General features: G+C 32.6%; 1 protein-coding gene and 2 non-coding genes across 6 annotated transcripts; 1 reads left to right on the top strand and 2 right to left on the bottom strand.

Annotated features, from left to right (window-relative positions):
* The first annotated feature begins 23,737 nt into the window (after positions 1-23,737).
* LOC108464290 (MLO-like protein 1) lies at positions 23,738-29,731 on the top strand. Of its 4 annotated transcripts, none has more exons than XM_053023923.1 (15): positions 23,738-24,162; positions 24,421-24,467; positions 24,546-24,883; positions 25,312-25,556; positions 25,794-25,910; positions 26,031-26,091; positions 26,305-26,399; positions 27,151-27,225; positions 27,318-27,406; positions 27,529-27,578; positions 28,069-28,109; positions 28,673-28,882; positions 28,971-29,038; positions 29,137-29,197; positions 29,284-29,731. In XM_053023923.1, the coding sequence occupies exons 3-15, from the start codon at positions 24,700-24,702 to the stop codon at positions 29,503-29,505; spliced, it is 1,518 nt and encodes a 505-aa protein (XP_052879883.1). In that variant the 5' UTR covers positions 23,738-24,162; positions 24,421-24,467; positions 24,546-24,699; the 3' UTR covers positions 29,506-29,731. The 4 variants fall into 4 exon arrangements, with proteins under 4 accessions (XP_052879883.1, XP_017619996.1, XP_017619994.1 ...); XM_017764505.2 differs by having other exon boundaries at positions 23,739-24,076; XM_017764507.2 differs by lacking the exon at positions 24,421-24,467 and having other exon boundaries at positions 23,738-24,076.
* Positions 29,732-57,921: 28,190 nt separating this feature from the next.
* On the bottom strand, positions 57,922-58,028 carry LOC128287467 (small nucleolar RNA R71). Its single transcript, XR_008278167.1, has one exon. It is a non-coding gene; the product is annotated as a small nucleolar RNA R71 (small nucleolar RNA).
* A 5,876-nt stretch (positions 58,029-63,904) lies between these two features.
* On the bottom strand, positions 63,905-64,011 carry LOC128287196 (small nucleolar RNA R71). Its single transcript, XR_008277892.1, has one exon. It is a non-coding gene; the product is annotated as a small nucleolar RNA R71 (small nucleolar RNA).
* Between the last annotated feature and the right edge of the window lie 8,078 nt (positions 64,012-72,089).

Below are 72,089 nucleotides of genomic sequence, written 5' to 3'. Positions count from 1 at the left end.
TACATTTGGAAAATGTTTTCCAAGACACAGATAAAAGCTCCGTTTGTTTCACTGAAAATGACTTCTGGAAAATGATTTCTGGAATATGATTTATTTTTCTGGAACAGTTAATATTTTCTGGTGTTTGGATGAATCTGTGTAAAATATTTTTTGTTGTTTGGTAGATTTCTTAAAAAAGTTTCATAAAAGTAGTTTTCAATTAAACAAACATACATTTGAGATTTTCTTATTTTTCATTATTTAATTGAATTTATTTTGATCTATAATTTTATATTTTACATTGTTTTTGCATATATTAAAACTTTTATGTTAAATTCAGATTTATTACAACGTCATTTTTAATTACATGACTATTGAGTATTTTTATTTAAAATGTGACATCAACAAAATTGACAAAAAAATTAATGATGTCAACAATGACTTGATTTTCAAATTTGAAAAGTAAAGGGACTAAATTCTTGAAAATAAAAGTACAAAGACTAAATTACAAATATGTGAAGTGTACATAGACTTATGACATATTTTAACCTTTATACTACAAAACATTTATTATTAATATATTTATAATTGTAATAAATATTTGTTATTAAAATATTAATATTGAATATTTTCAATAATATGTCAATAATATTATTTAAAATTATTATTTTTAAAATTTATTATTAAAATAGAATTGAAATATTAAATAATTTATTAAAATAATAAATTATATTTGTTATATTAATAATTTATTATATGACTAAATATAAATAATTAAATATGTATGTTTAATAATATTGAAAAATATAATATTTTAAATGTTTTTAAAAATAAAATAAAATTTATTATCAATATAATAATATTAAGCTTGATATAAGTTAATTTTTATATACAAATAAAATTATCTATAGATGAGCTCTTTTCCAGAAAATGACTTACGCTTTTCAAAATGGTAAGTCATTTTACAAGAAAAAGGGTTTATTTTACCTTGACCTGTAAGTCATTTTCCGTTGACCAAACTATTTTCTGTGAAACAAACACAGAAAAATGCAGAAAATATTTTCTGTAAAACCTTTTACATGTAAACAAATAGACCCAAAATCTCATTCGTTTTAGGGAAAATGTCTTAAAGGATTTTTTTTTCTGTAAGACATTTTCCATCTCCTTCTTCATTCAGGTAAAAGTCCTCTCCTTCTTCCATTCTTTGTAATGACCTAAAATTCACGGGCATCGGAAAAGTACATTAACAGGCCTCCATCTTAGTAAATCGAGTTCGAAATAATTACTAGAAATATTTATGAGTTTAGCGATGTGTTTGATTAGGTTTAAACTAGGTGAATTTAGCTTAATTTAGAGTAATTAGTAAAAATGACTAAATTAAATAAGGAGTAAAAGTTTAATAATAAATTAGTAGGAAATAATAAGGACCAAATAGGGAATTAAGCCTATTTGGGAAGATGAGGCGACAAGGAGTAAAAAAATCTAAGATTTTACTTAGTTATATAGTATAATTTTGACAAGTGGATGGTAAAAAATAAATAATAAATAAATTATTATAATATATTATTAGCAACTAACACAAATAAAAGAAAGAAAATAAAGTAAAGAACAAAGAAAAGAAACAGAATAGGCAAACGAAAAGCAGGGGAAGGAAAGAAAGAAAGAAGAAAGAAAAGAAAAGGAGAATTAGGGTTTGAAGGTTTTAAAGTTTAATAGGTAAGTTAATTTAGCCCTTTTACTTAATTTTAATGTTTTAAAAGCTTTAGAACAAAGTTTTGATGAAATTAAATTAATATTTTGAAAGTTATTAGAATTCTAAATATTGTTCATGTTGAATAAAAAAAATGAAAATGAAATAGGGTTTAATTGAATGAAATTCAAGTTAAAATAGATATAAGGATTGAATTGCAAAGTAAGCTATAAGTTTTGTGTTTTAGGGACTAAATTGAGGAAAATTTCGGAATTAAGAAAATATGTTGAAAATTTAATAGTTAAATTTGAGTTTAAATGAAATTTGAATAGACATAAGGTGTGAATTGGTGTTATAAATTTGGTTATTAACATTTTACATCAAAACAGTTTTGGGAAGTAGCAATGGTCTGAATTTGAAAATTCACTAAAAATTGTATAAATTGAACTAGAGGATGAAAAAAATATGTAATTAAAAATTATTGAGTCTAGTTTCTTATAGTATAAATAGTGTAAGCAATGAATTGATGAATCAAGAGATATTTGAAATTTTGTAAGACTGGTTCGGGGTGATTGCGAGATGCCCTGTTTTAACTTTGGAAAATCATTATAAATTGTACAAAAATTATTATGGAGTGTAATTTATATTTGTGAACTCCTTAATGAATCTAGTTTCAGAATAAGTAAACAAAAACCTTATTCGAGTTCTGTACAATGAGATAATTTATTTTTAGTAGAGAGAGGTCAGAACTGTCAAATGAAATAACAGGGGAGTATTTAATGAATACACTGTACTAATTGGCTAGACCAAAAATTCTGAAAATCTTATGGTGAGAAGATATATGAGTCTAGTTTCAGGGAAAATTAGTGGATCTTAATTTGGAGTTTCCTAGCTCAAGAATAAATAATTTAAACAATGACTCAAGCAGACAGCTTAATGGTGAAATTATATATATACATTAAAAATGGTTAAATTTGCATGTTTAGGCTCATGGATTAAATTGAATTGTGTTATATTGATGATTATAAATTATTATTATTTTCGTAGTTAACAAAGAACCCAAGACATTGGCGCACAAAGGAAAGGAGAAAGCTATCGAGGATTAAAACGAGAAATTCACGGTTTGTATTACTATAATTCAAATTACTTTTTATTAAATGTTTTATATCAATTCTATATTTAATAAGTGAATTATAAGGTAAGTACTGATATTTGAGTTGAATGAGAATTGAATTGAATGGTGAATGTGTATGTATAATTGAATTGTAAATTGATTTGAATATGAAAGTTTTAATTGAAAAGTAATCTTGGAATGGAAATGAAAGTGAATTGAGAATAGAAATACCCTATTAACTAGTCGGGCTGAGTCGGATATAATTGGCATGCCATAGGATATGGAAGTGTACGGGATTTGCCGGCTTTACTGATCAGGCACTTTATGTGTCGTATTTCAGGCACCTCGTGTGTCGTATCAGGCACCTCGTGTGTTGTTTTAGGCACTTTATGTGTCGTATACTGATCAGGTACTATGTACCGTTTTAGGCACAATGTGCCGTAGTGTTTGGGTTGGAATCCGTGTATCCGTTAAAGTCCGAAATGTTAATAGGGTGAATAATTGAAATGAGAAGTTCAAATGAATTTGATCGACTGTACTAGTGAATATGAAAGAAATTAAAATTGTGGACTGAAAATTTAGATTGGAAATGAAATGCATGGATTTAAAATGATTGTGGTGATTAAAACCTGGTAAATGTGATTTGTAACTAAAATTGAATAATAGCTAAAGATTGTTTATTTATTGTTATTTAATGATAACTTAAAAAAAAAAAGAATTGTTATTTGATGCTGAGTTCTTATTTTATTTTTTTAATTGCTATTGCAATTTGAATTATGGTAATACCACTGAGTATGAAATACTCAACAGTCTGATTGTTTCCGTGCAGGTTAATAGAAGTCTAGTGTCCTGGTCCAAAGATCCGAGTGATCCCGACTTCAAATGAAAAGATTTTGGGTGATGTTTTCTTTCTTAATTGAAAGTGGCATGTACTAGGTGTTGTATAAGTTATATAGATATACTTGTAAAGTTAGTTATAAGAATGGTATACCATATTTTGTTATTAGTTTGATAAAATGGTAAATATTATATTATATAATTTGGTATAAGTTGGAATGAAAAAAAATGAATGAAGTTATTAGTTAATTTGGATTAATATTATGAATGTTTAGTTATTAAATGACTATGTTAATGAATTGGTTATGATTTAGATATATTTAGGTTTAAATTGTTTTTGATTGTGCCATTGGTTTTGGATTAGGTGGTTTTTGGTTTGAATTTGCAGGGGGTTTTATGTAAAAAATTAAGAAGAAATGCTGTCGAAATTTTTGTAAAAAATATATATTATATATATTTCCCTGAATACTCGAACAAGTCCCGTTTCATTCCACTTTAATACTTGTGTTGGGCTTCGAAAGTCCATTATAGGGACATAATTCTTCAATTATACTATGAATGTTATAATAATTGTAAAATATCCATAAGTTGTCTGATATATCCGGTAATGCCTCGTAGCCCTGTTCTGGCGACGGTTTGGGGTTAGGGGGTGTTACATTCTTCATCTTCTTATTATCTCTTCTCTTTTTCCTTAGTTCGTCCCATATCTTCTCCTCTCAGGCAAATTACACGCTGCTGTTTTGTTTCCTCTCTTTCTCTCTTTCTTAGGAAAAGTTTTTGTTTTTCTTCTTGTTCTTTACTTAGTCCACATTTTAACCGATTTTATGCCTTTCTTTGTTTCTTTGTCTTTCACCTTTTTCTTCCTCCCAATACTCTGTAAGATGCTTTTAATTGTAAAGATCATACCCTTTAATTGGTTAAGTTTTGTTTCAATTCATTGTTGGTTTGTTTTCGAATTGTTGACCTTTTTTTTTCGTTTCAATTTTTGTTTCTTTCTGGGATTTATGTTAGTGTTTTCTTTTCTAGGTACTTTCATTTTCTTCCTTATATCAACTAGTGATTCAACTTATAGGTAATTTTTGCTCTTTTATATATAAATTGTCAATAGCAGTTTTAGAATGAATTTTTTTGATTTAATCCTCACATAATTTTCCACTTCTGTTTTCTCGTCAATCCTCCTTCAGCCAAACACATTCTTCCTTTCTGCCTCTCCACTGCAGCAATTCCTCTCATTTTAGTTTCTTTCCTCCATTTCCTTTCCTTTCCCTTTTTTTCTCTCCTACTCTCACATTCTTCTTTTCCTATTTTACTGTTAGTATCAATAATAATAATTTTTTATTTATATTTCCTCTTTCTCAACTTCTTCCTCTCAACTCCTGCAAACCCACACTTCTTGGTCAAATAGGTAAATTCTTTTTTTATTTCTTCGATTTTTAAGTTACTTTTGGATGACCCAGATTTTATTTCTCTCAATTTTTTTCACAAGATGTTTTGTCATTCTTAAGGATAGGGTATTTATTTATAACATTGATACAAAATGAAATTGTATGATAACTTATTTTAGCTTGCCTTGGCTTGGAATATGTTGAAATTGAAATCAAATCGTCTGTCAAGGGAAATTTTCATAAACCCAGTGTCAATAGCTTGGAAGTTGAAAAGAGGTAAGTTTGCAGCAATCAGAGGGGTAAGACATTCTTTTTATGTGAAGTAATCTTTTTCCATGTTACTCTGTGTGAGTGTTTTGATATAAGCATATCTCCGACATGGTTATAGTGTGTAATATACATGAGCAAATCTTATTACTCTTCTCCCTTTTTATGCCAATCTTGCCTGTTCTGGCAAAGGTTTTTGATCAAGCACTTGAGGGTGGGGGTGTAAAAAACATCAACTTTCAAGTCCTGGCATCAGATTTGGCGCAGATAACATTTGATTATCCATTTAGGATACCCCATTATTTTGCTCTTATAATTGGGGTGTTGGAAGGAATAGCTTTAGTGGGGAATCCTGATATTGCTATCGTGGATAAGGCCTATCCTTATATTGCACAGGTATGAATATTTTGTTTTTGCTAATTCTATTTTGAAAATAAACTGATTTATAAGTGTAAGGATAATGTGAAATATGCACTGACTATTATTATTTTGAATTTCTGATGACTAAATAGTTAATTGCTTGGTTCATTAGTTTTATTTTATTAAATTATGATAGCCGAAGAGTGCTTCTAGGATACCATGTTTCTTTTGATGTAACAAATCAATGTTATTGTCTTAAGTACAATTCTTAAGGTTATCTAAGGATCCATGTGGCTAACCAATTTCCAAAGTATAGGATCAAGATGAAAGAGTGCACAAACATTTGTATCATTGCTGTAGACCCAATTTTCGCCCAGGCCCAACAAACCCAAAACATACAAAATAAAACCAACCTAACAAGCCCAATACCCAAATAAACCAAAAACCAAATACCCAATTACAGCCCAAATTACCCTAGCCCAAAATCTAGCCCACAACAAATTAGAAAAAACAAGCAAAAAAAGGAAAATCCCTACCCTGCAGTGTTTCAGCTGCCGCCCATGTCGTGCGCCACTCCAGCACGAGCGTCGCACGCCCCACGTTCGTGCACTCCTCCTCCACGTCCTCACAACACCTACGATTTGGGCAAGAAAATAGCGAAAGACTAGTGGTATTCGACTATTAGGGAGACTCAACTCCAGCCCAAAATCTCTACGATTTGGGCTCAACTCCGCTCTTCGCAGTCGGATTTTGGGCGGTTAGGGGGCAAGATAAAAGCCTTTCGGCTGGAGAGAAAAGGGAAAGAGATTTGGGGGCATAGGGTTTTTTTTTTTCTAAAAGCAAAAATCAAAGGATTCTAAAATTTTTTTTTTTTTAATCTAAGTAGTAAAGGTGAAACGACGCCGTATGGGGGGGCAGACCAGCGCGTTGACTCGACCCGCAGGGAGGGTCTGTGCATTTTGACTCTGAATGGGAGATTTGCGCATTTAGTCCCCCCTTTTCGCGCCAGCTTTCAATTGGCCCTATTTGCATATTATTATTTTTTAAAAATTTTCTCTGAAATTTCTGTGTTATTGCAATTTAGCCTGCGCCTAGGTGCTACGTTTTGGAGATTTGGATCATTTGCGTTCTCAGTCCTTGTGAATTCGTGCGCATTGAATTGTGGTCCTTAGTTTTAATTTGATGTTCTATTTATTTATTAATTATCCCTTTAAGTTTGGTTTTCTTTTTCAATTGAGTTTTCCTACCACTTCAATATGTGTTGCTTTTATTTCAAAATGCTTAATTTAAATATCCTCATCCATTTTTTTATATTTGCACATAATTTAGTTTTTTATGTATTATTGGCGTTATATTGTTTTATATACTTTTTTATATAAACTTTATTCATCATTTTTATTATTTCAAGTACTTTTTATATATTTATATTCTCATATGCTAATTATTTATATTAGGTTTTATATGTAAATTGATATATGTATTATTTGTATATTATTCACTTTATATTATTTATTTTAAAATTCATTTGTATACTATTATAATTTTTTTCCTTTTTTCTTCTATTTATTTTTAAAATTCTTATATTTTTAACTGCTTTTAAATTTTTGTATATTTTGTATAGTTTCCAAATTATCTTTCTTACCCATTATTCATTTTATTTTATATTAAAACTTGTTATATTTCATTTGTGATTTGTTTGGAACTTCTTTTAAATTGGCTTCTAATTCGTTAGCTTATGGCTATTAACATTTGTGTCTATATAATATATGTTGCCATTACATATTCCCTAATTTGTTCCTTCGTGTCCTTTTGCCATTCTTGATTATTCATGTAATATTATTGTCACGTTTTTATTTCATGCTCAATACTATGTTTGTATGATTGTTTTTTTAAATTCCAACTTTTCGCCCAACATCAATTTTTTTTACCCTAAAGTAAATCAAACGAATATATTTTGAGCCGATTTCATAATTGCATATCTTGAAACTCCTCAAAACAAGGCAATGTTTCGTGTTTGGAAATTCAAGAAATCGTACCCTAACGTGCTGGGTTTTGATTTTCCGTTTGGCCAAATAACGGAATACCCTTTTAAGATTTCGTTGCGCGATTTGGAAATCATGAGGTGATCTCAGTTTTTGGAGGCTTTAAATATCGTGTCCTAACGTGCTGGATGTGGTAATTTATTTCTTTGGAACGAGTGAATCTTAAGATCCAATTCGAGTTGTTCACACATTTTTAAAGGAATCGCATTTTAACATTTTTTCTTCAAATTTTCAACGATAGGACATTAAATAATCAATTGGTACCAATTTTGGGCGTTACGAGGGTGCTAACCCTTCCTCGTGCGTAACCAACTCCCAAATCCTTTTTTTCAATTTTTGTAGACCTAAAATTATTGTTTTAATAAATCAAATATTTTATTAAAATGATCAATCTCAAGGTGATCCGATTACACCTCAAAAAAAGATCGGTGGCGACTCCATAATTCGTTCTTAAAGTCGATCCCCGTTTTTTCAAACTTTTAAAAATGGTTTCGACAATTGCTGTTGTGCTTTGTCTTCCTAAGTGGTCAATGTTTTTCTGATCATAACATTTACCATTTCCTTGTATTATATTCTATTGTCAGAGACTGCTCACTGATGAATTCCCGCGACTAAAGAATGCTTTGCGTAATACAATATACGGGAAATCAGGTGTTTTTGATGTGAAAGATTCATTGATGTGATGCAAGCCTTTGAGAATTTCATAATTGCAACAAAAAGTGGAGGTGGGGAGAATTTGAATGGGGATATGGCTGAACTAGGTCTTCTACAAAGGCAAGTAGATATTTCCTTCCCTAGATTTCTACCAAGTGAATCTTAATCAAAGCAACCTGTTCAAACAAGAGCAGCCTTAGGATTTCTACTGTCTGAGAAGGGAAATTTTTTCCGAGAATTTCTTCTTGATGAGGTAATTTCTGATCTAATATTCAGAAGGGAAAAAATTGTTTGATTATAATCATTTTATTTGAGAAAGTTGCACGTTTGTGTTGCTTTACCTAGTTCCTTCTTGTTTCTCTTTTAGTCTTTCGTTATATAATTGCTTTACCTTTTGAGCATCAATTCTTTATGACATTTTGGTGTGAGGTTGCTTAAATATCGAACAAATGTTTTTGGAGTTTGCTAAGCAGATTGTGAAGGCCATTGATGCACTTAGCAGGGAATAGTTGGTTCAAATAATGTCAATGTTGGGAGTAAGAAATGCTACCCCAGTGTTTAGCCTGGTTCCAACAGTTGGACCCTTCAAACTAGCAGGACTTTTGCCTTCAATAAATGAGGAAGACAGAGTTATACTGAATAATGTCAAAAAAATTCTCGAATTCTTAACAGCGGGAAGTTTAATATCAACGTCGTCAAGTCAAGTGCTTCAAAGTTTGCAGTTTTAACAAATCGAAACCATTTACAAACAAAACTATCTCTTTTTAGCGATTATTATACATTCTTCATGTCTCATTAATTGCTTTTCATTTTGTTAAACATCAATAGGGTGTAAATGTTGCTCAAGTTATCCAGGAATTGCTTCCAGTGTTGCCAAGTATATCTGCCAGGGTTCTTCTTAAGTTGATTTTTGTAGGTATTTTTGTAGGCATACAAGAATTGCTTTTCATTTTTGTAGGCATTTTTAACGTAACTACCCTCTTCAATTGTGTATATGCTTGTATAGCAGATATTGATATTATATAAAATGCAATATATAACAATTTATATGTCTTTGACATTTAGATATGGAATACAACAACATATATACCCAAAATTTTGTTGTATGGAATTGTACGAGACCCTGGTTCACCTTAATGTCAAATACGAATCCTATTTCAAGTTTCATATTTTTGGTTTCATCTTTTCTTAATGAGACATGGTTCATCAACAGTATAATTCCTATTAATTGTGGTTTGGAAGCTGATTTATAATTATTCAATCCTTGTTTTTTATTTTTTTATAACATAATTACAAATAATTTATTTGACTTATTACAATTAATTGAGTATTATTATATATTTGCAATATATGTAAAAACAATTTAAAATATAATTTATTAATATATATATATATAAATTTATTAATATATGTAAAACAACTTTTCCGAAAAATATTTTTAGGAATTCTGCAAACAACAGAAAATATTTTCACAGATTTATCCAAACACCAGAAAAGTAAATCATTTTCAGAAAAGTAAATCATTTTCTAGAAAGCATTTTCTGGAAAACATTTTACTGGCAAACAAATGGTGAGTGTTGGGTAGGATTAAATATTTGGACATTATTATAAGAAAACATGCCACAAATATGAAAGATATGTTGTATTTTATTATACTACTATTCTCAAATATAAAAGGTAGAATAGATATGTAAAAAGTGTTACAATATGATACAATATTATTTTCAGAAAAATTGACGAGTTAATAAAAATTGACTAAATAAAACATATTCCTTGTAACGGTGACTACTTTTGAAAACTTAGTCAATTTCCATTTTATTTATTACTCAAAATTTATTTATAACCTAGCAGTAGAAAAGTTATATTCAATCTAGTTTTAGTTAAGTAAAATTAGAATAATATTAAGCTAACTTAATTCTAAATTCATATTTCATTATCCTAAATTCAAATGAAATATTATGCATGCTAAATAAACCCAAAATAGAAGTCTCATGCCACATTTCAAATAAAGCGATACAATTCTCAAATTAACAAAAATCTCAAATAAAAAAATCTAAAATACTTCTTAATAAAAATTAATCCGTGTCGAGTCCTTCGTATGCCAAGCTTGCGCCCTAACTTAGTGCGTTATCTGTAAATATGAAAATAAAGGGGAGTGAGCTTGTGAAGCTTAGTGTGAGTTCAATCACAAGAAAACCAGTGTAAACAGTAGACAAATCATACAAGATATCAACTCATAGAATAAATCACAATTGAATAGCAATACAGAATATCAATAATTCAGATCAACTCATCAATATAATATATCAGTGTTCATAACCGTGTAAATGGTTATGAATGCAATGCAATTTCAATTTATCAGAAAATGTCCTACCCCACCGGTACATACCACAGTAGGAGTTCCCCTGAACTCCTCTCTACCTTTACACCACATTGTGGATTACCATTGATCGTTGTAGATGAACTTCTAACAATAAAAATATTGGTGGACGAACCATCCATTAGTGCAAATAAAAACTACTAATACGTTGTGGATGAACCACTGGTCATGTAGATAAGCTACCAACTAAAATACATTGTGGATGAACCACTAGTTGTGCAGATAGACTGTCGACTAAAATGCGTTGTGGATGAACCACTGGTCGTGTAGATAAACTACCGACTACTTCATCCGTTTAAATTGCCTCACCCCATGTAATGCAACATGACATGCTAATAATAAATCATTACGGTAGCAATAACATGCTTATAACTAGTTGATACAGTAGCAAGTATCATGTTTATAATATATCATTAGAGTAGAAATAAACGTTGCTTAGCATGTGTTCGGTTTAACAGTAACAGTAGGTATGATTAACATGCAGTCAACAATAATATAGTGACATAATTTAACAGTAACAATTTATCAGAATTATAGGGACAATAGGCATGCGTCATTACATATCATGCATATAACAATAGTAATTTAATCAATCAGATCATGGATTCCAAAATATTTGTATTATCAGGGACCTAATTGAGTGAAAAATGACTCTAAAAATAGTTTAGGGTATATTTAGGGACTAAACTGAACAATTAATAAAATTCTAGGCAAAACTGTTAAAATAGAAGTCACACGGCTGTGTGGGATGCTATAGACCATGTGGAGGGGTTACACGATCATGTGGCCAATCTGTGGAACAGAATGTGGTCGTGTGTCAAATGCAAAAATTAACTTACAGGGGAGACAATATTGTGTGGAAAGTTCTTGGTCGTGTGCTTTACGAACTAGCCTAGGGTTTTTAGGGTACATGATCGTGTAAGGGGCTATGTGGTCCACTCGTGTGGTCTACACACTCATGTGGGAGACCGTGTGGCCCTATACCTAGACATGGTTCGCCCCGATTTGCTTGTAAAAGAACACACACCTTTCACCGGAAGTTCGATCAACGTTCCTCGCGATAAAATATGATTCGATGCACCTAAATCAAGTCTTCCAAATGACATTTACACATTTATTAATGATTGATTTCAAGATTTCTCGAGATTATCGAAAGATTTGTCAAGAACCGTAAAAGATTGAGTAGTTGAATTGAAAGATTAACATTAGATAGAAATTCTACAAAAATTCGGGATCTAAACTTTGGAATGAGATATGCTTACCATTTCTTGACAATTATTAAGGATGCTATTTGACGAAAATTATGAAACTGATAGAGAGAACGGTTGTATGGAGGATTATTTGATTCGGGAAAGAAAAATAATTATCAACAATTATGATGAAAATATGGTGTAAAGAAAGGAAAAAAAATAGAAAGATGGAGAGCAAATTCTATTAGGATTTGAAAAAGGACGGATTGAAAATTTAATTAGGAAAATAAGAGAAAAAGATGGTGGAATTCTAATTCTATTGAAATTTTGAGAATGAGCAAGTTGTGAATTCTAATTAGGAAAGAATTGGTTAAATTCCTAGGGCTTATAAACCCTAAGGGCATCACCTGCAATTTTCTTAAGATTTTTTTAAAATTTGAAATTAAAATGAAAGGAGAAAGAAGGTGGAGGCTCAAGGAGAATTTGGATGGGCGGTGCGTTTATCTGTAGTTAGTGTAAAAACAACGGCGGCGGTGAGATTAGATACTGTAATGATAATGTAGCGCGAGACAAAAAGTAAGCTAAACGCACCACACCGCCGCCCCAAACTCACCCTCAAACTCAAGTTTACAAAGGAGAAGCTAACACTTTAACCATTGGGTTATCACCCATTTCTGATTTATTTTTTACACTTAATTATTTAGATATGCTTTTGGGGTGTTTTTAGTGAAATTATGAAATAAAAAGAAAAAGAAGGGGCCCAAACTTGGGTGCACAAAGGAGGGAGACAAGCTCTTTTTTTATTTAAAACAATACATATTTTAGTGTGGCTTTTATCCTAGGTAGCTAAAAATTAAAAGTAAAAGAAATAGGAGGAATGGGGTTTGAACTTAAGACTTCTAGGATGGATAAACTATCACTTAACTATTTAGTCCATCTTATTTCTTATTTATCTATTACGATTAACCCTTTATATTTTGAGATGTGACAGTGCACCATCGGGTAAGAAAACTAATTTAATATATTTTATCACACAATACAAATATAATATAAAAATCTAATAACAAAAAAAAAAACACACAAATAATGTCTCGTAATCTTTAAAATACAAAATTTTAATTTATCAATTTTTTTTTTATAGATTAATACGTTATTTGGGGCCTGAACTTGGCAATTGTCACATATTGGAGTCTAAACTATTTTTTTATCTAAAATAACTCCTAAACTTAGCAATTATTCTCATACTGAGACATTAACTTTTTTTTTATCCAACTTTTTAAAAGAAATATCATGAACTAGCTTATACTAAAAAAAAGATTTAAACTCTAATATAAAAACAATTATTAAGTTTAAAAACCAAATTGAATAACCTTGTGGAGCAAACAAGGCTACGCATAAATTTGCAAAGGTCGCTTTGTTTCATGTGGACTACTCTAGTTGGCATATTTTTTTTTTATTTTTTTTGCCTTTTGTTTATGCTATTTTAATTTCTGATGCTTCCAATGTTACCAATGGCGATGAAGATTCTAGGAACGGGTATATTGGGTAGAGCCTGTTGGCTCAAGGTAGTTTTTTCCTCTTCCATGTGGTTTCTCCATTTTTCTGCTTAATAAAATACTTTGATTCTAAAAAGAAAAAATACAAATATGACAATGATAACCTTAACATTTAGATTTGTTTTTTTTGACAACTTACACACTCTTAATAGGAATAAATCACTGCTCCACACACATCACAAGTTGGAAATCCCTACAAGTTGAACTCACAACGTGAGGTGTGGAGCGAACATTCAATGGCCAATAGGCCAAACACAATGATTCCAATTTAAATTGGTTGGTTTTGGTTGGTGATAAAAGTATTTATGGGTTAGGTCGGACAAGATTTAGGATTAATTCATACATGGTATCAATATTATAGATAATTGTTCATGCCCTATCTAATATAAAATATGAGCCTTAAATTTTGTCAAATTCACCCATGTTTATAAATAATTAACTCAAATATGTTTAAGCCCGACCCATATTTAGACCATATATATCATTTAGGTTAAATTTTAAGAATAATCCATATACTTGTTTATTTATATAAATTTAGTCCCTCAAAATTGGTTTCTCTACTTCCTCAATTGCTCATTTAAGTGCTTTAGATACTCTATTTAGAAATTAGGCATAATCACAAATTTAACCATTAACTTTTATAATTTGTCAATCTGCCCCCTTTTTCTTATTTTATTTGACACTTAGCCTTTTATTTGTTTTCAAATTCTCTTACAATTTAACAAAACAATTAGAAATTGTAACAGACGCTGACATGGCATCCTAGTTGATGAATTCATATCTGACGTGGCACTATTATATTAAAATAATGTCATGTTAGCTATAAAAATACATGTAAACCATTATGTCAATATCTAGTGTAATTTTTAACAGTTTTATCAATTTGTAATTGAAGTTGTTCAATTTGTGAAAAAAAAATATTAGAGGATTAAATTTATGACTATACTTAATTTTTAAATAAAAAATATATGTACAAAAAAATTTCATAATAAATAATTTGAAAGTTACATGAGCTAATCGAGGAATTAAAATAGAGATTAAAATGCCATATTAAGTACACTTAGAAATTAACCTATGTTTTATTGTTGACATTATAATATAATATATTTAATTTTTTTATGATATAAACTAAAAGATGTATATTATAAATTTAAAAGGAGTTAAATGAGTTCAAACTTAAGGTTGATCCATATATGAAACAGATCGAATTCATGTTGGAATTTGAATCTAAGATTAGTTTCCCAACCATCACGCCTCACATGGAGCTGGAATCACGGCAATTACATGAAAGCAACAACAAATCTAGAACAAATTTATCAACCTCTATATATATATATATTTTATTTTAAAATTTATTTAAATAAATTATTTTTATACATATATTCAAGAATAACGAATCTTCAAATTAACAATTTTATACTCTCTTAATAAAATATTAAATTATTGATTTAAGTATTCGAATTATATAGTTTTTGTTTTTTATACAATGCCTAGAATTATTTATAATATATATCTTTTATATCCTTAAATAAGAGGATAAATACGCTTCACCATGCTCAAACTAATATCCTCCTACATTAGGAACGGTAACGATACCAACGAGACTAAACCAGTCCACATGAAAACTTTTGTTTTTTAATAGTAATTTTATGAGAGTAAATTGATATATTTATTTTATTTTGTTTATTTTTATATAATACTTATTTTTATTTATGATTTTCTCCAATCTTTAAAAGAGGAAAAAGTATATTTAAATATGTAATTTAAACCCACATCTTCCTAATTATTATAAAAGCAATGGTGTCAACTATACTAAAAATCAAACTATTTTAGTTTGTTATAACGTGATGAAAAATTAACACATGGAGCCGCTTACTCAATCTTCTATAAAAATATTTTATCAAGTCAATTTTATAAAATTATCTTATTCTACAGTAATAACATAGTTTTGATTATGTTTACTTTATATAACAATTTAAATATACCTACATCTCTAAAACTTAATTATTTTATCCATCACATGTTACATTCATTTTTATTCAATTTCTTTAGTCTACTATTAATCTTAAAACCCTAACTAATAATAACCACATATAAATATATTATTTACCTAAATTCCCTTGAATTTTTTTCATTTAGAATTTAATATTATAAACATCAAAAACTCAAATTATATTTGTAGAAGACATACATAATTTATTCACAATGAAATTTAAACTTTAAACACTTAAAATTTTAAAAGTTTAATTTTTATTAACACAATCAGAATCTCATTGACAATTCATTTAAATTTATGATTGTCTAATAATTTTAAATATTTTTAAAAAGAAAATACTTATAGACTTGATGATAGTTAAAAGAATGATTTAATTATGTTGATTAGTATAGAGTTGAACAATGTACAGTTTTTAAAGAATTGCCTATTCAACATGTTATTACGAAAAAAATAAACTGAGAACATATTGCATTAAAAACAAATAAAACTAAAACCATGTGTAGCTCGAGGAGGGTCCCTCTCCTCTTATACGTTGTATCATATTCACTAATGTGTTAAATCACTTGTGATTTTAATTAATAATATACCATTTTAATTTAACAAAAAAACTGAACACTTTTTTATTATAATTTTACAATATGTGAATAAAATAGTTGGTGAAATGTAAAAAGTGGTTAGTTTTAAAAGATTTGTGGTGAGAGAACGTACACAGTTACTTTTAATATTTAATTAGTAATTATAGTAATTTGCTTTATTTAATTTAATTTAATTATTTCTTTTGCTTTGATTACATATGGCATTATTATCTGGGCTCTACAGCTGCCATGCATTATATAAATAATTTCCTTCCTCTTTAAAATAAGATTTGATATTTCTTAAATTAATGATTTTAATAATAAGATTAATTGTTATAATATTAATAATTTAGGATATAATTAAAATATTTTAAAATTTAAAGATTAATTTAAAATAAAGATAATAATTTAAGGATGTCTAATGCAATTAACTTAAATTTTAATTATTTATATATCTTTTAAGGTTTTTAATAAGATGTTAATGTGTAACTTGCCAATGTATAAATTATATATACCGTGAATATATTATACAATAAAATGTAAAAATAAAATTATTCCCCAAAGTGAAAATAGAAAATGTTCCTAAAAGGAAAGAAATACCAAAAAAGGTATAAAGCAGAAAAGATTTAAAAAAAAAAATCAATGTAGGCCTCCTACTTTGACTTTTCCCTTCCCAACTTCATTTACCTTATTGAAAAGTGGTAAATCAATTTTTTTTTTTTCATATATGAAACAAGGAAATTATTTAACAACCCTCACCTGCCGACTTCCTTATAATTTTTTCCCTCAAATGAAGAATGGTAAAATATCGTGAATAGTCCCTTATATTTTATCAAAATTTCATGATAACAAATTGTAGTTAATTTCAATTATACTTTTCAAGTTTCAATACAACATTATTAGGTTCTAAGTCAAGACTTTGGTGGGAACTACAAATATATATGACATTGATTTTATAAATTTCTTATTTTCAAGAATCTATCTTGAAATTTTGATGAAATTTTGATAAAATTATGAGGGACTAAATTCTTAGAAATAAAAGCACAAAGACTAAATTTTAAATTTACAAAGAATACAAAGACTTGTAACATATTTTTATCTAATTGAAAATTACATTATGTTTCACACAAAATTATATTTGAATGTAATATAATTTATAATTTAATTTAATAATAATTGAAATATTTTTATAAATAATTAGATTTTTATTATTTTAATTAAAAATTATTGAATATATAAATTAAATATAAAAACAAATAAATTAATAAAGGATAAAATAATATTTTTATATAATTTTAGTAAATAAAATTTAGGGATTAATGTATTTCTTTTAATTCAATTTTAAGGGGTAAGTGAGTGTTTTTCAAATTAAAGAATGAGTGAAAATTTTAATATGGATTTAAATTATATTTATTTTAATTTTGTCGTTTACGAAAATAACAAAGTAAAATTATATTAAAAATAACAAAGGAAGCTGTCACTTTTGTTGATCTGTCTTCCATTAACATTTGATCTGTCGGCCATTAACTAGATTCGTTATTCCATTTTAGTTAATTGTATATTACCAAGTTAAGTTTTAGAGTAAACTATGTATTATTCATTTAATTATACATCTAAATTTTTATTTTAGTGATTTAAATTTAAAAAATTACAATTAGATGATTCAATTATTTAAGATTATGGTTTTTTGGACACTTAATTGTTAAATAATTAATGGAAGGATGACATTTCGATTTTTAATTTATATAATAATAAAATTAACCTTTAATATTTAAAGATTATATCTTTCTTAATTCTAAAATTAAATTCATAATGTTTATACATTATGTGAGTTTATTTTTATTAAATCATAAATTTTAAAATTTTAAAAACACACATTAAATCTTCCAAAAAATATATAATAAATTAAAAATTCATAAAATGTATTAAATATTATAAAACAAATTCAAAAGCAATATAAAAGAAATTACGTTTATGGAATTTGTAGGCATTTATAGAAATCAAGATACGGCATCACGAAACATTAACAATTTTTGGAAGGCAAAACTTACAAACCTAACCTTAAGTAATTTCAGAAAGATGATCAACCACTTAGAAATTTAAACTACACTTATAAGGGTAAACTACTTAGATTGTGAACCATTTTTCAACATGTTTATATTTTTAAATTAATTTTTGTTAATTTAATCACTCTCATTAAATCAATTACAATTACTAAATTAAATTAACAGAATTTGCAAAATGTTAATGACTAAATTTTTTATTATATTAATCAAAAGAAAATCACATAAACATTCCGTTTGGCATATCAAATTGCAATTGATCTAACGACAGTAATTTAACAAAAAAATCGGTGACCAAAATAAGAACAAATTAAAACTTAGGTGATCATTGCGTAGTTTACCCAAAATATAATAATAAAAGCAAAACAATTTCACATATCAAATCTATAAAATGCATTTTCAACAACTCAAGCCTACACTTAGGTAGCAACTAGAAAATTATTTCTCTAATCAAATAGAGAATGAACAACATAACCATGAGGTGTGGTGTGATAGTTGTTCACTTTATCCTTTAACCATGAGGTTGAGAGTTTGATTCTTGGCCATGAGAGTACAATATATTTCATAGCTATTCGTTTACCTCTTTGGAAAGCCCTTGTGGCAAGGGCTTAGTCACCATTACCCGGTGGTGGATGCGTTAGTTTCGACCAAAAAAAAAATAAAAAGGACAATGAACCACATTTATTCTTACCTTAAAGGGGAAGAGGAGGGGGAAAGGTTCAAGAATGGTGAAGCCATAAATTATTTTTGGGGTTGAAATTGAGTTATTTATGATAGCTAAAATGTAATTTCGTTGTTGTATTAATTTATATCTTTGTAACTTTTAAAGGATTAGATTATAATTTTATCATTTTTGTAGGCTAAAGTGTAATTTAATTATTTACTAATTTATGATTTTATAGAATATAAAGGAAATGGTATAATTTAATTTTCCATTTTAGGAGGGAACTAACCCTACCAATCCTCTTAGTGTTGCCCCTGCAAGGAGCTAAATCAAACAAGTTCAAAGCAAAGAGCAAACTTTAAAGAAATAAACTTGAAGATTACAAATATTAGTTGACTAGGACTTGTTGCCTCTTGTATATTATTCTTCCATTAAACCTCATTTTCTTTTGCTCTATTTCAAAATATTTATAATGTCAAATTTTAATGTATTATAATTTTTATGTTTTTCTAATTTATAACATTTTTAAAATTATTTTTAAAAATTTTAAAATTTTTAGAATTATGACTAAATTGATGAATTTGTAAGCATTGAAGGCTAAAGTTTATAAAATTAAAACCAAATTGACATAATCTCTAAATGATAAGGGCTACATTTATTATTATGTCAATTTAAAAAAAAAAAAAAACCAGCCACATTATCCTTTTGTTAACCATTTAGTTGGGTGACCAAAAAATATAATCCCAAATTGTTGGGTGACCAATTGGAATATTTTGAAAATTGATGAAAAAACAAAAACTTAAGTATAATTGAGTGTTGTCCACGAAACTAACTAAAAATTTGGCTAATGCAAGTGCCCCTATCAATTAATAGTATAGCTACGGCGAACAAATACATCATTCTCACGAAAACTAAAAGTACTAGTAATTACTATCTTTCTATTATTTAACTGAATAATTCGAATAATTGATTAAAAACTAAAATTAACTAAATTAATTAACTTACAAACAAAACAAAGAACAAAATATGAAAACCTATTAGCAACAAAAAGCGAAACAATATTTAGGAAAAAATCCACATTGACTTTATCTGCCACTATCAATCTAAATTACACAATTTCTTTACTTAGTATCTTAATTCGTAAAAATCCCTAAACTATGCTAATATCTCTTTTGAGAGTAAGAGCAACTAATTCTAAGTTGATTAATGGAAATTTCTTTCTAATTAAAACCTCTATTATCGCATTAACTCATGCTATAGATTCCCCTATTAGATTTGACTCTAATCTAGTAGATTTATGTAGTCCTATTTCTAGGATTGCATGCAACTCCACTCAATTACGCAAATCTACTCTTAAACAGGGTATGTTCCTCCTCTAATTTAAGCACATCAAACATGGATCAATAATCTAGAAATATCAAATCAAGAATTAAGCACACATAATTGAAAATAAGATCTAAGTATTTATTGCGTAAAGTAAAAATCAAAAGAAAAAATTCATCGTAGGGCTCATCTCCCCTAGGTATTTAGAAAATTAGTTCATACTTGAAAATAAAAACATCCAAAACATAGTTTAACCAAAAGAAATAAAGAAACTCATGATAACCTCTTAAGAAATCAAATAGGAGTCTTCAATCTTGACGAAAACCTACTTTAGAATTGGCTTCAATGGTGTTTTTCGAGTTATTTTCTAGAGTACTCTATGACGACTCTCTCTATTTTCTTATTTTTATCATATATACGTCTTAGAATGCTCGAAAAACCTCAAAAATGTGATTTCCCATAGTTTAGGGTACAAATTTGCAAAATCAACACGACTTGCCACATGACTGTATGACATCCCCTGTGGCTCACACAACTGTGTGGAAGGGGTCAGCTCGTGTGGCTCTTATAACTTACTTTGATTTTTTGATTTTCGCTCATTTTTCACTCATTTTGCTCCCAAATGCTCTATTAAGCATAAAAACATGAATTTAAAGGATTAAGAGCATAAAATTCACAATTAATATTGAATAATCACCCAATAATGCATTAAGAATGAGATTAAAATATATTACTTTTAGCACTTATCATTGAGGGGCCAATTATGAATTTACCCTAAGTTTTAACTTTGAGATATTTAATTAGTTGAGTTTGAATATTTTGAATGGCTTAGGAGCTTAAAAAAAAACGTCTAAATTTTTTTTTTTGGTACATAGCAAATATGACGGGCAAAGAAAGATTATGGGCATGAGAAATAAGTATTATTCATTGAGGCACACAACCAGTTTCTTGTTTTCTTTCCGAGTTGTTGATTGTTGTTGTTATATTGGACAGTCTTGATTGAGTTTAGGATTTCTTGGATGTCCTGTAAAGCTGGAAAAAGTCTCCTTCCAACCTTTGGTTTACCAAGGATGATGTTAGTCCACTTGCGATTTTTAGAGGCAAGCTTGCAAGATAAGATCTTGTGGTTTCTTAAGAGCAATAAGGATGAACGGAGGGTCAGTATACTGACCTATAAGTTTCAAGGTTATTATTATTTATTAAATAATTTCTTAATTAAATAATTTATAGTTTAATCAAACTCAATATTTTCGAAATGAAGTCATGGTAGTGGTGGAGATGTTAGTGGATAAAATAAAGATGATGGATGTTGGTAGAGGGTTTTGATAGTTAGTAGATGGTATAGGTTTATAGGTTTTGGTTATATGCAATAATGGGTTTCCACTTCCTTCTTTCTTTTGCCAATTCGACTTCCTAATACATTAAAAGAAATAGAGAATGTAAGAAAATAGAGGGAGAAACAAAAGAGAATGTAAAAAAAAAAAGTTCAAAGAATATAAAAAAATTAAATTGCTCAAAACGAAAAAAATTTCAGACTAATTGTATAATTTAACCTAAAATTTTTATTTGAAATAATGATTTAACGTGCTACGTCAGCTTACTATTACACTGTTAATAACAATTAACGGCTAAGTGATTAAAATATTACAATACGATAACGTAAGTGGATAAAATGTAACATTTCAAATATAAATAACTAAACTATAATTTGAGATAAATAAAAGTGACTATGAGTATAGTTTAACCTATGATAAATTATATGAAGTTTTATTTTATAATAACTATGGCACATAAAGGAGTTATTAAAATTTATATGACATGAATTATTAATTTAGTTGAATACATAATCTTTTACATACATTTATAGCATATTAAAATGATATATTACTATTGGTTGAATATTTATCTTTTAAAAATAATTCAAATTTAAATCTCAATTGTACTAAAAATAATAAAATAATATAAATTTTCTTTGTTATCTTTGCAATAAAACTAAAAAATTCGGCCACATAAGTCCTATTCATAGGTTGTTAATTTGGGATTATCTTTTCAATAAAACAAAAATTTAAAATAAAACTCAAAAATATTAAATTAAAAAGACAAATACCTCATTTAGAAAAAAAAAAAGTATGAAATACCCCACCATTTTTGCACGTTTTTTATTCCTTTTCCGTCCCCAGTTAAGTTCATAATTCCCTATAATAAATTCATGCACATGCATAGCACGCTAGTTTGAATATTTATTTTCATTTATAATAATTGAATCTGTGTCTAAAATGATAATATATATTTTTGATCTTATAAATAAATTTAAAATCACTCTCAAAATTTTGATTATATCTCAATATATAAAAGTGTAAATTATATTGGTATTTGTAAATTTCTTTTTGGTATTTATTTATGAAAATTTACAAAATAATCATTCAACTGTTTGATCTTTTTCTTATTTTAGAATTCTTTTTTTAGTTATTAGCCGTTAAATTACTAATAGAAAGATAACCTAATAGTTTCTAAAATTGGTATAAGAGCAGCTTTAACTTTTAATTTTTATACATTATGTGAATTTAGTTTTGATTAAAAAACTTTCAAAATTTACACATTGTGTAATTTAATATTTTTTGTAGTTTTACTTTTATTTATGACATTGAGGGTTAATTTTAAAAAAATAAAAAAGATAAAATTATTATCTTGAATTTTGAGAGTTTCTATTTTTGTATATTTTCAATCAAATTTAGTTTATAAATTTGTGCTTTTAACTTTTAGTTGAAAGAGTTACAAAAGAATAACAAAATTGAAAAGAAGATTATATTACACAATATGTAAATGTTGACGTTAAATTTTTTAGAATTAAGACTAAATTGATATAATGCATAAATATTGAGGATTAAAATTACTATTATGTTAATTTTAAAACCGCGACCTCATCTTTCCATTAGTCATTTAATAGTTGGTGACCAAAAATAAAAAAGATCAAATAATTAAATAACTAAAAACCCTTGCCATAATTGAATGACTAAAATATAATTTACCTAATATAAAAATAATTTACTAACAAAATTAATTATACATGTGAAATTAAAAAATATTATTTCTCTAGAAAAATCTAAACATGATCAGTGTTTCTATATAGATTTATACTATTTATAAAATTACTAAGTTTGATATCATTACTTATGCATTAAGTGAGATTAGCTCAATTAATAAAAAGAATTAAAAACATAAAATTAAATAAGAATAACATGTGTTTTAATAATTTATATAATAATGTTCTATAACATATTCATTTTCAAAATTTATCCAATTACCTACTAAAATAAATATTTATATTTCTGATTTTTGCCTATAACATTATCCCATCTTTTAGAAATACCATTATTTGCCAAAGCATAAAATTTATATTAAAACTAATTTATAGTCACTTAATGAATAAAAACTAAAATATTTTAAAAGTAACTTATGTATAATTCATGCGCTGGTCTATTCAGGTCGAGGTCCAATTTTTTTTTTTAAATTCAAATCTGTTTTCGGACTGATCACATAAAATTCATTTTACTATTTAAAATATAATATAATATTAAAATTATTTATATATCTTATAATTAAATTTAAATTTAAAAATATTTTTATCATTAAAATTAAATTCAGGTTGAATTTGATAAATCGAAATAAAAAAATTATTATCCAAACTCGATTGAAATTGAATAAACTTACCGAGCCGAGCGAACTACCCGACTCTAGTCGGAACGGATTTACCGGGCTGGGCGACTTGCACAGGTGTATTACAAGGTCTATTATTATAAAGAACTGGACTTTTGGGTATCTTTTGCACAGTAACTGAGGACCGTATGTCTGTTTGAGCTTTCATGGTGTCTCATTCGAACAAAATCGTACTCTTTAATCGTGACTTTTGTGGCCTGAGCTCTTTTCTCTACGGATATCATCGTCGTCGTCATCATCTTGTTGTTTGCATATAGTGGAAGTCAAGTTCATGTCTCCATCAGGTGAAGAACCCTACTCTTCACTCTTCACATTCTCTGTCTCAGTGGTCTTCAATTTTCAACTTTTCCCCTCCCCTTTTCCCCTTTTGGTTGGTACTTTCAGTCTTGTAATTTCCAGCTCTTTTTGTTGCATCTTTTTTAGTTTCCATTAACTTCTTTTTCCAAATCTCTTTTTTATTTATTTCTGTGGGCTATCATGGAGTTTTTCTTCAGTGCTTGTTTTAGTTCATCTCTATCTGAACTGATCTCCATGATAGGACACTTTCTAAACTTTTGATACTTTTGATTATGATGTATATGCAACTTTTAGTTTCTCTTTTGTTGAATCTAACTTGGGGGATTTTCAGCTATTCATCTGTGCTAAAGGTAATCATGAGACTATGCTGTGCTAAAGGTAATCACGAGACTATGAACATGAACTAGATATATGGTTTCAAGGGCTGAGTGAGACATTTGTTCGAACACTTTGCAGAAGACCAAAAATATTGCAGATAATTTAAGTCAAGAAGATTGGAATTGGCCATTGGGTTTTTTTTTTCCCCTAAGAACCGAGAACTAGACCGAAAACAGTTACAGTTTGAGAAGAAAAGAGAAGAAAGGCAAAAAGGAAGAAACTTTGGAGAGAAATGAGTGGTGGAGCGGAAGAAGGGGCAACATTAGAGCATACGCCAACATGGATTGTTGCAGCAATTTGTACTGTGATTGTTGCCATTTCTTTGGCTATGGAACGTTTGCTTCATGTTGTTGGGAATGTTTTGAAGAGAAAACAACAGAAACCACTCTTTGAGGCTCTTTTGAAAGTTAAAGAGGGTAACCCATCTCCCTTTTCTCTCTAATTTTTCATATTTTGATGTTAAATTTGATTGGAAGTGTTAAAGGGAAGGCTTGTAAAAAAAAGTCTGTTTTTTCATAAAAGACAATCTTTTCTCTGTCTTTTATGTGTTCCTAAAGGAGGAAAGTTAAAAGTGGTAAATTGCATTTTTGGTTTATAGGAGAAGCTCTTTTCTGTATCTCTCCATTGGAGAAGGAATTAAGACAGAAAAAAGATGATGTTTTGAACAAGTAAAAAACAGTTAAATATTACGCTTTTTTCTTTTTGATTATATGTTGAAGGATGCGAAATTTGCATATCTTTTTGAAGTTTACGTAGAAAGAATGGTTTTTTTATATGTTTCTATTGGGATATTCTTTTGCTATTTTACAAATTGTAACATTTAGATGTCGGTTTCTTTTGGCAGAGTTGATGCTCTTGGGGTTTATATCATTATTGCTGACAGTATTTCAGAATGCAATTTCTAAAATCTGTGTATCAAGTGACGTATTAACTAGCATGCTTCCTTGTAAAAGGGAAGACAATAAAGAAACCGGGGAGGGCTCCAATCATACGACATCACATTTTCAGAAGTATTTTGCTTTAACCCTGTCTGGTGGAACCAGGCACCTACTGGCTGAGACCCCTTCCACGGGATACTGTGCTAAGAAGGTAACATATTTATCCATCACCAAATCAATGGATGTTATTGTCACTTATGCTATAATGAAAAGCAAAGAATTGGTTTATCTTTTTCATTTTAAGAAAGGAATCGGTGATGAGAGTAACGAATAGGGTCCTATGCATCTTATTTAAAGACACTTCTGCAGGTTTTGGCTCAATTTTTCAATTAAAAATGACAAACTGTTTGATTAATGTACTTATTGTTTCTGTACTTTTGTGCTTCAGGGTAAGGTACCTTTGTTGTCTGTTGAAGCGCTGCATCAACTGCATATTTTTATCTTTGTCCTGGCCATTGTTCATGTAACATTCTGTGTTCTCACAGTTTCTTTTGGAGGGCTAAAGGTAAGCTGTCTAATATGGTTCATTTGCTTCTTCTTCAACTTTATTCTGGTTGTGGTTTAGCTATTTGTTTATTCTCAGCTTCTCCTAAAAAGATTTTTTTTTTCTTTTCCTTTTAAGTAGATACGTGAATGGAAGAGGTGGGAAGATTCAATTGCAGAGAAGAATTATGATTCAGAGCAAGGTAAGGACTAAGGACTATGCAGCATATGTCTTTGCTGCAGTAAGGTTTTTTGTAGTTAAGAAATTGACTTACTAGGAACTGATATGGCTGATTGACCCATCCCCTTCCCTACTCCAGTGCAATCTCCTTGGGCCAAAATAGGGCTTCCCACAAAGAGTCTGCTTTTCTTTACCTTTTCTTGATGCTTCTAACTTGTGTACTGTGTTAGTGCAGTGCTGAAGAAAAAAGTCACTCATGTGCAGCAGCATGCTTTTATCCAAGAGCATTTTCAGGGTCTTGGTAAAAATTCAATTCTGCTAGGATGGGTGGTAAGCTTCTATTTCATTGATGATACTATCTTTTTTCCATTCACATCTACAACAATTGAATTATTCTTCTCTTTTTGCCAACCTGTTTCCCTTGCCTGTCATATGTCGGAATTGGCATGAAACACATGCATAATAGTAGTCCTTGAAATTGCTTTATACATGAGAAATACGCATATCTGTGTTTATGGCAATGTTTTGTTTTTGTGGATGGAGTTAGAATTTGTCTTGTTGGTCTTAGGAGTTACGATGGATAGTCTTTTAAATACTAATCGAGGATAGGGCAGCTTTTTTGCTTGCCATTGTTGGTAACGTGGCATGCTTTATTAGTTAAATGTACACTTGCATATGCTTGCACTTATTTGTGCCTCTTGTTATGTTTGATCCTATCATCTGCCTTCAATGGTGAATGGAGGGATTGTTTTCCATAAGATATGTCTAACTTGGAATTGGAAAAAATGGAAGAAACTACTGTAGTATAATAAAAAGTGATTATGTGCCTCCTAAGATGGGGAACAAGAGCTATTGCCATAGTTAAAATGGGTGCTTACAATCGATATCTTTCCCCCTGCCCTTATTACTTACCTTGACAGAATAAAGGACTTTAATTCTTACAGGTATCTTGATCACTATAAGACATTCGATACGAAACAATCCTAATTGAACCTCGAACATTCGTTTTATTTGCAGAAGTTTTTATGCTTTTGCTAATCATGACTCTAACCTTCTTAATTGTCCCTTTGTTTTCTTACAGCATTCTTTTTTTAAGCAATTCTATGCATCGGTGACCAAATCAGATTATGTGACACTAAGGCTAGGTTTCATCATGGTAAGTTTTCTGTGGAAAGGTTGAAGAACTTTGTTATGGTTGTAATGTCATTCCAATAGCCAATGACCAAGTGCTTATTATTTGTATTGCAGACACATTGCAGGGGGAATCCCAAGTTTAATTTTCACAGATACATGATCCGTGCCTTGGAAGATGATTTTAAGCAAGTTGTTGGAATAAGGCGAGTGATATATGAGATTGTTTGTGAATATTTGTCTCATATTTCTTGCACATGTTCCGACATCAAATCATGCTTACTTTGCTGATTCATTTTGATTTGTTGTTTTATTTGTTTGTTTGCAGTTGGTATCTCTGGGTTTTTGTGGTCATCTTCTTGTTGCTGAATGTTAATGGTATGTAAGACCACTGACCATTGTTAGCATTATCATTTTTTGATGTTCAATTGCTTTCACAATTTTGTCAAAGTTTTTCTTCAGGTGTTGATTATTTTTAGTATATCAAAATGGGATGATTGTTTTTCACCAGCTTATAGCACTCGTAACTATTTAATATAGGACTCCATTAAAACTATGTTTTCTGGTGTTAAAAATAGAGCTTCATTGGAGTTGAGGCTTAGCCCAATTGGTTCACGTCGCAACCCCTAGAAGGTGGCATTCAGTAGTTATAGGGTTCTAATCTCAGCATCTACAACCCTTTCCCTACCCCAAGCTGCAGCCTTGTTTGTACCAGATGAAAAATCTATTACTGTAGTCATATAATATGAACCTTTTTTATATTTTTACTTTTTGCTCCTATGGCATGTAATAGATGCTTTTATCGGGATTACTTCCTAGCATTAATGTACTGTGTAAATGATGACATTTTCTCAATTTTCTTCTGCAGGCTGGCATACTTATTTCTGGATTGCTTTCATTCCTTTCATTGTGAGTATCTTTATTACAGTTTCTTACAGACACATACATATGCCCAAAAATAAACACACATCCATGTACTCAATTAGAACTAATCGTTATGAACCAATTCCAGATTGAAGAGATAATTGCATGGACTAATCTACTCCATATTTATTGAATCTTTGATAAACTGATTAATTATGTTACCTGGACTTGGGTGAGTATTTGATACTGGCATCTGCCCGACAAGTTTATACTTCAATTTATTTTATTTTATATTATTTTACTTAATTATGTTAACTGGACTTGGGGGTGAGTAATGGATATACTGGCATATATATCCCTGTACCATGTTCGAATATGTTTTGGACACTAGTTCCGGAATTGGTACTTCAGGGAAAATGAAGAGTCCTAGTGACATAACCGATCAACGGAATGATAGTCTTATCCTATAAATAAAGATCAATACTGGTAACAGTGCCACTAATTGATCTATTGGAAAGGAAACTGTTGAAACTCGGGATATATTCATCAACATCAATAAGTTCCTTTGGTTGCATTCTGTTCTTTTACTTAATTCATTTGTTTTCCAGCTTCTACTTGCCGTGGGCACCAAGCTCGAGCATGTGATTACTCAATTGGCTCATGAGGTTGCCGAGAAACATGTAGCCATTGAGGGGGAATTAGTGGTTCAACCATCGGATGATCACTTTTGGTTCAACAAGCCTCGTATTGTCCTCTTCTTGATCCATTTTATCCTCTTCCAAAATGCTTTTGAGATAGCTTTTTTCTTCTGGATTTGGGTAAAGCCTCTATTTTAGTTCACTATTTTTCCGTACGGACCTCATAGTGAATGGGATGACATAAAAACACATTCTTCATCATCTGCAGGTTCAATTTGGCTTCGACTCCTGCATCATGGGTCAAGTTCGTTATATCGTTCCTAGGCTCGTTATAGGGTAATAATCAATGACCATTTGGTTTACGTTATTGTGACTTTAAAATTTTTCATTCTCTACTAAATTGCCGACTTGTTTTCTTCTGTTGGTTACTTCAGGGTTTTCATTCAGGTACTTTGCAGTTATAGCACCTTGCCACTTTATGCTATTGTCACACAGGTTAGTTGAGTTTCTTAGAACCATAAACTCCAATTCCATATCCCGAACTCTGATTTACACATCTTTTTTTTCCTGCTGAATTGAAGATGGGAAGCTCGTTTAAGAAGTCGATATTCGATGAGCATGTGCAAGTAGGTCTTGTTGGTTGGGCACAGAAGGTGAAGAAAAAGAAAGGCTTAAAAGCTGCTACTGGGTCTGCAGCTCAAGAAAACTCTGAGCAAAACCCTTCGGTTGCAATTCAGATGGGGAGAGTGTTGCGCAATGCATCTGCTCCTGAGGAGATTCATCCTTCACACGGTACATACTGAGCGGTGCTGAGAGGCAGTGGAGCCATACTTCAGAAAATATTTATTAGGTAATAGCATTTGTTATGTTTATATCGGATGTACCTAGATTCGCACCAGTGGTTTGCTTTGCGTTGCTTGGTTTTTTAGTATATTGTGGGTATCAGATTTAGAATGAAATGGTCATCAGTACAGGAAAAATTTGTTTTCTACTAAAAAGATAGCTTGGTGAACAAGTCAAGTTTGAAAACAGTTGTACTGCTTACTGCAATGTTTATCTAAACAACACACATCCCTTAAAAAAAAAAAAAAAAAAAGGAAAAAAGAAAAGAAAAAAGAAAAACTCACAGGGACAAGATTGGTAATTTCAATTGATAAAGGTAAGAATTCCTTAATGATGCAAACTCCTATGCATAAATGTTTACACAATCATAATCATATCATATAACTATTGGATTATTACTTAAATAAGATACACAAGAGAAGTCTCAAAATAAATTAGACGTGAATTCCAACGCCACGCTTCAACACAAAGTTTCCAAGTCTACACGATATATAATGAACCAATATGAGAATAATTAATCAGCATCTCAAAATTGAACTCAAGACATGTGATAACGAGTCATATTTCTTATGTTTCGAGCCCCTATTATTATTATTTATTATTTTATGAGTGAAATATCGTATTTTAGTTTCGTTTGTGCATTTAGTGTTGTTTATGCATGCTTTACTATGTTTCTTTATTTTTAATTTGATTTTATGTTGTTTAGTTACAAGTGATTATTTTGAGTGTTTCTGTGATTTAAATTAATTGCATGCAAGCTTGGAATACAATGTCGCAAGTCCTCGAGGATGGAAGGAGCATCTTAAAAGAGGGCCCAAGCAAAGTCGAGTGGGTTGTGACCTCGCAACCAAACGCTGCGACGCTGGCCCAATGTAGCAAGTTGGTGCCCCAGCTCAGTAGCAAATGCCCCGAGCTTTGCGCCACAGCGTCGTTTCACCAAGTTGCGGCCCCGCTATCCATATCTTGTGGGTTTGTTTGCTGTTTTTAAAAACCGAGATGCATGGCTACTTTCATCTTTTCAAGTCTAAATCAGGTTTGTAACCCTAGTTTGAAGTCAATTAAAATTACACAACTCTATAAATAGGATGTTAGAAGAGAGATGAATCATCTCTGTTCTCAATTTATATTCCACTTGTTCGAAGTTTGATTTTATTTTGTGAGATCGAATTACTCTTAATTTTTTTCTGGTTCTTTGGTATTTGCATTTCTTTCGGTTTAATTACAATTTTCAAGTTTGTTAAATATGTGGGTAATATTTGATAGTTTAGAATAATTGGTTTGTCAATTATTTAATAAGTCAATCGATTTATTTCTAATATTTGTGACGATTGCATGATTGTTTGTGTACTGTAGGCATGCAATCTAACTTAAATAATTTTTGATTGTGCATTTGTTGGTTAGAATTGAGTTTCTTTCGTTTTTAAGGCTATTTGATAAATTAAATTTCTAAACGATTATTATATGGTTGTTGATAAATTAAATTCCTAAATGATTATTATATGGTTGTTTGTAAGTAATTAATAGCGATTGTTTTAATTATTGAAAATGTAAAAAGAGATTAGGTTTCTTGGTAATTGTTGGTAACTATATTTAATTTATTAAAGAATATTGAAATATTTTTATAAATTTTAATGGATTCAATTTTATTAACTACTCCCACTAATTAATTTTTTATGTAAATATTATTTTTGGTGAGTTCGAAGATCATGATATACATTTAATTCAAGTAAAATGCAAATAGCCCTGAAATTCCCCAAAATACCTACAGTGTACATTCTTCGATTCCTCTCTCCTAACATAGGAGCTAACATTGGCATTTCATTCAACACTTATTCTCCACATCATACATCAAAGGTTTCTTAACAATGAATGATCCCTATTGACAAAAAAAAAAAAAAAAAAGAAAAGAAAGAAAAGAAAAACATGATACTCCAGCTTTATAAACTCATTAGCTTGATCTTTTTAAATTTACGGTTAATTGGATTGCAGATGAAATACCTCAACTCTTCATTTCTACTGCGAGAAAAATGACCCAAAAGTAAGCCATAGCAAGCTTGGATGACAGGCAATTCAATGGGTGGCTTATGCTACTGTTCAGTACCTAAAAGGAGGGGTTAGAAACCCATGGTTTTAGTGGTGGAGACTGAAAGGTAGGGAAAGCCATTGTTTATCAGGAGAGGTTTTGCAGGGACTATTCTGAGGGTTTGGCTCAAGAAATCTTTGTTGTTGGCTATGGTTTCTGCTGGAGAAAAATGGGAATGAGAGAGCGTTAAGTTTTCCTCATGCTGCCAAAGCAAATCCATTTAACATAGTGATAACACAAAGCAGCTCAGGGCGAAGTCAGAAAATTTCTTTAGAGAGGCCGGAATTAAATTTTAATTTTTAATAGTTTATATCTTTATAACTTTTAAAAGATTAAATCAATTTTTTTTTCATTTTAAGGAGCTAAAGTGTAATTTTAATTTTACTAATTTAAAATTTTAAAATCTTTAAAATGCTTAAATAGATAATTTTTTATTTTAAGAGGGATCGAGGCTCTTGTCAACCTTCCTAGATACGCAACTGAAGCAACTATACCTGTTATAACAAAAACACTTCCCTATGACTTTGCACAATATCTATCCATCCATAAACTTCAACTAAGAGTGAAGAACATTAGTACTCGTAGTATCCTCAAAGTATTTGCATGAAAGAAACCTATGTCCAAGCAAATGACCAAAACTGTCTGGAACTGGAGTGCCAATCTTGAGACCAGGCCTTGCCTCATTATACACCATTGTCCACGCCTCACAATTGAATTCATACTAAATTATCTTACCATCCGCCCACATCACAACCTTGGATCCAATAAAAATCAGATTGAAAAATCGGGGAAAAGATGGATGACACCCCAAGTTCAGCTCTGGGATGACTTCCATGGCATCACCAAGATTCCGGTGATGCTTCAAGAACCAAAAGCAAATAGTCGCAAGCCATATGATGAACATCAAAGTCCAACGTATCGTATGTCATTGGAAGATGTAAATTCCCGCTAATCTCTTCACAATTCCTGTAATTCCTCCACTATTGTTAGTGGTACCGTTGACATGGGCATTTTTTTGCAGTGATTCCTTCTCTAAGTTGAAATACTGTGACTCATCTAAATAACTTTTCTATTGGTGTTTTTCAAAGAGAAATAAAGAACAAGGGAGCAAAAAGGTGCAGCTAGGAAGCATGAGACAATCTGCTTGTCTATTCAACTTGAAAAAAATACACTTAAGTAAAAAAAAGTATACCAAATACACAACTACTCCCACTAATGACTTGGAAGCAAGCAGAACTTAACTTGTGCACAAACTGATTATGTCAATTAGCACTTAAACAAATCAAAACATAAGCAAACCAAGTTCATTCTTAACTAAATGAAACTATAAGAAACTATGTTGGAAAATTTGGACATCACATATATAATAAGGATAATTACATGTTATTATTTATAAAATAAATTCTAACAAACTAAACAAAAGACTAGCTTGCAAACTAGATAGAATGTGCATTCACCAAAGTTTTAGCTACAGTTCGTACCCTGCCACTTCAAAGCGTTAACTCGCACCTTGCCACTTCGCGATGCCATCTCGCTGTTTGCCTCTTTGTAGAGTCAACTGATAAACCATAATTTATACATACTTCTATCCCATGCTTAGCACAGTTTATGTATGATTTTTCCTTAGATTTGGTGAATTCGATGCTTCTAATGCCTTAATTTCATGTTTTAAACTTAGGTGAGCATAGGAGAGTGAAAGGAACGGGAAATGGGCCAAAAACAGAGAAAATGGACCAACTTACGAAATCAACACGGCTTGGACTTCCTCACATGGGTAGACCATACGCCCGTGTCAATTTGGCAGAATCAAAGCACGACTCATACGGGTAGACCACAAGCCCGTGCCTATTTAACAGGCTTGACCACAGGCTGAAGTAATCGCACACGGGTGTGTCACACGCGCATGTCCCTGTCGAGCCCAAACAGAGTCCTATTCGGAAAAGGCCACTTTTGAGGGCTCTTAGGCATTCCAAAGCCTATAAATACACCCTAGAAGAGGAGAATAAGGGGACGCACAGGGAGGAAGCAAGGAATTGCTGAAGGAAAGCCAATTGATCCATCTCTGAAGCCGGATTCATCATCAAGATTGAAGATCTCCCCTCAATTTCCCTTCAGGAGTTTTGGGTTTTTCTTTATGTTTTGTATTCATTATTCTTTTGAGATGTTTACCTTTTTAGTTATGAAGTAAAACCCCTAAATACTTAAGGGGAATGAAACCTAAGACGGATTTTGTTATTATTATCTGACTTGTATGATAAATATTTGATTTGTTCTTAATTATGTGTTATTCATTCTTGTTTTGATATTCCAAGATATTGATTCAAGTTAAGCTCTTATTCAGAGGAGGAATAGGCCCTGTCTAAGAGTACATTTGTAATAATTAAGCGGAGTTGATTGCGCGCCTAGAGATATGGTGACAAGATTTTGCCGGATTAGGGTGAAACCTAATAAGGGGATCCATAGATCGAGTTAATGCAACCTTAGGGAGTTGATTAGAAAGAGATTTCAATTATTCAACCTAGGGTTAGACGTTGTTAGTCTCGAGAGAGATAATAATATAACTTAGGGATTTCTACGGATCAAGTCAAATGAATAAATCGTTGAGTTTAGAGTCGAGTAACAAGTGAAGTCTAGGTGGATTTTTCCTTAGATATTGTCTTAATTCATTCGTTTTTCCAAAAGTAATTCCCCAATTCTATTTTCTGTGAATTCTTAGTCTAGTTAATTAGTTAGTTAAAACAACCCCACTATTCCTAGGCTAGATAATAAAAAGACAGTCATTACTAGTAATTTTAGTTCCTTTGGGTTCGATAATTTGGTCTTGCTAAAGCTATACTACTGTTCGATAGGTACACTTGCCTTTATCGTGATAATAGTTAGTTTCAAGAATGATTCATTATAAATATTTAAAACCTGTCACGAATATCACGTACCATCAACTCGCATCTTATAGTTCACAGATCGTATCTTGTACTCCACAGAGATAGCTCTTTTGTGATTCATAGAGTCAGCTCGTATCTTGCAGTTCACATGTGTTCAAGCTACTGCGTGGTTGGATAACTTGTAACACTCCTCCTTGGCCTCAATGCTACAAACACTAATATCATTCTTTAACTTCTCAAACTAGATAGTTCTAAGAGGTTTTTTTTTAAACCAAGTTTCAAATGAAGTCTTCCCTTTCACAACCTTGGTTGACAATCTATTCAGCAAATAGACTGAGGTGTTTATTGCTTTTGTCTAAAATTTGTTTGGTAGCTTGCCTTTAAACAACAATCACTTAGCCATGTGCATTACAATCCTATTTTTTTCTCTTACATACCCCATTTTGCTATGGAATATAGATGTTGGTGAGTTATTGGTGGAGCCCTACTTCTTCACAAATGTCACATTGGTCTTCAATTTTGGTCATATTTTCAACCAAATTTAACTAGCACAGCTGACTGGGGGACCTATAGTTCACATGTCCCAACCTTTTGTGCTAAAGATGAGACTCATCCATTGAACTAGTGTAGGCATTTGAGGCCACAAAGTTCTAGTCTAGTATAAAAATCCTTTTATTCATTGAGACGGTCACAACTTCCTATTTCAGTGAATTAAATATAGTTCATCCACTATCTTTAAAGACAACAGTTTAATTTTTCTCAAGCAATAGACCACTGCTAAGAAGAGTCTGATCTATCTCAGACACTTAAAGAACATCTAAGATTGTTTTAGTACATGATGGAATGATGATTAGCACATCACCTTTGCCCTTAGCCTGAATAAACTAGCCATTAAAATCTTGACTCTTGATATGTAGCTTCTATCAATCTTTTTTAAGATGCTCTCATATAAGGTCATGTGATTTGTGCAGCCACAGTCAATGAGTCACTACTTTCTAATGTTGCTATTGGTTGCAAAATAGGAGGTAGTGAACATCAACTCCTCTTAAGTTTGATTTCCTTCAGTAGCCTGAGCTTGTACATTCTACTGCTTGCTGCTGCCCCTTGTTTTTGCACACCCTTTTTATGTGACCAAAATGTTTATAGGCTCTACATTGTATGTCAGGCCTGAACCAACAATAATTCTCCAAGTGAGTACTTTTTTTATAATGAGAACAAGGTGAATACTTCTTCTTTCCATTGTCTCTCCCTTGCTTCTTGCTTGAAATGGCACTTTAGAATGCTTTTCTTGTTTGCTTGCTCTTCTTTGCTCTTGAGCGTAGAGAGCATTTATCAACTCAGACAAATAAATTGTTGACAGATCTCTTGAATCTTTTAAAGAGGAAACCTTAGACTCATATCTCTCAGGAAAAGTGATTATAACCTTTTCCACAATCCTGTTGTCACTAAAATGATCTCCAAACAGCCTTATCTTATTCACAACAGTCATAATTCTGTCTAAATACTGCTTAACAATTTCAGTCTCCTTCATCTTCTAGTTCTCAATATCCCTTATTACGTTGATGAGCTACAACTACCTTATCTTTTCTTAGCCTTGAAACTCCTATTTCATCTTATCCTAAGCTTGTTTGGGAGTCTCACAGAACATGATTCTGGTGAAGATCATATCTGATACACCATTCTGTAGGCATGTTATTGCCTTACGCTTCTTGGCACACTCCTCACTATGTTGCCGCATCTGAGCAATGGTTGGTTTCGCTCTCAATAGTGGTGGCTCTTTGTCAGCATTCACTACTTCCTACAAGTCATAGACCTGGAGGTAAGTTTTCATATTTACTACCTAAATATGGTAGTTCTCTTTAGCACAAATAGGAGGTGGAGGAGGTGAGAAACATGCTGAAAATATACTAACAACAAAACAACAAGAAAAAAAGGCATATTCTTTCTTTCTCGACAAGAAAAAACACAAATAGAGATAATGAGTTTCAAATATGATTGATTCTTGATACCAATTTTTGGCGTTTTTCAAAGAGAAACAAAGAACAAAGGAGCAAAAATATGCATCAAGGAAACATGAAACAATTTTCTTGTACATTCAACTTGAAAACAATACACTCAAGTAAAAAAAATTATACCAAATACACAACTATTCCCACTAACAACTTGGAAACAAGAAAAACTTAACTTGCACATAAGCTGATTATGTCAATCAGCACCAAAACACATGAAAACATAAGCAAATCGAGTTCATTCTTAACTAAATGAAACTACAAGGGACTAAACAAAATACTTGCATGCAAATTAGGTAGAATGTACGTGCACCAAAGTTTCAGCTGCAGTCCACACCCTGACACTTTGTAGCGTCAGCTCGTACCTTGCCACTTCACAGTGCCATCTCGCTGTTTGCCTCTTTGCGGAGTCAGCTCGCAGTTCACCACTTCGCGGAGTTGGCTTGCATCTTGTAGTTCTCATGTGTTCGAGCTGCTACATGGTTCGCCAACTTGTGACATTTTCCAATAAATTTTCCTATTACATAAAAAAGGATCATCTGCAATTTTCAGTCCCACATATTAGTTTCAGACGCATATTAAATAGTGAAAATCGCTTAAGAGTTAGACAAAAGTTGAGATAATGAGAAAAAGGAAATTTAAAAAATGTCTAGCTTTTGGTTACATACACAGAAAGTCTGGCTTTGAGTAAGTAACCCAAAAGGTAAAAATTAAAAGCAAAACAATGAAAACTTCAATCTACCTTCATACTCGCAGAAGCCTAGACAATATTCACACACATATATATACTATCAAAAACTCACCAGCACAATGCTAAAAACTTATTACGGATTGAGACTTAAATTAGTTTTAGTAAATTATTTAGGGTTGACTTCAGCATTTTTAATGTGTCATTTCAGAACACGGTTTGTATGAAGGTGAGGACGACCACTGTAAGAGTAGCAACAGTTCCAGTTCCTATCCAAAGATTGGGGAAATAAACACGTACGCTTCATAATTTCATACTTCTCCTTCATGAATATTGCCACTTTTCGCTTCCGAGCCTCTTTATAAAGCTGGTTCAGCCGATTTGACGTTGTCCCATAGCAAACATGTGGCTCCCCAATTCACTGCATAAGTTTTTTAATGTTGAAGTTGGCCTACATGCAGCACATGAAGAAGCCAAGGAGCAGACAATGCCACATAAGTTATGCAGATAAAGTACATATAGTCCAAGTTATTTGGATAAAGTATGAAGTTCAAGCTGTTGTGGTATTTCCAGATGAAGTACATACAACTACTGAAGTTGATGCTACAATTTCGGTTTCATTTTGTTACTTTAAGTATATTTTGTAACTTAGTTTAATTAGAACTAAATAGGTAATATATTTAATGCATTCGGTGCTGATAAGATTGATAGATCAGCTTACCTAATTATGCAAGTTGTGATTTGCAAGTTGCAATGTGCAAGCAATGCAAGTTATAATGAAGCCTAAAAATAGTAAATATGTTAAAGCTGACCAGCTTATGACTGGTATATGTATTGGCATTATGCCATCTTTTTGATTAATGAATTTCAATAGAAATCATTTAAGAAAAATACTCTCTCAATTTTTTCTTTCTTTTACCAAGTAAAATTCTATTTGTTTATCCTGCAAATATCGAGCCTTTTGAAGCTCAATCTTCCTTCATTCTTTATCTAGATTTATTACGTTGTTGCTCAAGTTTTACACTGAGCTTCATACTTCCTCCGGATAAATTGTTCAAAAACCCAACACTTAATCATACCTTTCACTGTTATATTCGTATTTATTATGCTAACTAGTTTTCTTTTGTTTTTGCTTTCCTTGCTTAATATCACTTTTTCTTATTAACAATTCTACGTCTTGGGCAGTTCGAATGAGATGATTCAGTTGTTCAATGTAAGCACAAACGTAGGCTTCATCTAGATAGTGGCACATCTCAAACACCATGACATTCCGAAGGTAAGCTTCAATCTTGGAGTGCGCTGCCAATTTGAGGATTTTAAGCTTTCCGTGCTCATCATATTTAATATCAAGCAAACATGCAGTTGGATCAGATTCAATTGTAAGCTCAACGCCAACATCATCCAAACTTGTGGCACTATACACTGTTTTCAACGAAGAGATCTTGGATGATGGATTTTAAGGGGTGTTTTTTTTACCATGTGGCATCTTTGCAAAGCGGTCAAGTGTAGGATTTCCATCTTCTCCAAATATTGGTCCCATGGAATCTCAAAGTAAGAGCAAGCAAGTTTAAGGAAAAGGAAAGCAGAGGTATCTGAATCTAAGTTGTGGTTTTGATATAGTTGATACACATGTTCAAGCAAGAACATTGGGATTTGGTCTTCAAGTAAGATCAAGTCCCTTCGAAAACCACCCGACCACGTTTCTTTTAACAAGAAGTCTTTAATTTCTGAATCTTTTTTCATTTCCTTTCAATATTTTCTCAAGAAGAGCTCCATGATAAACAGTGCATCATAAAATATCATTATTACAAACTCGTCTTCATTGATTAAAGCTTTGTAACAGTTGAGAATCACTTTCTTCTTGAGTTCAATAAAGCTCCAAAAACTATCTAGTGTCTTTTCGGAAGTCCTTTGAAGAAATTTCTCTTGATAATTCACTTTATACTTGGATATACTAGCCAAATTCATTTTCCTATAATGAAGAGGGCCTATTGAAATTAATTGAGGAGTGTAAGCTTTTTGACTTGCCTGACGAATGTTCCTAGGGACCTCGTTGATAGATCCTTGCTCTAACCCTTACTCTAAATACTCAACTTAATCGTTCACTTTCTCAAATGATCGGGCATTGGAGATTGAGCCTAATGGTCCCAGCTTCTTTGAGGGTTCATGGGAGGCATTTCTTCCACCTATGTTTTCATGTCAACTGTGAAAAATAGAATGCCAGACAATGTATCATAAAGAAAATAAAGCAAAAAAGGAATACGTTGAATTTTGTGTGGAAACCCTTTCAAGAAAAAATCATAGGCGAAGGAGAAGAAAATTCACTATGTCGAATTTGAATAATGTAAGAGGAGAGACGATTACGTCTATTTATAGGTTTAAAACTTTATTCTAATCGAAGTCAAATAGAAGTAATGCAGTAATGTTCAAACACCTTATTATAATCAACATCAATAGAGAAAGTAAACTTTTATACAGGTTCCACTTGTGTAGCCTGTACGTACCAACCTCGCACTCGTACCCCCGGTTGCGACCCTAATCCAGTATTTTGCTTATTGGGGATCTACTGTGAGCTGTGGCCTTCACCCTCGTAGATCTCCCTATCTTGTGACTTGTATTTATTTTAACAAGAATTTGGGTCACACAATTTCTAATAATCTCCACCTCGACACAATTTCTTAACGAACAAGTTCTTCATCTTGAACTATCAATGAACAAGTTCTCCACCTTTTCCATGAAACCCTTTAAGGGTTTATCTTCAACAATGAATACCAACCAAGTCTAAACAATTCTCAAACTTGGTTATAGGAAGTGACCTAGTCATTATATCTGTAGATTATCATGGGTACTAATTTTGCTCACAAAAATATTACCACGAGCAATAATATCATGAACAAAATGATACCGAACATCAATGTGCTTTGTTCTCTCATGAAATATTGGATCCTTCATAAGGAAGATGACACTTTGACTGTCAAAAAATATTGTACTGATTTGAAGGTCTTCCTTGAGTTCACTAAAATGCCCTTTTAACTAAATAGCTTCTTTACAAGCCTCAGTAATCGCTGTGTACTCAACTTCAGTGGTAGAAAAAGTGATAAAAGTTTGCAAAGTGGCTTTCTAACTGATTGCACGACCCTCATTTGTAAAGATATAACCTGTGAGAGATATTCTTTTATCGAGGTCTCTAGAAAAATCAACATCGACATAGCTAATGGCTCCATCTCTATTTCTTCCAAACTGTAAGCAAATATGATAAACCGTAATTTATACATATTTTTACACCATGCTTAACACATTTTATGGATGATTTCTCTTTAAATTTGGGGAATTCGATGCTCCTAATCCTTTAATTTCATGTTTTATACTTAGGTGAGCATAGGAGAGTAAAAGGACCGAGAAACGGGCCAACATGGGAAGTCAGCATGGCCTAGAGTTCACCACATGGGTAGACCACACGCCCGTGTAGGTTCAACAGGCTCTAGCACAGCCTAAACCTCTTTACACGGGTTGGCTACACGGTCATGTCAAATTGGTAAGATCAAAGCACGACTTACACGGGTAGATCACACGCCCGTGCCCATTTAACAGCCTTGACCACGACCTGAAGTAATCGCACACGAGCGTGTCCCTGTCGAGCCCAAGTTGAGTCCAATTCGGAAAAGGGCACTTTTGAGGGCATCTAAGCATCCTAAAGCCTATAAAAACACCCTAAAGGAGGATGAGAAGGGGGACGCAGAGTAGGAAGCAAGGAATTGCTCAAGGAAAGCTGATTGATCCATCTCAGAAGCCGGATTTAGCATCAAGACTGAAGATCTCCCTTCAAATTCCCTCAGGAGTTTTGGGTTTTCTTATGTTTTGTTATCTTTATTCTTTTGAGATGTTTTCTTTCATAAGTATGAACTAAAACCTCTAAATACCTAAGGGAATGAAGCCTAAGACGGATCTTGTTATTATTATCTGAATTGTATGATAAATATTTGATTTGTTCTTAATTATGTGTTCTTAATTCTTGTTTTAATATTCCAGGATATTGATTCAAGTTAACGCTCTTATTCAGAGGAGGAATAGACTCTGTCTAAGAGTAAATTTGTCGTAATTAAGCGGAGTTGATTGCGCACCTAGAGATAGGGTGATAAGATTTTGCCAGATTAGGGTGAAACCTAATAAGGGAATCCATAGATCGAGTTGATGCAATTCTAGGAAGTTAATTAGAAAGAGATTTCAATTATTCAACCTAGGATTAGACGTTATTAGTCTCGAGAGAGATAATAATATAACTTAGGGATTTCTACGGATCAAGTCAAATGAATAAATCGTCCGATTTATAGTCGAATAACAAGTGAAGTCTAGGTGGATTTTTCCTTGGGTATTGTCTTAATCAATCGAATTTTCCAAAAGTATTTTCTCAATTTTTCTTTCTGTGCATTCTTAGTTTAGTAATTAGTTTAGATAACCAAATCCCTTAATTTTTAGGCTAGATAATATAAAGGAAGTAATTACTAGTACTCGTAGTTCCTTTGGGTTTGACAGTCCTGCTAAAACTATACTATTGTTCGATAGGTACACTTGCCTTAGTCGTGTTTATAGTTAGTCTCAAGAATGAATTCAATTATAAATTTTAAAACCTATCACGCGTAAGCACGATCAAAACATCAATAGTACCTCATAAGTATATTAAAATCCACTGAACTACTTTCCAATGTTCCTTACTGGGATTTTCCATGTATTTTCTAACTACATGGACTGCATATGATAAATCTGGACGTGAACAAACTATAGAATACATAAGAGATCCCACTGCACTAGAATATGTGACATGTAGTCAATCTTATCATCTGACAATGGAGACAAAGCCGATGAAAGTCTGAAATGGGTTGCTAAAGGTGTACTAACAGGCTTAACACTTTGCATGTAACACCCCTAACCAGTATCAGTCGCCGGAATAAGGTTTCGAAACATTACCAAATAAACATAATCTAAATCATTCATTTCAAAAAATTTCAATAATCATAATATAATCCATCATTAAACATGCATAACATCCTTTATTCAATCCTTTGAAGCTTTAAAATCACTTTAGAAATAATTTGGGACTAAATCGGGAACATTTGAAAAATTTAGGAAAAAGTTAGAAAAATTCAACTACAGGGGTCACACACTTGTGTGGCCAGGCCGTGTGCACCTATAAGTTTCTTAAAACCCAAGTTTACCATTTCCTACTTACTTGGGCACTAAGCAACGCAATTACCATTTGTTTAACTTATTCAAAACACGATTGAACATGCTCATAATACACCAAATTCATCATCTAATATGCCTAACCAATGTATCCTCATTGGTACCACATTTTATATGATCAAAACATGTCGTCAATGCATCATTCAAATCAAAGTTTAAAACATGCCAAAATCACTCCATTTAGCCTAGTTTATAACTACCTAAATATCAAGCTTAAGTTCATATACACCTATCAAGCATTGTTTCAAACAATATGCTAAATTATGGCTTCAAACACAAACATACATTTATATACTCAAACCAACATTACACTTAAAACTTCATTTAAAATCCATCCACAAAATAACTATCAACTAAGCCATCCTAGGTACATGCCATCACAAAAGGTAAACATCGCCAACTTTGATATCGGGATCGTTGTTGGATGTTGAGTCGGCAATCAAAGGAGAAATACCTAACATGCGCACGAAAAACAAAACTGTACGCTGAGTAAAATTCAATGATATTTCTATAATTCGAACAATTAAAGACATAATGATACAAGAATGTATAATTTAAATTATATGAACATACTATTGTCTAAGCTTACAATTGCCATATACCATCATTTCAATTTCATGCATAATACCATATTATTTCATACCATATTCAATTTTCTCATGCTATCATATTTGATTTGTTTAACAAATATCTCAATTCACATCACTTGTTATATAAATAACTTTTCACATATCAATCCACATTTCATTTAAACAATGACATTATCCATTCCATATTTAATTCATAAGTACATAACTCATATATTCCATTTGTTCACAACATATTTCACATTTAAGTTTCAATCCACTATCTCATTCCATTTCACATACCATGCCATTTCAATATCAATTATAAAACTTTAGTATTTATTTACCCCTATTAGCACGACTCAAACTCGGATGTATACACGAATTTAACCAACACACCAAGTTGGCACCCAATGCCTCATCGGATAAATCCAAAGTAATAATTGCGCCCAGTGCTATATAAATTGACAGCCAGTGTCTCATCGGTGAAACCGAAGCAATTTAGCACCCAGTGCCTCATCGACTCGAAGTCGAAGAAATCCCTGAACTCTTCCTACCCTATGACATGCCATCTATATCCGACTCAGCCCGATACAGTTAATAGAATTTCAATTCACTTTTCAAATACAACCAATATCCAATTCTCATATTTGCACATTATCACATTTACACATATATTCATTTCAATTCAATAATCAATACATTCATAATGTATATACCAATTCAATCCATTTCAATCAATTCTAATTTCAATTCACTATCAAAGTTCCAAAATACTCACCTCAACCACTTACCATATGCATTAAATCAATTTACAACAATTAACAATTAGGTTCGGATTATAGAAATACAAACCGTGGATTTCAAGTTTTTCGACGTCGATTTTATCCTTCCCCTTTTTAGTCGAGGATTTTGGTACGACCTTAGCTATGGAATTTAAACAATTAAAATACATCAATACAACACAATTCAATTTTAAATTAAATATTTCAATTTTTACTCAATATTTCCTTAAATTCCAATTTAGTCCCTAAACCGAGACTAATTTTTATTCTTCAAATTTAATACTATATTTTTATACTAATTTCACTTTAAGCTAAATTTAGCTCCCTATTTTCAATTAAACCCCTAAATTTTGAAATTTTTATAATTTAGTCCTTATTACTCAAAATTTACAATTTGTTCTACAATTTAATCCTTTTCCATTTCTAGCTCAAAAATCTATCAATTTAATCCCTAATACTAAAACTATTCAACATTAACAACATTTAAAATCTTAATCAATGCTAAAATTTTGACATGGGTCGGGTAGTACTTAACACCGGGATTCCAAAAATATAAAACATTACAACAAAAGAGACTAAATTAACTAACCAATTTTGATTTGAAAACTAAACCTTCAATTGCTGTGCGTTCTTCTTTCTCTTTTTTTTTTCTTTTCTTTTCTTTCTATCTAATTTGCATGTGATCATTTCTTTCTTCTTTCTTTTATTATATTTCTATTATATCATTATTATAACATATATAATATGTATATACATTTCATATTATTTATTATAACATATATATATATATATATATATGTAAATAGAATAAGTTAATATATGAATATATAAAATCATCATTAATGTCGTCCACTTAAAGAAACAAAGGCATAATGGCTACTGTGGTCTCTTTAGTTTTATTTAATCTATAATTCAACTTTTACCCTATACACAAGTTAGTCCTTATACTTAATAACTTTTAATTCATGCAAATTCACTTAACCGACATCTAATTAACCGCACAACTAACTTCGTAAATATTCTTAAAAAATATTTACAAGTTTAATTTACAGGAACGGAGTGCCGAGAATGCAATTTCCGACACCCCTGACTATAGAGTTGTTACATTGCATATTGAACCTGTAAAGAACTTTCTCAACGTACCCTTTTTGACTTAGGTACATGTAATGTGTAGGTTTGTGTCAACTGTACACAGTCGTTATCAAGTAACAAGTAAGTATCGAGTTATCGTCTCCACAGGGATTGTATTTGTGTTAAATCACTTCATTGTAAAATTATACTAACAACTTGGTAAATAAAAACACAATATGGTTGAGAAGAGATCATTAAAATTAAATATGTTAAACTGAAAACAATGATCCCTAATGCAAATTATCCTAAGTATGCAAACTATATGAATGAAATAAATTTTAGCAAAATTAAACACAATTTGCAACAATTATAATATAAATTAACTAGGACAATTACTTTAATTAAACTCAATTTATTATCAACATGCTTAATAACATTTGAAAAAACATTCCATGACAACTTGATCTTTCATGAGTTTGGAAACCACATTAGGTCCTTTCGGAATCCTTTACTTAGTAAATATGCATTTTACTGATCCTTTTTTACTAAGGGTCTCTTAGCATTCGTGTGAGGTAATAGGGGCGTTTAGGTTTGAAACAGTTTAATCACACAAATCTAAAAACTATGTAGATAACAGAACTTGGTTAGAGTTGTTATGCAACCTACAATTTAATCGGGTTAGGATCTAAATTGATCATGCACATTTCAATTATGTGTCTACTAGCCGTCGTCTGGTTAGGATCGCTCAGTTAATTCAGGTGCATTTCAATCACATATGGACGAAATACAGACTTGATTTTAATTGAAAACATGATCAATTGAGGCTAAAAAATTATAAGCATGAATCAAATAAATATTATTTAATCAAAGCAATCATCCTAGCTTAAATAAAATTAAGCTAACATTGTTGTAAACAAGAAAAAAGAACACATAGCAAACATTTTTAGATTAAATTGAAAAGAAAGACTAAACCCAAATTAGAGTGGCTGTCACCCAAGACTCTGACCGACGAGGCTCCTTCACTCCTTCACTTTGCTCCTTTGCTGATGGCTCTCCAAGGTGGCCAACCAAGGGCTCTTTAAGAGGCTTAATTGCTAAAATTTCTATGAAGAGATGATGCTAGGCGTGGGAAATGGAAAATGCTAAAGAGGATTGAGAGAATAGAGAGAATTATGATGGATGAGGGATGATGGATGAGATCAAATGAAGTCTTATTTATAGGTGAATAAAGGAGAGTAGTTTGCTAAAAATAGAGAGGTTTAGTCTCTTTAAGCTTTTCCAATGAGTGGCCGGCCATGCTTAGTGTATTTGAGTTGAATTTTGCTTGATTTTTAAGCAATTTAAATGCCATAACAACTTAGGACTGTGACTCGGTCAAATGTAAATCTTCGGGAAAATCTCTAATTTTTTTAACATTGCAAGGACCTTATATAATTAAACCAAAAAGTGGTTTATGTGGACAGTCATGTGTAGCCGAAATTGGGTTGACTTGGTCTTCAATTTGGACGATTTTTGTAATCCAACAAAGCTATCAAACCTGTCCAAAATAAATCAATAAATTAAAGGACCAAAGAATAAAATTTATCCAATTTAATTAATTAATTAAAACCCAAATTATTAATGAAATATTTTAAAATAAATTATTAAATATAATTTTATATTTTATTATTTAATTTAATCATGCATGACCCATTTTATATCTTAAAAATATAATATGTTCAAATAAATATAAAACAAGCCATTTTATGCATGAAAACTATATAATAAAGCATAAAATCACATTTTAATAATTTCTATGTCTTAATTTCATATTTTCACATATTTCATTAATTCATTAAACAATTACTTAGTTTTAACAACGGATTTAAGTAAAAAGTGATAAATTACATAGGAAAAATCCTATATATATTTTTCAATTTACACACCCCCAAACTTAAATTGTTGCTTGTCCCGAGTAATGTTTATGCACAACAAAAGGTCTTGCTAAGGCAAAATTGCTAACTATGTAAGCGGCATCAATCTTTGTCCCATAATCATGCATTTATAACTTCATGTTCATAGATCTTCTTTATTAACAAGAATATTTTTAAAGTTTTATACTAAGTTTCAAAATATGCCAACATGAATCGCAGTTTGTATGTATGTCACAACCACAGATAACATTCTTCATTCAACATAATTTCTTATCAATCAAGCAAATAATCATAAGGCTTATTTATGATCTTCATTTGTTGAACTTAGTATTTCCTCTCCACTAATGTAGGTGACATAATCATCAAATCAACAGGTCTTTTATAAGGTTGTAATGGGGCTTGGTTAAAGGTAGGGATTTTAAAAGATGAGACATTTTGGTTTCAAAATCTTAACTTTTAACGGTCTTGGATTTCTCGAAATACAACCTTTTTCTTTAAATGAACCTTTGAACACCCCCAAACTTATTTTGAACTCAAGCTCATACATTTTTCCTTTTTGGAGACTGAGCAAACTTTTCTTCGATCTTCCTTCATCTCATTTTTTTTAAGCATGAGCGCATACATCTTTTTGAAAATTTCCTCAAATGTTGATTACCAAGACAACTTTAGTTAAGAAGGGTGCACAAAATTAGGATAACTTAAAAAGATGGTAATATGACTTATAATGTAAGTTCATTGCAATAAACATGCCTTTAAGCTCAAAATTATAGTTTCAAGGGTCTAATATCATAGGGTTGGCTTGAAAAGGTTCAAACGATCTAAAGAAATAGTGCCTATATCGTTTTAGATTTTTATGTCCCCTGGGATTTCTCCTCAAGAAAGTTACTAAGTCAATTCTAAAGATATAAACCTTCATGCATGTCTAATCTCAAGAGAAACTAAGCTTTCATGGCAGACATTACTAAGGCTAAGATCATACAAGCATTCCATTCTTTATGATAACATACTTTCATTTAGATAGTGTAACGCCCCAAAATTTCTATCTTTATTTTCATGAAATCTTGACACAAATATGTATCTGCTTTAGTGGTTAGGTGTTCTGGGTGTGTGTGAGAGGTCCAAAGTTCAAGCCTTAGCTTTAGCAATTTTTGTTATTTTTGGAATTAAGCTCTATCTTTGTTCAGTAGGCTTATATTTAGTTGCCTGTAATGTTATATCAGAATGGGCCTGCCGATCTGGTGGTTAAGTTGAGTGTTAGTTTGCGGAAGGTCTTGTGTTCGAATCCTTGCATAGGTAAGGGTATTTATTTTTGCTCGGTTAGCAGATAGAATTTTGGTTGAAATAAAATTCTGAGAAGTGGGTTAGTGGGAGAGTGAATTTAGGGATGTGCTATCACACATTTTATATTTTTTTTTATTATTTTTTTCAAAATTTTCGGTTTCTTTCGAAAATTCTGACGTGATTTTTCTTGCTCTCCTCGCTATTCTGTGCTTTCAAAATCTGTTCTTTCTTTTCAATTTGTGTTTTCTTTTGCTCTCTCAATTCGTGCTTTGCTCTACGGGGTTCGTTAATCATCTTAGTAAGTGGGATTTTCTTATTCTGTAATTGGATGTTTCTTTTCCAAAACATTGATTTGGGTTATATCTTTGTTTTGGGTAGCAGCGAGTCGAGGAGATCGTGATTCTACTCTGGCAGGATCGTAATTTATCGTTTAGTGTGATGGAGTAAGCGATAGGTGCTTGATTTAAGTTGTGGTTGATTTTGAATTTTAGGTTTAATCGGGTGTAAAAACTGAATTTGAGCATGTTATGTCGGTTTTTAGATTCTGGAGGCCTCAGGAGTGTTTTTGTGTCGAAACGATAGTAGGTGTGTACCCGTAACGCAAGAAAATGAGTTTTTGGCAAAAGCCAAAAGTCTTACTGTCGACGCCACACGGCCGTGTGGTAGGCCATGTGTAAGGCCGTGTGCAACGACAGGACCGTGTGAACGATGAAGACCAGGCTGTGCGCAAGACATGGCTGTGTGATGGCCAGAGTGTGGCCGTGTAAGCCACAAGGGCTAGGCCAGATTGGGCGTCTGGGCCTACATGGGCATGCCACATAGGTATGTGATAATTAGACCAGGCCGTGTAGTCTACATGGGCAAGGCCAATCTAAAAGTGTGGGCCACACGAGCTTGTGGGCCTACACCGGCAAGCCACATGGATGTGTGGGCCAATTTACTCGAATTTTTCCCTAGGCTTGCATGGGTCATCCCAAATGACTGTGGGCCTACTGTAGGGTCGGTAAAGGCTAACGAAACCCTAAGCTGTATGATCTGTTTGACTAATATTATATATTGAGCATGACAGTATATGCATGTTATATCTGTATGTAAGTATGTGAGCATGGTTAATCTGTATGTCTAAAACTGAATATTATGTATTTGATATTGGGGTTAGGATTATATGTATATAAATGGAGGAAGTCTTCTGAAAGGCGTTTATCTCCTATATTCTGGCAGCTTGGCTGCATTTAACCTGTTATGTACCGCATCGGTACAATATGGTGTGTAGGGCTAGGTGGGTGTTTTTAGACCCCATATGGTGTGTAGGGATGGTCAGAGATGGTGTGTAGAGGATGGGGTAGGACATTTGATTTTTGATTCTGATATGTATATCTTTGTTTGTATCTAAGATGGGCTTAGGCCCGAATTTGTATCTGTCTGATTCTGATTTTTTGTTATGTGCATGCTTAATTTTGTGGGGTTACACACTGAGTTTACGTAAACTCACTCTTTTCTGTTTAATCTGTACAGGTAATCCACAGAGTTAGGCAGATTGGAGCAGCGGAGGACTCGATGGTGACCACACATTATTACTGGTTTATTTTGTTTTATGGGTTTTTTTTTAAGTTGTACTTTCTAAGACTGTATGAACTTTTTAACTGTTGGGCTTTGGTTATGGGTTTTTAGATTTAACCTACATATTTTTTATGATGGTTTCACGTTAAGCATTGTTTTTCTAAAAACATGAACTATTTTTCTTAAACACGACGTTTTTCTAAACTTTCGCTAAATTAGTACGTTTTAAGGGAAATCAGCTAATAGAACATATGGTTGAAATAAGTAAAAGCAATTAAAGGTTTTATCAAGTTAGCTCCGTTTTCAAAATCCCTTCCATGTGACATCGTCAGATACGACCATAACGTTTAAGCCAGGTGTAATATCCCAGTTTAGATCCTAATTGGAATAGTAGTTTTTGGACCACAAATCTGAGTCAGAAACATTTTAATACTATTTGTGGTATCTACAGCATGTTAATTTATATGTGTGAAAATTTTAGGTGAAAATTTTATCGTTTGTGTTCTATTTAATTAAAAGGACTTAATCGCGTAAAATGTAAAAGTGGCTAGATAATTGTTAAAGTGATACATTGCTATTTTTTTATAATGTGAAGTCCCTAAGGTGAAATTTCACCCTTGAAATCATGCATGGACGGTATTAGGCATTAAATATATAGTTTGGTTATTAATTTTATAAGGTTAATATGGTAAAAATGCTAATTAATAATGTTATAATAAAACAAAAATTAATAAAGCCATGCAATAGTTCATATTTTTCCGATTATAACAAAGAAAAAGAAAAAGAAAAAGAAAAAGAAAAGATTTTAGAAGGTTCGGCCCCTGTGTTCTTCAAATTAGGTATGTAATTTGTTCAGTTTTTGATAATTTTTATGTTTTTGAGATCATTGCAGTGTAATGTACAAAGCCCATGCTTGAATTTCTGATTTTGATGAATATTTTGAGTTATTAAATTGATGAATAATTGAGTTTTTTGATGTTAGTTGATGAATTATGAAAGATATGTTTTGGATTAATATGTTTTGTACTGGAATTTTTGATGAATTTGAGTAATTAGGGCTAAATTGCAAAAATAATAAATTGAGGGACTAAAATGTGGAATAAATGAAATGTATGGACTTGTATGAGCATAAGAAAGATTCAGCCTAAGCATGGTGTGTGCAAAATTTGCATGTTTTGTGTTTTGTGCAATTTGGACTAAATTGTAAAAAGTGTTAAATGTTAGGGGCAAAATGGTAATTTAACCATTTATGTGTTTTTGGACTAAATTGAATGAAATTATGTTTGAATGAGTTTAATTTGAATATGTTTAGATCAAGAACCAAAAAATCGGATTTGGATCGAGGGAAAACCAAAGTTATCGAATAATCGTCTCATTTCGATTATCGTGGTTCGAGGTAAGTCTATAAGAAAATAGATGTTGTAAATTTTAAATAAATACAAGTTATATATGCTAAAATGAATTATGTGAAAGTATATATGTGGTAGTTGAATGTGTATATGCTTGGGAGCCATGTTTACGAACTCGATTCAACTGAGATACGACGTCCAAAATCCCCGTACAAACCTTAGGAATAGCTAGTATACATATGTTATGACATAGGATTTCCAATATGTGCTTTCGTGTAAGACCACGTTTGGGACGTTGGCATTGTACGATATGTGTGATTATCCGAGTATCCTATTCAATTTTGAACGGTTCAACGGGCAATGATAAGTTATGATCGAATGTGTAATCGAGCTAAAATGTTTAGGTATGTGTTTGTTAAATACTTATATGAAAATAAGGTAAGATAGTTATTTGAAATGTGATATAAATTATGTATGATGTAGTTATTTGAAATATTATATAAATTATGTATGATGCAAATGGAATTCTATGTATATATGATTGATCATATTCGGCTTTATGACTATAAAATGTGAATATTTATGAAATGATTCATAAGTTACAAGCATGATTATGTACCCTTGATTGAAAATCTTTTGATTCAACCTTGTTAATATAATGTTATTACGCATTCTTAGATATACATTTGCTTATGACTTACTAAGCTGTGAAAGCTTACTGTGTGTATGTTTACTCTCTGTTTTATAGATTTGGAGCTAGTAACGGGCCTCTGGATCGTCAGAGAAATCTATCACACTATCGACTATTTTCGGTACGTTATAAGTTTGAACTTGAACTTATGGCATGTATAGGCTAGATTATATTTGGTTAAGTTTAAAGTTGTGTATATATTAAGCCATGCGAAAATGGATAATATGTTATGTAAGTATATGAATTTAGTCAAGTTTATATGAGTCGCATGCATTGAAAATGGTTGGTGATTTTGGATGTGATTTGGTTGATTTGGCTAAAGGATATATATATATATATATATGTATTATGAATGGCTTGTTTATTTTATGGAGTTTGGTTTATATGCTTTGCTCGAGTGATGATTTTATTTGGTTTAATTGAATTGGTTATGGTATTTACATAAGTATGAATTATGCTAGTTATGTTATTCATGGTTTTAATGATTCTGTTATGTCTTGTATTTGAAAGTAATGGTTTAATTTGGTTGACGAGTGTATTCGGCTAAGTGTTGAATTTAGGTAATGGACATAATTGATTGATGATTCGGCCATACTATGTACAAATATGTGAAACATGATTTATTTATTTTTTCCATGTATTTGGTTATGTGGTGTACGAATAGGACACAGATGTAAATGACTTAGTAATTTGGCAATAGATTAATTAAGAAATTAATGTTCATTCATAAATGGCTATGATTAATATTCAATTTTATGCATTTCGGCCATGTATATTCGGCTAAGGCATTGGAAAATGACCAACTAAATAGTATGCTTATGTCATGGTTGTAATTGTTTGATTTGGATTTTGATTTAATAGTTTATTTGTTAGCCAAATTGTTGATAGGGAAACGATAATGTTCAGACATGCTTTAAACTTGGTTAGTTAACCATTTAGATTATAAACCAACTTAATCATAGAATGAAAATGCATATTGTGCCGATTATGATATGGTCAAAATGATATGTGGTTTGATTTTTTGATTTATATGATTCATGTATGAAATAATGGAATGAAATAATTATATTAGCTTGGATATGCGCATATGCTTATGTGGTAAAATGATATAATTGATATTTTTGCTTATGAATTATGTGGCTACATATATGTTCGCTATATGATATGAAATGATTTGTAAAGAGATTATGTTAGTTATAAGGTTTTAAAATTGAATGGCTTGAGTGATTTGATGGAAATAATATATTAAGTATGAAATGAAATGCATGTAAATTTCAAGTTGTGTTTTATCAGGTAATACCTCATAACCCTATTTCAGTGACGGATACGGGTTAGAGGTGTTACACTGGGTTTGGGTGTTACATTTAGTGGTATCAGAGCCAGGTTACAAAACTCGATTATGAATTTTGGGTTCCAAAATTTGGTTTTAAGAAGTGGTTTTCAAATGATTTTAAACCTTTCGATTAAGTATGTAGTACACCGAATCTCCGGCATCGATCGAGTAAGTATTTCTGATTTCTGATAGAAATTCTGAAAACATGGTTGATAGTCTAATTGAAAATACTATTGTTAGTACATTCTAAAACTATAGTGAAACTGATAGAAACTAAAACTTTCGAAAACAACTCTGAACTTCTAATACTTGATACATAAAACATCTGTTAACAAATATTGAACTGATGCATAAAACTCTTAATGTAGATGATAGTGAGCGCACAAGGTATCCGTGGACGTGAAATTCGGGGCCAAGGTTAAGGCTGTAGGGGGCTCGAGCTGAGTCTTCCTTTTTGGGCAGTATGCCAAATTTAGACACGATTGAGACACTAGTTTCGCCTGCTACTGAGATTGGGTCTCAGAGTCGCTCGGCTGGGGATAACGCACTGACCCAAGCCATGCTGAGAATTTTGGAGAGGGTCGCTGGACCCCACTCTGGAGCTGGGGGTCGTGGGTCGGTAACTGAACAACTCCGGGCTAATAGAGCTGAGCTGTTCAGGGGTGTTACTGGAGTCGCCCCTAGTGTGGCCGAGTATTGGTTGGAGGATACAAAAAGGATTATGAATGATCTAGATTGCTCTCCTGAGGAGAAACTGAAGGGTACAGTCTCTCTGCTTTTCGATGAGGCTTATCAGTAGTGGTGATGGTTGAGGAGGGTACTCAGTCGGATTGTTGGACTTGGGACTTTTTCAAGACCACTTTCCAGAACAAGCATATGGGAGCGAGCTATGTGGATGCTCGTAGGTGTAAGCTATGAATCTCACACAAGGGGATAGGTTTGTGGCCGAGTATGAGGCTGAATTTCTGAGGCTGAGCCACTATGCTCAAGGTATGGTGGCATGGGAGTATGAGAGGTGTGTTCAGTTTGAGCATGGGCTGAGAGATAATCTGAGGCTTTTGATTGCTCCACAGAGGGAGCGTGAGTTCGCGGTTCTGGTAGAGAAGACAAAGATTATGGAGGATGTTAAGTACGCTGTGTGCCAGACAAAAGATGGTTGAGAAGTGATGATGAAAATTAAATATATTAAACTAAATGCAATGATCCCTAATGCAAATTATCCTAAATATGCAAACTATATGAATGAAATAGCTTTTAGCAAAATTAAACACAATTCGCGACAATTATAACATAAATAAGCTAGGACAATTACTTTAATTAAACTCAATTTATTATCAACATGCTTAATAACATTCAGAAAAACATTCCATGGCAACTCGATCTTTCATGAGTTTGGAAACCACATTAGGTCCTTTCGGAATCCTTTACTTTGTAAATACGCATTTTACTGATCCTTATTTACTAAGGGTTTCTTAGCATTCGTGTGAGGTAATAGGGACGTGTTAGGTTTGAAATAGTTTAATCACACAAATCTATAAACTATGCAGATAACAGAGCTTGGTTAGAGTTGTTATGCAACTTGCAATTTAATCGGGTTAGGATCTAAATTAATCATGCACATTTCAATTATGTGTCCACTAGCGGTCATCTGGTTAGGATCGCTCAGCTAATTCAGGTGCATTTCAATCACATATGAACGAAATACAGACTTGATTTTAATTGAAAACATGATCGATTGAGGCTCAAACATTATAAGCATGAATCAAATAAATATTATTTAATCAAAGCAATCATCCTAGCTTAAATAAAATTAAGCTAACATTGTTGTAAACAAGAACAAAGAACACATAGCAAACTTTTTTAGATTAAATTAAAGAAAAGAAAGATTAAACCCAAATTAGAGTGGCTATCACCCAAGACTCTGACCGACGAGGCTCCTTCACTCATTTGCTTTGCTCCTTTGCTGATGGCTCTCCAAGGTGGCCGACCAAGGGCTCTTTAAGAGGTTTAATTGCTAAAATCTCTATGAAGAGATGATGCTAGGCGTGGGAAATGGAAAATGCTAAAGAGGATTGAGAGAATAGAGAGAATGATGATGGATGAGGGATGATGGATGAGATCAAATGAAGTCTTATTTATAGGTGAAGAGAGGAGAGTAGTTTGCTAAAAATAGAGAGGTTTAGTCTCTTCAAGCTTTTCCAATGAGTGGCTAGCCATAATTAATGGATTTGAGTTGAATTTTGCTTGATTTTTAAACAATTTAAATTCCATAACAACTCAAGACTGAGACTCGGTCAAATGTAAATCTTCGGGCAAATCTCTAATTTGTTTAACATTGCAAGGACTTTGTGTAATTAAACCAAAAGGTGGTTCATGTGTACAGCCATGTGTAGCCGAAATTGGGTTGACTTGGTCTTCAATTTGGACAATTTTTGTAATCCAACAAAGCTATCAGTCTTTTCCAAACTAAATCAATAAATTAAAGGACCAAAGAATAAAATTTATCCAATTTAAATAATTAATTAAAACCCAAATTATTAATGAAATATTTTAAAATGAATTATTAAATATAATTTTATATTTTATTATTTAATTTAATCATGCATGGCCCATTTTATGTCTTAAAAATATAATATGTTCAAATAAATATAAAATAAGCGATTTTATGCATGAAAACTATATAATAAAGCTTAAAATCACATTTTAATAATTTCTATGTCCTAATTTCATATTTTCACATATTTCATTAATTCATTAAACAATTACTTAGTTTTAACAATGAATTTAAGTAAAAAGTGATAAATTATGTCGGAAAAATCCTATATATTTTTCAGTTTACAGTACAATTTACTTGCTTTTCTATCTCTAAGAATCTCCATATTAAGTATATTATTTGCTACTTCTAAATCCTTCATCTCAAATCCTTCATTAAGTTGTGTTTTGACCTTTCCTATCTCTTGATAAGTGATAAAACAAACATATTTTAATCCCATTCTTAATGCATTTTTGGATGATTATTTATGCAAATTGGTGAATTTGATGCTCCTAATTCTTTGAATTCATGTTCCTAAACTTAGGTAAGCATTTGGGAGCTAAAGAAGTGAAAAAAAAGAAAAAAAATGATCAAAAAGAGTATATTTTAGGAGCCACACAGACTGGGCCTTCCTATATAGGTTAGACACATGACCGTGTGAGCCACACGGACTGGACACATGACCATGTGCCAGGCCGTGTCGATTTTTGCAACCTGCTTCCGAAATGCATAGAAAAATATAATTTTTAGGCTTTTTGAGGATTTTAAAGTGTATAAATACCAAATAGAAGAAGAGGTATGGAGCCTTCAGTGAATATTGAAGAAACAACTAGAAGAATACCATTTGGAGACAACTCTGAAGCAGATTTCGATCAAGATCGAAGACCTCCTTTTAATTTCTTTTGAAGTTTTTATGAGTTTCTTTGTTTCTTGTGATTTTTCTGACTTTGAGATGTTTTTATTCAGGATTACGAACTAATTCCCTAGATATCTAGGGAAGATGAAACTTATGATGAATTCTATTATTTAATTTCTATTTTACGCTATAAATACTTGATTTTTATTCTCAATTATGTATGCTTATTTCTTATTTTAATATTTTCGATATATTAATTTATGTTTAATGCGCTTAATTCAGTGCAGGAAAAGTCTTTGTTTAAGAGTAGATCTAGTATAATTGAGTGGAGTTGCATGCAATTCTAAAAATAGGACGACATAAATCTACTCGATTAGAGTCAAATCTAATAAGGGAATCCATTGATCGATTTAATGCGAGGATAGGTGTTTTAATTAGAAAGTGATTTCAATTATCAACTTGGAGTCATTTGGTCTTACTCTCGAAAGAGATATTTGTATAATTTAGGGATTTCTACGGATCAAGATACCAAGTGAATAAATCATTTAATTTAGATTCATAATAATAGGTGAAGTCTTGTCTCTTTCACTTGTTTTCTTTCGATTATTTTCCTTATTCATTCTTTGTTGAGTTCTTAGTTAAATTAGTTTAGTAAATTTAGTTTAAAACACATCACTCCAATTTATCGGCTAAATAATAAGAAAACGGTAATTACTAATACTTTTAGTCCTCGTGGATATGATATTTCTATTCACCATAGCTATACTATTTATCAATAGGTGCACTTGTCTCCCTCGTATTTTTAGTGAGTAGCGTGAGAAACATCAAGTTTTTGGTGCCGTTGCCGGGTACTAAAATATTAGGAACATTTTATTTTTATTAATTTAGCCATTTTTATTTTTATATTTTTGTTTTTACTTTAATCTTTACATTCTAATTTTTCTATTGTTTGCTTCTTGCAGGTTCTTTTAGTTTATGACAAGAAGAAACCTGTCTGGACCTTTACTTTTTGATTGTGAAATTTAAAGTACTGCTCGCAAAAATCGTAGAGAAGTGAGGTAGAATCGAAAGAATTTAGTAGACGAACAAGAGAACATCATTATTACTGAAGAGATGGGTGATAATCAAAATATTTAGCTACCTCCTGCAGTTGCTGCAACTCTTGTTCCTTGTACTATGTATGATTATGCCAAGTCCATGCTAATTGGGGCCAATCAAGTATTGTGAGACCTACCATTGCTACAAATAATTTCTAACTGAAGTCGAACACTATTCAGATGGTACAACAATATGTTCAATTCAATGGTTTGCAAGACGAAGATCCAAATGCTCATTTGGCCAATTTTCTAGAAATTTGCAATGTTTTCAAGATTAATGGCGCCACTGACGACAGCATTCATTTATGATTATTTCCATTGTTGTTAAGGAACAAAGAAAAATAGTGGTTAAACTCTTTAACATGAGGTTCTATCACTACATGGGCTCAAATGATTGATAAATTTCTACTGAAATACTTCCCACCGGCTAAGACAACCAAGTTAAGGAATAAGATTTCTTCCTTTGTTCAGATCGATTTAGAGACTTTATATGATGCATGGGAGAGATACAAAGATTTATTGAGAAGGTACCCTCACAATGGGTTACCTTTATGGTTACAAGTTCAAACCTTCTACAATGGTTTGAATCCCTTAACTAGGAAACTAATTGATGCAGTAGCCGGTGGAACACTTAACAATAAAACACTCGAAGTGGCTTATGTATTTATTGAGGAGATGACACTGAATAATTATTAGTGGCAAGTCATGGTGACATAGCAGATGAAAGCCACTAGTGTCTTTAATTTAGATGTAATCACCATGTTATCTAACCAGGTAGAAATATTAAATAAGAAGATTTATGGTTTATATCTGTCTACGCAGGTAAATTTGGTGATGAAATGTGATGGAAATGAAGGTGGAATAAATAATCCAGAATATTTACCCTTCGTTTATAACACGGAGAATGAGCAAATAAATTATATGGGTAATAATTTTATACCTCAAAATAATCCTTATTGTAATAACTATAATACAGGTTAGAGGAACCACACAAATTTTTTATGGGGTGGTTAAGGAAACCAAAGATCACAACCCCCTCCAGGCTCTCAACAACCTTATCAGTAAGAGAAGAAGACGAACCTTGAAGAGGTGTTGGCAAAATTTATTTTGGTGTCAGAGACTCATTTTTAAAACACCGAGGCAACTTTGAAAAATTAGCAAGCATCAATTCATGGGCTTGAAAATCAGATTGGGCAGCTTGCTAAATTGGTTTCAGAAAGACAGTAAGGTAGTTTACTTAGTAACACCGAACCCAACCCAAAAGAGAATGTGAAGACAGTTATATTGAGGAATGTGAAAGTGTTGGCTGAGCCTGAAAAGAAGCTGCAATAGTAAATTGATAAGGCAAATGATGCGGGGGTAAAACCCGAAGAAATTCAGACACTAGTGCTTAAAGAATATAAACCACCAATCCCATATCCAGAAATTTGAAGAAAGAACACATGGATGAACAATTTGGTAAATTTCTTGAACTTTTTAAATAATTACATATTATCTTACCTTTTGTAGAAGCTATTTCGCAGATGCTAACTTATGTCAAATTCCTGAAAGTGCTAATAACAAACAAAAGGAAGATAGATGACTCGTCGACTGTGGAGCTTAATGCAGTTTGCTCGGCCATTCTTTAGAATAAACTGCCCAACAAACTAAAAGATCCAGAGAGTTTTACTATTCCTTGCCTAATTGGTAGTTTAAATATTGATAATGCTATGGCTGATTTAGGGGCTAGTAATAATGTCATGTCTTATAAAATGTTTAAACAACTAGGTCTTGGGAAACCCAAACAAACTAGGATAAGTTTTCAACTACTGGATAGAACCATCAGATATCCTATGGCTATGTACTTATTAAAGTTGGTATGTACTTATTAAAGTTGATAAATTCATATTCCCTGTTGACTTTGTTGTGTTAGAAATAGATGAGGATAGTGACGTACCTTTGATTCTATATCTCCACCTTTTAGAAACTGCTAGGACTATTATTGATGTTGGTACGGGTGATTTTGTACTTTGTGTAGGTTATGAAATGATTCTTCTTCAAGCACATGATTCTGTGAGAGTCTCTAGGGATCGAGAAGATTTTAAATGTTCGGTGAATGTCAGTAACCATGTGGCTCAACCTTTTTTACAGGAAATTCCTCCTGAAAGCATGATGGACCCATGTTTCAGTCAAGGTGACAGAAATAGAACAACTCATGAACAACGAATGGTGCAAATCGATGAACTAGATGAATAGCGAACACATGTCAGTGAGAAACTGAAAAAGCACAATGAAGAGCCAAAGCAACGAGATGAGGAGCATGTGAATGGAATGAACCAATTTAAGGTTGGGGAAAAAGTATTGCTGGACAAAATGGATGCATGAATTACCATTCGGAGCTTGAGGCAAACAGATTAAACCCATTTACGATACTGAACGTCTTCCTATACAGTACAGTCGAGGCAACTCATTCGAAGTTCGCCACATTTAAGGTAAATAGTACTTTACTTAAACCTTATCTTGGTAAAATATTTGATAACGAGAAAGAGGAGCTACGACTCTGCGAACCACTGTGACCGTGCGAATACAAGGTAAGCCGAACTTAAACTCTAAGTAAGCGCTTCTCGGGAGGCAACCCGAGTGTTTATCTTCTGCTAATTCTTTTAATTTTATTGCATGCTAATTTAAAGTTAAATTAAATAAAAAATGTTTTTGACCCACACAACTTGGATACACGGGCGTATCCTAGGCCGTGCACACAATAGAGAAATTGACAGTGAGTCATGCGGCTTTGCGAGGACGTGTGCATGAGGGGGTAAATGACAGAGAGTTACACGGTGTAAAAACGTGGCCATCTGAGCTATACGACATGGACACGCCAACGTGTCCTTGGCCGTGTGAATCTTGAGACTTAATTTTTCCAAATTTTGAAGGTTACTCGACCTAAGATCGCCCACACGGCCTTGACACACGGGCTTGTCCAAGTCCATTTGAGTACTGGAGCTAATTTTTCAATTTTAATTTCAAGTCAATGAGTTACACGGGTAAGAGGCACAATTGTGTGTAAGACCATGTGCCCTACATGGCCTCTCACACCGCTGTGGGAGAAACAAAGGATAAAACACACGACCTGGACAGACAGGCGTGTCTGAGACCGTGTGAAGACTAGGCTTGAATTTCAAATCACACACGGGCTGAAATTACCCTACACGAGTGTGTGACACAACCGTGCGGCCCAACACGGGCCTTTGCATGACCGTGCCCCCTTTTCAACCTAAAAACCCTAAAATTTTCTTTCACTTTGTCTTCTTCCTCACCTCCTCCCTCGAGCCGCCGCTTGCCCAAGCTCCCCACCATAGCCCCCTATGTCGTCACCGAACCTCTCCCTCACTAGACTGGCCACCTCACCGCACCTTTATCGCAAAAACCCTCATGCCTTCCTCCCCTTTCCCTTGCTTCTTTTCCCTTTCCCTTTACTTTTCCCCTTGTTTCTCCTTTTACTGTCAACCACCACTAACCCTCTCTTTACCCATTCCTTCCTTGTCGACCAACCCCCGTTGGACGTCTGTCTGCCCCAACCTACCACTCCTTCCTCCTTTCCCTCTCTTTGCACCTAGCTCCTCCCTTTCCCCTCATTCATTCACCTAATCGAGCCATCCCCTTACCCACCATTTTCCCCCAATTCCTCCCTCAACTCCCCCACCTCCGAAACACCCCATCATTGACCCAGCATCAAACACCAGTCCATCACTATTGTAGTTCATCCCCTATCAACCACCGTTGCGTGCACAACCTACTGCCCCTCCTTTGATTTTTCCTCATTTTCCCTATTTTATTTATTTATTTTATTCTTCTACTCTGCTTTATTTTTATTTTATTTTATTTATTCTATTAGTAATTTTATTACTATTGTTTTATTATTATTTTGCTGCTACCTTAGTTTTATTCTTTACATTATTGTTATTAATTTTATTATTCCTTTAATAGTGCTTTTTATCTGCTTATCATTATTATTATTGGTTGTTTTATTTTTCTTAGTTTTATTATCATTATCTTATTATTATTTTTATTTTTATTTGTTTTACTGTTTTGATTATTATTATTGTTATTTCATTATTTATACTTTTAGTTTTCTATTTAGTTTATTTTATTTATTTTTCACTTAATTATTGTTTTATTACTTCTAAGTTCGTTTGAATCATAATACCTTAAGTGCATGGTTTTTGCATGATTAGGTACTAGTACATACTATGTCTATTTAGGCTGCTTGGATTTTGATGTTCGTCATGAGAGGATTGATAGTACTGTATTTTACTGTATTTTAATTGGTGCTGCTTATTTTAGTGCTTTTTTGATATTGGACTATTTTATTTTCAGGCACTAATAAACCGTAATTTATACATATTTTTACCCCATGCTTGACATATTTATGAATGATTTTTCCTTGATTTTAGTGAGTTTGATGCTCCTAATCTTTTAATTTCATGTTTTATACTCAGAAGAGCTTAGAATAGCAAAAAGTGCAAGAAACGGGTCAAAAATGGACAAATTAGGCTTAAAATAGTATTTCACACGGCCTAGGCACAACCACACAGGTAAACCACATGCCCGTGTGAGGCACACGGGCAAACCACATCCCCGTGTGTCATGGTCATGTCAATATAAATCCAAGTCAGAATTGCACAGGCTTGAGTACTTGCACACGGGCATGGCACACGACCGTGTCCTTGAAGAGTCCAAGTCTAGTTCTATTCGGAAAAGGGCACTTTTGAGGGTTTTGAAGCATTCTAAAGGCTATATAAACACCCTAGAAGAGGATTAGAGGGGGACATGCAGAGTTGGAAGCAGAAAATACTAAAGAATAGCCATCGGAATCACCTCGGAGCCAGGATCTACGTCAAGACTAAAGATTTCCATCCAATTTCCTAGAAGTTCTTTGGGTTTCTTTATGTTTTGTTGTTTTCCAATCTTTGAGATGTTTTCCATTATTATTATGAACTAAACTCCCTAAATACCTAAGGGAGATGAAACCTAAGACGAATCTTATTACTCTTTGATTTATATGATAAATATTTGTTCTTATTTTTAATTGTGAGTTTTAACCCTTACTTTAATATTCCAGGATATTAATTCAGGTTCTTGATGTGCTTATTCAGTGGAGCAAAAGTCCCTGTTTAAGAGTAGATAATTCATAATTAAGCGGAGTTGCATGCAATCCTAGAGATAGGATGACATAAATTTGCTGGATTATAGTCAAATCTAATAAGGGAATTCATAGATCGAGTTAATGCGACAATAGGGGTTTTAATTAGAAAGAGATTTCGATTAATCAACCTAGAGTCAGTTGTTTTTAGTCTCGAAAGGGATAATAATATAAATCAGGGATTTCTACGAAATAAGTCAAGTGAATAAATCGTCTAAGTCAAAGGTAATAAGTGAAGTCTAGGTGGATTCTCTCTTGGGTATTGTCTTCTCTATTGGTTTTTCTAAATTATTTTACAACTTTCATCTCTGTCGTAATCTTAGTTAAATTAGAAAATTAGTTTAGTTTTAAAACACCCTTTAATTATTAGGCTAGATAATAAAAAGATAGTAATTAGTACTTTTAGTCCTCGTGGATACGAATTTCCGGTCTCACCATAACTATACTACTGGTCAATAGGTGCGCTTGCCGTAACTCAAATTTTTAGTTAGTTTTATGACCATCAAGTTTTTGGCGCCGTTGCCGGGGACTAAGATATTAGGAACGCATAATTTTTATTACTTTAGCCAATTTTTTTTAGTTTTATTGCAATTTAATTTTATTTTGCTTAAATTACTAAATTTTCTTTTATTTACTTCTGGCAGGTTTTTATAGTTTATTACTAGAAGAAACCCGTCAGGACCTCTACTTTTTGATAGTGAGATCAAAAGCATAGCTCGCAGAAACCGAAGAGAAATAAGGCGAAGCCTACGATACATAGAGGACGGGCAAGAGGATGATATTCAAACCACAACCGAGGAGATGGCTGATAATCAAAATAATCCGTTACCTCTTGTGGTTGCTGCAAACCCAGTAAATCAAGATCCTGCTCCTCATACTATGTATGATTATGTTAAACCTACATTAACAGGAACTGAATCGAGTATAGCTAGGCTTGCTGTTGCTGCAAATAATTTTGAATTGAAACCTAACACAATTCAAATGATAGAACAGTTTGTTTAGTTTGATGGTTTGCAGGACGAGGATCCAAACACTCATTTAGCAAACTTTCTGGAATTCTACGACACTTTTAAGATCAATGGCGTTTCTGATGATGCCATTCACCTTCGGTTGTTTCCATTCTCATTGAGGAACAAAGCTAAACAATGGTTCAACTCGTTACCATGAGGGTCAATTACAACTTGGGAACAAATGACCGAAAAATTTTTACTAAAATATTTTTCGCCAGCTAAAACGGCTAAATTAAGGAATGATGTTTCTTCTTTTGTGCAGATGGATTTAGAAACACTTTATGATGCATGAGAGAGATACAAGGACTTATTGAGAAGGTGCCCTCACCATGGTTTACCCCTTTGGCTACAAGTTCAAACTTTCTACAACGGTTTGAATCCCTCGACTAGACAATTGATTGATGCAGCTGCTGGTGGGACTATTAATAATAAGACACCTGAAGAGGATTATAAGTTTATAGAAGAGATGTCACTGAATAACTATCAGTGGCAAGTCATGAGAGCAAAGCCGACGAAAGTTGCTGACATTTTCAGCCTTGATGCGGTTACTATGCTATCTAACCAGGTAGAAATTTTAAATAAAAAGATTGATGGTTTGTATGGTTCTACTTAGGTACATCCATGATGAGGTGTGATTCAAATGGAGGAGGAGTACATAACACAAAATATCAATCTTTCAACCTTGCCACTGAGGAGGAACAAGTCCATTATATGGGTAATAATAATTCTAGAACTCAAAATAACCCGTATAGTAACTCTTATAATGGAAGTTGGAGGAATTATCCTAATTTCTCTTGGGGAGGTCAAGGAAATCTAAGACCTAAGACCACAACACCCTCCAGGTTTTCAACAACCACCTACCAACAAGAGAAGAAGCCGAACCTTGAGGAGATGCTAACAAAATTCATCGTGGTACCCAAAACACGTTTCCCAAACATTAAGATGGCTCTGAAAAATCAGCAAGCATTGATTCAAGGGCTCGAAACTCAAATAGGACAGCTTGCTAAATTGATTTTCGAACGACCACAAGGTAGGTGGCCGAGTAATACTGAAACTAACCCAAGGGAGTAGCTTAATGCGATTACTGTTCGAGATGAAGAGGGGTTAATTGAACCTAAACCAGAACCGAGGCAAGGACTTGTGGTAAGTAAAGGTAAGGATAAAGTGGACCACAATGAGCAAAAACCGGTAAGTAGAGAATATAAACCTATTACAACAAGTGATGTCAACACAGGATGAGCCAGACACTATTACTTTCAGACTCGGCGGAACGACGCGTTATATGAGTGTCCTAGAGTTCAGAGCTGCATTAGGACTCTACATTGAGGAGTTCATGCATGCCGAGGGCTTCCTCACTTTATATCAACACATCCACAACTTTCCTTTTTTATGGTAGGCAGACCTTACTGTAAGTATGACACCCTATGATGCGAGTCGATCGAAGGCGACTTCCCTACTTTTGACTTTACTCTATATTCATGCCATATTGGCTCACACTTTAACCAGTCGGAGGGATAGCACCAATGTCGTCGGTACAACCGATGCTTATTTTCTATGGAGTATGGCCATGGGGCACACCTTTGTTCTTGACTACTTTTTCGCCCTAGCTTGCCACCATAGACAAAGTGCAGTAGGAAGGGTCTTATATGTTTAGGCCCTTACGTGACTCAACTCGCATAGCACTTCGACATCCTTGACACTTTGGAGCAGTCCTCTTCCTTCACACTTGTTGGATAGATAGTATTAGTTACATGAGGATGATCGAGTGACTGCATGGCGTGAATCCTCCTCAATACTGATTATCTTATTCTGACCCTCAGAATGAGTATGTGGACTTCATTGATGATGTCGGGTTCCACCACAAGGGTCCAATTCATCCTCTATCTCAGAGTCACTGTCCTGCTACTTCTGCTGCCACCTTCGCAGACCTTTTCGAGCGATTCACTCATTTCGAGCGATATTGTTTTGAGTGGTTCGATAGTATTGATGCAACTTTGCAACAGATCTGTCAGCACGTCCATATATCTTCTTTAGCACTGGTGCCTCACGATCACGATGCCTCCGACGATGAAGACCACTAATTTTAGTTTTATGTTAGTTTTTTTATTTTTTATTTTAGTTGTTTTATTTTTATTTTCTTATATTTATTTTATTCATTATCTTTTGAACTATATTTTTTTAATTTTATGGTTGTTTCTAATCGAGTTTGTAACCTCTTAATCTTCTTTATTATTTGTGTTTATTTTCTTATTATTTTGGTCGAAACTATGCACTACATTTAGATTTGCCTTGTAACGCCCTAAATTTTTGATTTTTGACTTTTTGCGATTTTCAGGCTTGGAAGTGCCTGAATTTTTGGTTCGTGTTATTTTGGCTTAAATGTATGTTGGGTTAAGTAAATATGAGCTCTAAGGTGTGTTAGGGAGGTCCTAAGTTCAGGCTGTGACTTGGGCTAAATTTGGGTTTTTAATTAAATTAAGCCTAACTTGAGGTCAGTGGGCTTATAAGGAATTGTTGGTAAAAAATTAACAGAATGGGTCTGCTAGTCTAGTGGTTAAGTGATAAGGGATTACGCTCAGGGTCTGGGGTTCGATTCCCTGCAGCGGCGTTAGGATTATTTTTGCTGCAAGTTTCAGTAAGCGTTGGGCTTTTAAAATTTTGAGTTGTGGGTTTTAAGGGAAAAACCTAGGGTTATCTTTTTGTTCCTCCTTTTTGGAAAAATAGTTTTTACTTGCCGTCTTCTCTTTTCCTAAAAAATTCCCTTTGCTGCCGAGATTTCTTATTCTCCTTCTCCTCTCCATTCGTTTTTCTTTCCCTTTCATTTGGCTTGGTGCTTTGTTAGTAGATTTCGTTGATTCGGTAAGTATCGCTATATGTAAGTTAAGTATTTTCTGTTAGAGATTGTTAAGAGAGGTTTTAGTTACTGTTTAGAGGGGATTCAAGGATCTGTGGATCATTAATCGGGGTTCTAAACAGCAAGGAAACACCATTCTTGATTGAAGGTAAGTAGATCTTGAGTTTTAGGTTTTATTCAATCTTAGCTAAATCAATTTAAGTGATTGTTTTGGGCTTAGCTTTGTCAATCTTAGGCTTTAGAGTGCTCGTGGTTGGATTAGTAGCGAAAATGAACTAGGTGTGTACTCCGATTGCATAGAAAACGAGTTTCGACGAAAGCCAAGAAACCAGTCTGTCGACACCACACAGGCGTGTAGCCTGCCCATGTGGTAGGTTGTATCGCGAGACACAGGCGTTTGACAGACGAGCCAGGTCGTATGCACACCACACGGACGCAACGGACACGAGCGTGTGAGGCTGGAAGGCCGCGTGTGAGGCACGGGCTCGACCATTTGGGCCGTGTAGGCCGTACGAGTGTGTGGGTCACACGGCTGAACCACACAGGCGTGTGGGTCTTGGGCCAGGCCGTGTGATCCACACGGGCAAGGCTAATTCGAGCCGTTGTGAAGAGAAGAAAGTCTGAGAGGCGATTAGCCTATTATCGGGCGGTTACACTACATATATCTGTTATGTACTGTTTTACAGTACCACTTGGTGTGTAGGGCTGGATGGGTCGATTTTATCCCCATACTTGGTGTGTAGAGCTGGGTGGGTCGATTTTATCCCCACATGGTGTGTTGTGTTAGACGGAGATGGTGTGTAGGGTTGGTGGGCATGATTTCTGTTCTCTGATATCTGATTTGATCTGCATGCGATATCTGTAAGGCTAAGGTTGGATATCTGTATTTTGTTATCTATTTTTATGCATGCTGTTTGTGGGGATGTACACACTGAGTTTGGAAAACTCACCCCTTTATTTATTTTATGTCAGATAATCCTCAGCAGTAGATGGATCGGTATGGTAGAGGGCTCGATGGTGACCACTGTTGGACATTTATGGATGAATGATTTCTCATTTCTGTTTTCTGATATCTGATCTGATCTGCATGTGATATTTGTAAGGCTAAGGACGAATATCTATATTCTGTTATTTATTTGTATGCATGCTATTTGTGGGGATGTACACACTGAGTTTGCAAAAACTTACCCCTTTATTTATTTTATGTCAGGTAATCCTCAGCAGTAGATGGATCGGTGTGGCAGAGGATTCGATGGTGACCACTGCTAGACATTTATGGATTTGTGAGTAACATTCTATTTTGTCTGCTTTATTCTAAATATTTATTTTTGGGATTAAAATGACTTGAACTTGAATTATTTTTAAGTTTATTTCGGGATTTTAAACTATTAAGCTATTGATTAATGAATTAATGGTGTTTTAGCTTCCGCGATAATGAAATGTGTTCACCTAATAATCAGATTGGAGATTTTACGACTTAAGTAACGATAATGAACTGAACGATTTTTAACCTGCTAAGATTTTCTAAAAACACTCTCATGTTACACCGTCAGATTCAGCCATAACGTCTAGGCTGGATTTAGGGTGTTATATTTAGTGGTATCAGAGCCAGGTTTGCAAAAGTCGGCTGTGGATTTGGGTTTCAAAAGTTGGGTTTAAAGAAAATGATTTGTGAAATAATTAGAAATATTTTTGACAATAAGTATGTGGTACATCGAGCCTCCAGCGCTGATCCTGTAAGTTCTCTGAAAATTTGATATGTATTATCTAAAAGCATGCTTAAAATGAAACATTGTCTATTTTTATCTGAAATACTATTGATACGTGATATTCGTGATAGGTTTTAAATATTTATAATGAATCGTTCTTGCAAATAACTATTATCACGATGAAGGCAAGTGTACTTATTCGTACAGTAGTATAGCTCTAGCAAGACCGGATTATCGAACCCAAAGGAGCTATGAGTACTAGTATTTACTTTCTTTTTATTATCTAGCCTAAAAATAAAAGGGTTTTGTTTATCTAACAAATTAATTAAACTAAGAAATCACAGAAAAGAAATTTGGGGAAAATACTTTTTTGGAAAACTTGATTGATTAAGACAATACCTAAGGAAAAATCCACCTAGACTTCACTTGTTATTTGTCTCTGAATTGGACGATTTATTCATTCAACTTGTTCCATAGAGATTCCTAAGTTATATTATTATCTCTCTCGAGGCTAACAACGTCTAACCCTAGATTGAATAATTGAAATCTCTTTCTAATTAACGCCCTATGGTTGCATTAACTCGATCTATGGATCCCCTTATTAGGTTTCACCCTAATCCGACAAAATATTGTCACCCTATCTCTAGGAGTGCAATCAACTCCGCTTAATTATGACAAATTTACTATTAGACAGAGTCTATTTCTCTTCCGAATAAGAGCTTAACTTGAATCAATATCCTGGAATATCAAAACAAGAATTAAGAACATATAATTAAGAACAAATTAAATATTTATCATACAATTTATATAATAATAACAAGATCCGTCTTAGGTTTCATTCCCCTTAGGTATTTAGGGGTTTTAGTTCATACTAATGAAAGAACACATCTTAAAAGAATAAGAATAACAAAACATAAGAAAACCCAAAACTATTGAGGGAATCTGAAGGGAGATCTTCAGTCTTGATGGTGATCAATCGGCTTTTCTTGAGCAATTCCTTGCTTCCTCCTGTGCGTCCCCCCCTTCTCCTCTTCTAGGGTGTATTTATAGGCTTTGGAATGCCTAAGAGCCCTCAAAAGTGGCCTTTTCTGAATAGGACTTTACTTGGGCTCGACAGGGACACGCCCGTGTGCGATTACTTCAGGCTGTAGTCAAGCCTGTTAAATAGGCACGGGTGTGTGGTCTACCCGTGTGAGTCGTGTTTTGATTCTGCCAAATTGAAACGGCCGTGTGGTCTGCCCGTGTGAGGAAGTCCAGACCGTTTTGATTTCGTATGTTGGCCCATTTTCTCTGTTTTTGGCCCGTCTCTCGTTCCTTTCACTCTCCCATGCTCACCTAAGGAAAAATCTAAGGAAAAATCATCCATAAAATGTGTTAAGCATGGGGGTAAAAAATGTATAAATTACGGTTTATCAAATACCCCTACACTTAAGCATTTGCTTGTTCTCAAGCAAAACCTCAACTCACAATCAAAATAAATTCTTCTTAACTTTATAATTCTTATCAATAATATCTCAAACTAATCCATAAGTAATCAAACATTGAAAATTTGACTAAAAGAACATCAAAGTTTCAGACATTCCAAGTTGAGCGTTTTATCATGAAAACATTGGTGTCTCCCCTCATCTAAGTAATTACCTTTGATTCAAAATATCACAGAGTTTCACATCCTCACTAAAGATTCACTCAAATCACTCGAGGTGTTTAAGGACAATAAATGAAGCACTCAATAGTCAATAATGAAAAGTCATTACCATAGGCTTGCATGAAAATCAAATCTCCACCACTAAAATTTGAGATGAAACATCAATCAAAAGGTCTTTAGAGGGTTGTTACGTGGCTCTGGTTAGAGGGTGTGGTCACAAGCTGAAAGAAAGGGTTAGAATCGAGATTGAATTGAAAAATTGTCTAACTAGAAAAATGACTAGTTATCAATTGTGTACAACAGAGCTTTTTCTCAGAAAATGAAATTTAACTTCTTTAGCTCATAAGATCACTACTACTACTATGTATACATGTATATATATATTTAAGAACAAATCGAATTACAAAATAGAATAAAACATAGCTAAGCAACTATTCCAAATCAAATCTCGACAAAAATAAGGATCAAATTAATTTAAGAGATTTCAAAAATAATGAGTTATGGGTTAATATTGAGGGTAAATCAATGAATGAGTTGTTAGGCTCAAGGGGGTTCATTAAGGGTTAATTGTGAAGGTAGGCTTTTATGGAGTGAGTGGGTTAAACCTAAGTGCCTTTATTATTTTGACATATCATATCAAATGGTGTGGTCTTGACTTGCATAATCAAGCAAGTTCTAGAATAACAATTCAATACTGACGCACTCATAATGAAAGTGAGCATTAAAGAAATAATAGATGCTCTAAAGGCTCAAGATCTCACAAAATTATAGCTTTTTGATGTTTAAACTTGTGAATTCCAACTCAAAATAATACCTAAACTTGGGGAAACAGCCTAAAAGTTTTTAATTCTTCAAAAATCAACTTATCGTGCTTGATTCTCTAATGTCTTAAAGTTTAAACCTTCAATGTATAAATGCCTATGTTTTAATTCAAGACATATCAATAAAAATCATAAATTAATCAAAATTCATTCCAATAGTGATATAAGTATTTCACGTGAGAATAAGACAATATTCAGGGGTTTCAAATGGTGATATAAAAGACCCCCCAAACTTAAGATGTATATTGCCCTCAATGTACAACGATAGATATTTGAAAAGGACAGATATATAATCATAAGATAGTGAGAGAAGTGAAACTTCCTAAATGATGAATGAATTCCTCGAACTGGAGTTTTGGAGAGTAATTGGCGTTAGAGTGGAGGATACTTCGGTGGTGGTAGAGGTTTATTAGTCCATAAGTCTTGCGCCAAAAGAATATTATATCTGGTGGTAGCTATGGTTATGGTCGAGCAGGACATGGCAGTTGTGGAGAACCTTTCCCGGTGGAGTTTTTAGTTCCTCTATGATGATGAGCTTAAGAGCTCTTTATAATTGTGATAGAATCAGGAACTTTTTAGGGAATATATAAGGAAGAATAATTACTTGATATGAAATAGCCGAAATTCAAAATTGTTAAATAAAAATTATAAAACCTAATAAAGATAAGCTTAAAGAAAAATAAAAAGTAGTCTTAAAGTAGAATAAAAGTAAAAACATAAAATAATAAATAAATTTTTTTAAACATCTTCATCGCTAGATGGTTCACGAGGTGAGGATGGCGATGAGATGTGGAAGTGCTGACAAATCTGGTGTAGTGTAGCATCAATGTGATCAAAGTGCTGAAAACACTGCTGCTCGAATCGAGTTAAGCGCTCAAAGATGTTAGCGTATGAAGCCACCACATGAACTAGACGAGAAGGAGGTGGTGGCTGAGCCGGTGGGTCCTCATGACGTGGAGGGATATCATCAGTAATGTCCTTGGATTCTCCCTCCTCGGTTGATTGGGCGAGGCGATACTGAGGAGGGTGGGTTCCTTGGCGCTTCTCGATGATCCTCATACTAAGCATGCTTGAGATGCCTTGTGGGGAGATCTAGCCAATAAGAGTAAGAGAGGATGATTGGGCTTCTATGTTGAGGAGGGATGATTGGGCTTCTATGTTGAGGAGCTCGAAGTGCAGTGCTAGTCGAGTCACGTAGGGGCCAATAGAGATGACCCCCTCTGATGCCGCTCCGTCTGGTGGTGAATGGCGAGGGCAATAAAGTAGGCGAGGTCGAGTACATGTTCATTCACCATGCTCTATAGAAAGTAGGCATCGTGAGTGTTGACTACGCCGGTGCTCTCTCGACGTCCTGTTAAAGTATGTGCCAAGATGGCGTGTAGGTA

The sequence above is a fragment of the Gossypium arboreum genome, chromosome 13 (assembly GCF_025698485.1).
Source record: "Gossypium arboreum isolate Shixiya-1 chromosome 13, ASM2569848v2, whole genome shotgun sequence".
Lineage (NCBI taxonomy): Eukaryota > Viridiplantae > Streptophyta > Magnoliopsida > Malvales > Malvaceae > Gossypium > Gossypium arboreum.
The sequence above is the reverse complement of the archived record's forward strand: the minus strand, read 5'-3'. Positions and strand labels throughout refer to the sequence as shown.

What these genes read in the sequence shown, in the direction of transcription:
- LOC108464290 (XM_017764507.2), top strand. Translation starts at nt 24,700, where the DNA reads ATGAGTGGTGGAGCGGAAGAAGGGGCAACATTAGAGCATACGCCAACA. An exon ending in TCTTTTGAAAGTTAAAGAGG is followed by an intron (nt 24,884 to 25,311) that starts GTAACCCATCTC and finishes TTCTTTTGGCAG; the next exon opens with AGTTGATGCTCTTGGGGTTT. An exon ending in TTTATGCTATTGTCACACAG is followed by an intron (nt 29,198 to 29,283) that starts GTTAGTTGAGTT and finishes GCTGAATTGAAG; the next exon opens with ATGGGAAGCTCGTTTAAGAA.